Source organism: Dendropsophus ebraccatus, chromosome 8, assembly GCF_027789765.1.
Source record: "Dendropsophus ebraccatus isolate aDenEbr1 chromosome 8, aDenEbr1.pat, whole genome shotgun sequence".
Classification (NCBI taxonomy): domain Eukaryota; kingdom Metazoa; phylum Chordata; class Amphibia; order Anura; family Hylidae; genus Dendropsophus; species Dendropsophus ebraccatus.
This window is the reverse complement of record NC_091461.1, coordinates 55859219-55930699: the sequence shown is the minus strand read 5'-3', so window position 1 is coordinate 55930699 and position 71481 is coordinate 55859219. Positions and strand designations below refer to the sequence as shown.

Sequence of the window (71481 nt, the reverse complement as noted above, 5' to 3'; positions counted from 1 at the left end):
CCACAAACCGGTGACCTGGACCGGTATTTTTAAGGCATGCTTTATTGTGTCCCTTAACCATGAACTTAACCCACGAATGGGTGATTTTCTCCCATTCGTGGTGATACAGAGATAGCCGACCCCCCACTGGACCCCTGACGTCATTGTTTAGCTTCCTTCTTGTCAGACACTTTGGAGGAGAAAAGGAAGCCCTTGCCTTTCCCCTGTGGTTTCCAGTTCCTACTTTTTGACCCACTACTCTCTTGGAACTTCCCCTTACCCTTGCTCCGAAAGGGCCGTTTAGGGGGAGGGTTAATATTGGGGAATTTCTTTTTGTCTGAGGCCTTTTCCAAGATTTCGTCCAAGGCGGGACCAAAGAGTAACTGACCCTGACAGGGTATGGCACAACACTTAGATTTGGAAGTTGCATCTCCCCCATTCCAATCCTTCAGCTAAATAGCCCTGCGTGCAGAATTAGTGAGGGCAGAGGTTCTGGCTGCCAGTCTAGCGGCATCAACAGAAGCGTCAGCAAGAAAGTCCACAGCATTGTAAAAGGTAGAGAAAGCTTCTAATAATTCTTCTCTGGGGGTACCATCCTTGATATGGTCCTCTAATTCCTCCACCCAGACTCTTAAGAGATCTCGCAACTGAAGTGGCGGCAACAGTAGGTTTTAATATGACCTCCGATGACTCCCACCCCTTCTTTAGGAAACCCTCCGCTCTTCTATCTTTTAATAATCCTGTATTGTTAAAGGGAAGGGCAGTCTTTTTAGATATCTTAGATACTGGGGGATCCACACTCGGGGCTTTATCCCAGCAAATCGTTTCGTCTTCATTAAACGAATATTTACGTTTTAGTAGTTTAGGAACAAAAAATTTACGATCATGTTTCTTCCACTCAATTTCAATTATTGCAGAAATGTTCTTATGAATCGGAAACACTCTTTTACTTTTAGGAACTAATCCTGCAAACATTTTATGTTGAGTAGAAAGTTCTACTTTAGTCTCCTCTATGCCCATAGTGGTTCTGAGCACTTTTACTAATGAATCCACTGACTCAAATGCACATAGGGGTTTCCCGGCTAGATCTTCAGGAGAAGAATCAGCCGAACCTTCAACACTCCCCCTCCTCTTCCGCCTCTGAATCAGAAGCAGGAGCTAGATCAGTAGATCTAGAGGGAGCACTAGCTTTAGTAGATGTAGAGGATTTTATGGGATTGGTATTGGCTTTAATCTCATCCCGAATAATCCCCTTAATGTTCTTCATAAAGGATGGGGCCTCTTCCTGCATCACTTTAGTTAAACATTGATTACATAAGGACTTAAGAGTAATAAGACAGAAGGGGTTTTCTACACAAACATTCCTTCTTCTTCGAACTGCGAGAAGATTCCAGCTAGAAACAATGTATATCTATCTATCTATCTATCTATCTATATATACATACACAGAAAAAAACCACTGGGGAAAAAAAAACCCTCTCACCCAACCAGACACCTCTGATGTAGTGGTCTCCTGGGTTTGAACTTGGGCGCCTGAAGACTGGGCTGATTCCTCGTCCTCCATCCTGAGGTAATACAGCAAGGAGCAGCAGGCAGGGTAGCAGAGCAAAGAAAGCCACCGGGAACGCTGCTGGCACGGAGAGCTGGCTGTGGTCTTGACTCCATTGGCGCCTTCCTTAAATGGTCCCCGCACCAGTTAGCAAAAAGCGACTCCGCCCCCAACCTCACAGTGGCCGCCTACCCCCATAGAGAGCAGGCAACGGCCTTGCCGCCACCCGCCCACCGGAGCAGGCCCAGTCTCCTCTTACACCCCCCGGAACTCCCAAGGCCGTGCAAACATCCATCGACATGGCACGGCGGAAGTACGTGATCACGTGCGTGCGCACACGCTGACACCACCCGACCCCCAGAGCCTGCCGTGCGCGCGAGCCGACCGTCCACCGCTCCAGCCTACAGGAGGAAACAACGAGGGAACTGACCGAGCGAATGGGGGAGCTGGGCCAGCAGTACTCGGCGGCCTTCATATGAAGGACTTATACCGACAGGAATCACCCGGCACATGGTAAGAGGACCAACGGGAGACCCTCAGCTCTATATTCAAAAATAATCCTGGTGTATGTAGCAGTGCTCCTGCACCGCCATCTCCTGCTCGCCAGACAGGAAACTGAACTGGGGAGGATGGGAAGTCTGGCCTACTTATGGAAATTTCCTGGTGACTGTTTCCTGTCTGACGAGAAGGAAGTGGACGCTCTCTATGGGTGCTGTCATAGGGCGAGAAGCCCAACCTGGCCGGGATTTTGGACTTCCTACAAAGAGGACTAGAAAAAGGACTAAAACCGGCTACTTTAAAGGTACAGGTCTCAACTCTAGGAGCGTTATACGGTCATCCTCTAGCAAAGCATGCATGGATTAGATTTTTCAGGGCCATAGCTAAATTATGTCCTAGTATTTCTAACAAAGTAGCTCATTGGGACCCTAATACAGTCCTATCCTCTTTAACTAAAGCCCCCTTTGAGCCTTTGGCGGAGGCATCACTAAAGTTAATAACGCTTAAAACGGCCCTGTTGGTAGCAATCACATCAGCTAGGAGGGTGATTGAGATGATACATTTCTCGTCTGCTGAACCCTATGCTAAAATTTTATCGGGTAGAAATATACTTAGTCCAGCAGGAAGCCCGGGACTCTCCGCACGAGGGGCTGCAGCAGCTGGTCAAGCCAGGAGCACAGCCCCTCACACAGAGAGCCCCTGCCAGACACAATCGGTCTCATAGGGGGAGGAAACAAATTCTTTTGAGTTTTGGGTAGACCATACAATATAGACATGATAGGATTGTCAGGACATAGGTATTGTGCTTCCCTTTCTGTAATTACATTTAGTGCCACACCATCGTTCAACAGGTCCTGTACCTTTTTTATATTTTTCAGTGGGATTGCCTGACAATTTTTGATATACAGTACTATCCGCTAACATATTGTCTATTTGTGTGTTATATGTTTCATCGTCCATTACCACAATAAGTCCCCCTTTATCAGAATTCCTGATTGTGATATTTTTCAATTCTCCGAGTTCATCATATGCTTTCTTTTGTTTTTTTTTGTCAGATTATGTTGAATAGTAGTGTCCTTTATGTCCCCTGATAATTTGTCCAGTTCACGTAATACAACTTCCTGGAATCGATCCATTTGTGGTACTCTTGTTTGAACAGGATAATATTGGGGATTTTTATGCTTCTATAGAGCAGATCTGTAAGGTTGTTATCTGGTCTTCTCACTTTCTTTCGGCACTACTGTTTGGATCTTTCCTCTACTTCGGATGTCTCCTTTGGAAGGAAGGTCTTACAAGCTGTAGTCCCAACCTGAATTCCTCTCTGGTGGTGCTGTCATGTCAATGGGGAAAACTGTAGTTCCCTTACGTCCCACAGCGTCACAATAATGGGGGTATTCTTGCCCGTGTGTGCTAGGCAGGACTATGGAATTTTTACTAGTACAAATAAAGTTTTAATAATTCTAAGTAATTAGCCCCTCCTCCCTCTAGGATAAGAGGAGGTGGACCCCCCACAGCAGTGAGTTATTTTTTGTCCTTGTAATGGCAGGGCTGTTTTCCCTCCTCCCTCCCTACACTTCTATATTTCATTATTCTGTGTATGTTTTCGTTTCTTATCTCTGTGGGAGCTTCTTGTTCCTGAGGAGTGCTTTGGTGTCTGCAGCTCTGTTTTTCAGAGCTCCGGTGCTGTGGAACGTTCCACTGGGCCGGAAGTGACGCGTGTGACGTCATTTCCGCCTCTTGCGTGCGCTCCAAGACCGGAACTAGCCCGGCGTTCGTTTTCGGTCCGGGAGACAGGTGAGAGGTGCGGTTTTCTTCCCCTCCAGGTACATTCTCTTTCAGGTACCTGTGTTTCATGTGGGGAATCTAATCTTTGTACACCCGCCAGTGGGCGGAGCCTAAGTGGCGCCTTCTCTGTGTATTTAAACACTCACCAGGCTCTCACATCTTGCTGTCTCTTCTTGGAGCCAGCTGATGATTGCACTGCTGTGACTGTGTTGATTGGCCTCAACCTGACTGCACTCTTTCAGTAGGTGTTATATGCTGTTAACCCTTTGTGTTATATCCAGATTCTTATATACATGTTTTTCAGTCATGTCTAGAGAATCGTCTACCCGCAAGTCCGGCTCTAAAAGGCACCATCTGGCGTGTAGAGAATGTGAGACCCCGCTGCCGGATGACAGCGAATTTACAACCTGTGAGTCTTGTCGCCCCAAGATTCAGGTAGGACAGACACTATATGTCTTTGTTGACGAAAATCCACCATCAGCAGGTACAAAAATTATTTTCTTCCAAGGGAAAGATGAGCCCACTATTCAGGATGTGATTATTTGGGTCAGCGACCTGGTACACAATTCTGTCAACAACCTAAAAGAATCCCTGACTCAATCCAGGTATTAAAAAAAAAAAAGAGTTTTTTTTATAATTTTTCCTCCTTGCTGGGCCAAGAGTAATGGTATTTCTTTGCCTTTAGGAAAAGGCCCAGAAGAGAATATGAATCTCCTTCAATGTCTGTAGAAGGATATAGAGTTTTGGATGAAGTGTTTTCTTCTGGTTATGAAGATGAAGAGGAAGATAAGGAGAAGGAGAAGGAGAAGGAAAAATTCCTTTTCAATTCTGAAAATATTCTCAAGCTAGTGAGATTAGTCAGGGCATATACTCGGCCTGATAATGAAGAACCTTCCTCCTCCAAAAATACTAAGGTGTTTAGAATGGATGAATTCATTACGGATTTGATTAAATCCGAATGGAAGAGGCCTGATAAGGCCCCCTCCATCAGCAAGAGATTCTGGAATCTTTTTCCTGTGGATGAAGAACAATTTGAATCCTGGACTGAGCCTCCTAAGGTGGACATGGCTATTGCCAAATTGTCCAAAAAGATTATAGTCCCTTCTGATGACGGTTCAAGTCTCAGAGATCCCATGGATCGCAGGGTGGAAGCATCTCTAAGGAGAGCCTATTCTGCAGCAGTGGCCCAAGCTACCATAGCAGTTTCCAACCACGAAGTCACAAAAGCTATGAAGAAATGGTTGGACCAGATTCAGGACGATATAGATTCAGGAGTGGATAGGGACAGCATCCTATCATCTTTTAACAAAGTCGGTTTAGCTATGGATTACATCTCCGATTCTGCTTCACATCAAGCCAGACTTGCCTCAAGGTCTATGGCACTATCATCGGCGTCCAGGAGAGCATTGTGGTTGCGCCCCTGGCCTGGGGATAACCCATCTAAATTTAATATGTGCAATTTGCAGTTTTCTCTAGGCCGACTCTTCGGTTCTGAACTAGATTCCCTAATGATGGACCTTTCTGATAAGAAAGGAAAATCTCTCCCTCCTGTTAAAAAGCCCTTTCGTCGCAGACAGGAAAGGTCACCCCCTAGATATAGACAATATCGATTTCGAGGAAGAGGCAGAGGATATGGAGGATACAGAAAGGGAGGTTCCTCCAGAGGAGGAAGGTCCTCCCCCAAATGAAAGGATTTCTGACGTCAGGCTTCCGGTGGGGGGGTCGCCTGTCGCATTTTTTGCCCGAATGGGAGAAACTAATAAAAGACACATGGGTAATAAATGTAGTCAGGAGAGGTTATTTTCTATCCTTAGAGCCTCTGCCACCGAGAAGATTTCTCGTGTCCTCTCGTCTTTATCCCGGGAAACAAGAGGTGTTGGAACAATCGATACAGGATCTAATTCGGATGTCAGCCTTGGAACCTGTCCCACCAGAGGAGAAAGGGTTAGGGGTTTACTCCCCTGTCTTTTTAGTCCCAAAGCCATCGGGAAAGAACAGGTTAATCATAGATCTAAGATATTTAAACAAATTCATGAAAAAAGACAAGTTCCGCATGGAAACAATAAAATCGGTAAAGATGATCTTAAACAGAGGAGATTATATGGCGTCCCTCGATTTGAAAGACGCATACTTTCATGTTCCAATCTTCAAAGAACACAGGAAATTTCTTCGCATTGCAGTACACATGGGACGTCACATTGTACATCTTCAGTTCAAGGTCCTCCCGTTTGGAATTACTTCAGCCCCATTCGTATTTACGAAGGTAGTGTCCTCTGTGGTGGCAGTCCTAAGGACTCAGAACATAACCATTGTACCCTACCTAGACGACTGGCTTATCATAGCCAGATCTCTAGGTCAGCTAAATCAAGACGTAGCTTGACTCAGGGCACTCAGAGCTGCCGCAAACTGGGGTCTCTTCACCTGACTGCATGGAGGCTGATCGGTCCTTATTAAGGGCTAAAGGGTTTTCTAGCAGAGTGGTTGACACACTTGCACATTCTAGAAGTGATGCTACCAATAAATCATATGCTAGAGTCAGGAGAATCTTCCAATCTTGGTGTTCTCCCAGACAGATAGACCCCAGTAACCCTTCAGTCCCTCAAATCCTCGAGTTCCTACAAGATGGGTTCGATAAGGGATTATCACCCAGTACCCTGAGGGTTCAGTTGGCAGCGCTATCAGTTTTTCTACAAAAGAAACTTTTACAGATTCAAGAAGTGAAGAATTTTACCAGGGCAATTACCCGGTTACGTCCCAGGGTCTGTAGACCCGTGAATCCGTGGGACTTATCTCTAGTATTAAAAGCCTTAACCAAAGAACCTTTCGAGCCCCTACAATCTTCATCTCTTAAGATGCTTACCTTGAAAACCGTAGGAGAATTGCAGGCGTTTGCCCCTACAGAACCCTATACTACCTCTTTTGAAGACAAGTTGCTTCTAAAATATTTGCCAAATTTTACTCCTAAGTATCCGTCCTTCTTCAATTTAAACCAGATGATTTCCATATCTAGATTTCCGACTGAGATGACTGCAGAGGATCCAGACCTAGAGACCTTAGATGTCGTCAGATGTCTGCGAATCTACCTTGACAAGACGAAGGACTTTAGACAATCGGAAAATATGTTTGTCGCATTTATGGGACGTAACAAAGGCAAGAAGGCCTCTAAGCCGTCAATCTCGGGATGGATGTCGGAATGTATCAACATCCGCTACGCTTTAAGCGAAAGAGATCCTCCAGAATTTACCAAAGCTCATTCCACCAGGGCCATGGCGGCTTGATGGGCTGAAAGGGCTCTCATACCCTTAGAGCAAATTTGTTTGGCAGCAGCTTGGACTACGCCAAGAACCTTTTTCAAACATTATAGAATGGGAAGTGAAACTTCAGATTTTTCTACTACAGTAGTAAATGCAGCCTTTCAACAAGCCCACCCTTAGAGGTTTAGGGGTACGTGCTAAATCCCCATTATTGTGACGCTGTGGGATGTAAGGGAAGCTTACATTTGAATGATAATGTGTTTTCCCTTAGTCCCCACAGCGTCACAACTTCCCGCCCTTTATATCTTCTGTTTTTCTGTACTTTATAAATAACTCACTGCTTTGGGGGTTCACCTCCTCTTATCCTAAAGGGAGGAGGGGCTAATTACTTTGAATTATTAAAACTTTATTTGTACTAGTAAAAATTCCATAGTCCTGCCTAGCACACAGGGGCAAGAATACCCCCATTATTGTGACGCTGTGGGGACTAAGGGAAAACACATTATCATTCAAATGTAAGCTTACTCACCGGTAATGTAGTTTCCCAGAGTACATGACAGCACCATTACATTCCCACCCTTTAAAATTCTGCTTCTCACTAGGTGATCACTTAGGGGTGTTTTAGAAGTTAACATAATACATATAGGGAGTAAAATATATAGGGGTTTCTGTTTAACGGGTAATATGTATAAATGATGGCTATACAATTATGTTTTCATGTTCTTGGTATTGTATTCTTTACATATGCGTGATTAAACTTATAAGGCTCTTTTAAAGGGGTATTCCCCCCAAGAGCTAAAAAAATGTAATGCTCCCAAACCTAGCTGGCCTTACTCACCAAGTTTCCCTGAGTATTTTGAGACGTCTCCCATCTTTCTAGCTGTTGCCGTTCCTGAGTTACAAACTTTTTCTAAAACATGGTCTATATCCAAGATAGGAAACTACATTTCCCATCATGCAATGCCTATGCCTGATGATGGTGAAGTAGCAGAGCTGAGACAATGAAGGAGACAGTGTAGAGATGGCGGTGTCGGTGTAGCAAGCCTGAGCTGGCGGTGTAGCAAAGCTGAGTTGGAAGTGACGGCGTAGCAGAGCCGAGTTGGCGGGGACGCCGGTGTAGCAGAGCCGAGTTGGCGGGGACGCCGGTGTAGCAGAGCCGAGTTGGCGGGGACGCCGGTGTAGCAGAGCCGAGTTGGCGGGGACGCCGGTGTAGCAGAGCCGAGTTGGCGGGGACGCCGGTGTAGCAGAGCCGAGTTGGCGGGGACGCCGGTGTAGCAGAGCCGAGTTGGCGGGGACGCCGGTGTAGCAGAGCCGAGTTGGCGGGGACGCCGGTGTAGCAGAGCCGAGTTGGCGGGGACGCCGGTGTAGCAGAGCCGAGTTGGCGGGAACGCCGGTGTAGCAGAGCCGAGTTGGCGGGGACGCCGGTGTAGCAGAGCCGAGTTGGCGGGGACGCCGGTGTAGCAGAGCCGAGTTGGCGGGGACGCCGGTGTAGCAGAGCCGAGTTGGCGGGGACGCCGGTGTAGCAGAGCCGAGTTGGCGGGGACGCCGGTGTAGCAGAGCCGAGTTGACGGGGACGCCGGTGTAGCAGAGCCGAGTTGGCGGGGACGCCGGTGTAGCAGAGCCGAGTTGGTGGTGATGCGGGCGATTGTGAGGGGCGGAGCTAGTCACGGGCAATTGCAGGGGCGGAGCTAGTCGCGGGCGATTGCGGGGCAGAGCTAGTCGCGGGCGATTGCGGGGGGCGGGGCTTGCTGTGGGCGATCAGGGGGGGTGTGCCGCGGGTGAGTGCGGAGGCTATGCTGTGGGTGAGTAAGGGATGCCACGGGTGATGGGGGGGGGGGGGGGGGAGGCGGTCGGTTGTGGGGCGGGGGCTGTGTGCTGCGGGTGAGTGCTGGACGGTGCGCCCGGGAGGCTCTGAACACATGGGGTGAGCGGGTGGCTGCTGTTAGAGAGGGATGCAGTCACAGCTGCCCGCTAATCACTGTCTCCCTCTGTAACAGCAGCCACCCCATCGGTGTTCTCAGTCACTTCACTATGCTGGGACTGAGGACACGTGATGTCGACACGGAGGGTGGGGGCCAGGAGCAGGGAGCGTGTCGGGTTGGACTGAGGTCTGATGATTCTATGCAATCAGTGGGGGTGAATGCAGCTCGATAACAGCAAAACTGTGCAGAATCCATACTAACTTTATATTGGAAAGATACGGGTGGGCAGCGTATTAATGCAAAAATAATTTTGTGGGAAATAGCCTTTTTAAGTCTCTCATTCACTGAGGGAGGAGAGGAGGGCCTTTCCTTTTATTCTCCAGGTTTCCTGTCCCTGGGGGGCAGAGTCCCTCTCTCTGGTGGTACTGTCATGTACTCAGGGAAACTACATTACCGGTGAGTAACTATGGTTTTCTTCTTTCCTCAAATAGTTTACAATTAAAACCAAATATGCTCAGATTCGATATTCTCATTCTATAACAGTTTGCAATGTTTATTCTATGTTTCTGATAGTATAGTAATACAAGAGTAACTTGTTAGTATTCAATCTGTTATTTTCAAATTAATTGGCATTGTACATTTGATTTATTCCCTGTTGCGCTGTCCCAAAAACTGACAAAAGGTGTGCTGTTTCTGGAAGAAAGCGACCATGTTTCTTGTAAACCTGAATAAACCCTAAGGCTATATTCACACATCGTATTTTGGTAAATGTAGCCAAAATCAGAAGTGGGACAAAGAACATTTTTAAATCAAAAAGATTTGCATTTTGTGTTTACAACCCACTGATTTTGGTGAAAAAAAAAAAAAAAAAAAAAATTTATATATACACTGGCCAAAATACAGTTAAGTAAACATATCCTAAAAGTGACAATGCTGGCAGAATTTGCTGCATTTCACAGCTCCAACTAGCTTCAGCAGTTGTACAGTCACCTGTGCAAACGGTTTCGTCTGACCAACTTCAGTAATATTTTCGTCATACCACAGAATGGCTGCACATTCTATTTATTCAGGGGAACACTTTACCTCTGTTCTTGTGATCAGTGGGTGCCCTAATTGTCAGACCCCCACAAATGAATAGGAGATAGTTGCTTTAAGGTCACAATTTTAAAGGTTACTTAAATATGTTGTAAGTTTGTGATAAAGATTTAGTCTGGTTAGTCACACTTTTTTTCTTCGGAAAATGCCACTCATGTCAAAGCCAAAAGTGCATCTGACAGGTAGGACACATTCTTGCTTCCTTTATTTTACCCATTACTTTGAATTCACTTCTTGTTTTTGTCTCAGTCTGCAGTATGAAACCACCATTAGGAAACCATAAAACCATACAAATGACACTGCCATTAAATGGAGAATTTTTGCTGTATTGGTGTAACCCCATTTAAAAGGGGTTATTCTGAAAGAGGCTCTTTGGGGAGACTGCAAGTGTGAGGGGGGGGGGGGGGGGGGGGGGAGTATTTGAGAAGATATGTGACATGGGGCTTGGGGACATTTTCCCCTCGGAGGGTCCACAGTCTGTATGTTTGCGTTTCTTTTTTACTCTATTTTTGAGAATTTGAAGGGCGGGAGGGGGGGGGGGGGTTGTTTACTGAGTTGTGTGTAACTTGGAATGTCTTGTTTAAAAATGAAAAATGGAATTAAAAAAAGGTTATTCAGGATTGGACAGTCATCACACCTGTTCTCAGCTTGTGTGTGGGGTATCAGAACTTAGCTCCATTTATTTACAACTATGCTTTCATCACACACACGAATATTGGCACTGTTTGTAGAGCAAGTGTCGGAATTGTGACTTACCGATAATTTTGTTATATGGGTGCTGTCATAATTGGACGTAGTGAAAACAGCTGTTTTATCTAAACCTGGATAACCATTTTAAGTGTCCCACAAAAGTGTGTAAACTATTCATAGAAATAAAGTATCAGGCATCACCTTAAAGCACTAATTTAACACTCCATGATTATAAAAAAAATTTATTCCAAGTCAATGTTTGCATTCAAACAAATGAAATCCTACAGTAACAATGTCCACTGTACTCAGCTCACTAAAAAATTTAAGATCAACGTCCTTGTACAAATTCTGTACAAGAGCTAAACACAAAAACATAACTAATAAACTGCGTCTTTCACAAATGTAATTGCAACAAAGCATTTAATATAATCCACGCCATCCAGCTGTACCCATGCCCTCGTGCTGTCCAAAGTAGCCTCCGCTGTTCCCTGAATTTCCCCTTCCTGGGAGGAAAAAAAAAAAAAAAAAGTTTACTTAACATATCATGTAAACATGTTACAATTATAGTTATAGTTACAATTATTAGAACAACAATTCCTAGAACATCCATTCCAGCACCAAATGTGATACTCTCCTTGCCCAATCACTGGCCTCCATGCCTAACCCATGAAGTAAACAGGTATCGGGACATAGCTGAACAAGTGAGTATGCTCATGCCTAGCTGGTAGTGTTTTAAATAAAAAGACCCGCACACAGGTTTTTAACTGGAATTTCGTATAAAAGCCAGAGTGAGTGTTAACTCTTATTTTTCCCTTTAGGTAGGCCTGGTTCAGTCACTGCCCAGCAGATGTGATACCACATAGCCATCACTAAGGAGTTAAACTATTGACACTTTCTGATCCATTCCTGGCTTTGCATTAAATTGCAAGTAAAACATGACAGGCATGTCAGACCTGAAACCTATTTTCTGCATACAACAAGGTGGCAGCACAGTTAATTTTCAGGGTACACTTTATATTGGCTTATGATATATTCCTTTGACCTAAGAGTTATATATTAAAAGTACTTGGTAGATTTTTTCAGCAACAATTCCAAAGACATAACATGTTCCACTTAAATTTTTTTTTTTTTTTTTTTTTTTTTTTTTTTAGGGGAAACCCACACCATCTCTGTTAGAAAGGGCATGTCATGGCTAGCAACATCCACTAGTTTAAAGAGGACCTGTCACCCCCCGTGCTGGGGTGACAGGCTCCCAACCCCCCATAGAGCCCCCTATACTTACCTGATCGTTCCCGGGTCCCGCTTCTTGATCCGTTCCAGTGACGAAGATTTCAGCGCCCGAAGCCCGGCGCTCAGAGAATGGAGCGTTGGACTCACCATTCATTCTCTATGGGCATCGGACTCCTCTCAGGAGCGCACGCGCCAGGCTTCGGGCGCTGAAATCTCAGTCACCGGACCAAGAAGCTGGACCCGGCACGATCACATAAGTATAGGGGGCTCTAGCGGGGGGTCGGGAGCCTGTCACCCCGGCACGGGGGTGACAGGTTCCCTTTAAGTAGAGATTGTGCACTACATGTAGATGAGATTTTTAAACCACCAGTCAGATGTTGACAGACTTCCAGTGCAGATTTGGCAAAGATCTGGTATCTAGTCTAAACAGTGTTGCACTATACATTATCTTCTCTGGCACTCCAAAAGACAAATGCATAGAGTATGCCACTTGACCTACCCAGGCAGGAGATTTAGGGCCCCTTCTGGAGATAGCGGAGGATCCCAGAGGTTGGACACTGCAGACACTTATGTCCCATCCTGTGGATAGGAGTTTTAGGGACTGGTACACCCCTTTATTAAAGTGATAAACAGGGACTGCAGGGATGTATGACACTGTCGCTACTTTGCCAACTACTGTCCTGTGATATGAGTAGCAGATTGAATACCATCCTTTGCAAAGAGTTTGAAATCCAAAGCCTAATGTGCTCATCACAGTATTATCTGCTGTAACACAAATGGTGCCAGGGGACCTAAGGTCTTTAAAGGGCCTTAAAATCCACATTTCTTTGCCATGTCTTTACAAGTTCGCAGTTTCCAGATTGAAGTGCATAAAAATGAAAATAGAAGCTTCACATTGAAAAAAAAAAAAAAAAAAAAAAAGTCAATGACAATTACCATATCCACCGAGACCATCAGGATTTGCATAACATCCACTGTAGTTTCCCGTCATGCCCATTCTTCCGACAGCACCATAGCCTGCCCCATCTGCTTCTCCGGTTGAAAAGAAAAAAAATAAAAATTATAAAGCAACTGTAGGCACACACAAAACCTGTATACTTTAAGTGGTTTGGCACATAAATTACCTAGTGCCTCTCTACCATAGCATCCCATTCCTGTACCCATTCCGGCACCCATTCCAGCACCCATTCCAGCACCACCACCAGCGGTTGAATTCAAGAATAACTCAATATACCGATGTTCTGTAAGGGAAAAAGAAACCTGAGCATTTGGGCTGTAAATGCTTATATAGCTAGCCTATGCTTAATGGATAATTTTACATACGCATATTGTTTTTGTCTTTAGACATGGCTGCTACAGCATCTTCATGGGTTGCAAATTCAACATCAGCTTCTCCAGTGGCCCTTCCATCTGCTCCAATGTCAATATGAACTCTGATTGGTGTAAGTGGAGAGAAGAACTACAAAAACAGAGAAAGACTGTTAGAAACAAAAAACCATTACCTACATAAATGCATGACTCTCCACCCGTATATTTTATTTATCCCTCCACAGCTCAAGTCCAAGACCCTAACAATTTTTTCCCCTTTTGGATAATCAGATGGTGGCCTATGGTTTACTATTGTTTGCTATAAACAAAGGCGCTTTCCATTTGGGAGAATTTAAAAGCCCCATTTTCTGCTTTACATACTTGGGCAAAACCACACCAGAAAAGAGACATCTAAACAGTTTTGATCACTCAGGGTCTGAATGGTCAGACAGTGACCAATCGTTAGAACGAGCCAGAAGCACAGACCCTCCCCTAGCTTGGTGTCATGTGAGAAGAGAGCCTCATGGTCAGCACGGTTCTCTCCATCTGAACACACAGACACTGGCCGATAAACGTGACACGACTGAAGTTTTTCGGTAACAGGTACACACACACACACTTACATTGGCAATATCACTTTCAGTGGCACGGAATGGTAATCCCCGCATATGAACAAAGTGCCCACTGTGGAAGCCTGAGCCCGCATCCCCAGCTCCAGGGTAACCTTGAGGCATGCCTAAAAAACGAAATACACAAAACTTAATTTCAGTAATAGATTAGAAAAAATACCCATAGCCCCTCACTATGGTTAACAGCAGAGTTTAGCACACAATGTTCTCTAAAAGCACTATTGTAATATCACACACTAAAAAATTAAGCAACATTACTACATTAGAACTGGAGATCACCAGACTGTTCTCCAGAATAAAGCAAATATAAAAAATGTTTGTTTGTGTGTGAAAAATCTGGAGACACTTTTTTTTTTCTAACACAGAGTATGGATATCAGTCAATAAAGTCAGGCTCAAGAGAGGGTGGGGGAAGGGACCTTTAAAGATTTACAAGTGCTATAAAATGACAGAGAAGGTATGTCAATAGGCCTAGTCAGTAGAAGTCAATAGATAGGTCTTGCATAAATGTGCAATAAACCTTGCTCTGCAGTCACTTTGAAGCCAGGCTATTTATTTTCAAACATGGCATTCATATTCAACAATATATACTGCCATCTTGCTCATACCTCTGCCTTCTCTGAGCCGATCATCAAAACCATCTGCTCCATAGCCATAGTTGTTGTATCCACTGTACTCATCAAATCCACCATAACCTATAATAGACAATATAACAATTTTAAATGGCTAGTTAAAGTTGTTAGAAATTGGAAAATAAAAGTAGTTTTGAAGTAATACTGCAAGTGCAACTTTTTTCTTACTTACCACCCCCATAGCCACCACTACCACGCATGCGGTCATACATGTTACCGCGGCCAGCTCCATAATAGGCCCCACGGCCTCCCATTGGTCTGTCGTATGGGCCAGGGCGCTGTCCCATCATCCTTCTTGGCGGATCATATGACGATCTAATTTCACTTCTGCTGCTTTTAAATATTTCAATGTATCTATGCCAGAGTTGTATGAGAAAAATAATGTAAGTAAGGCTCAAATATAAAAAAAAGTAGCCTACCTCTAAAAATAAATAAATAAATATCTATATAGTGGCTCCATTGAATGTAATAGCAATATTTTTGGCATCTGTTCAACAGTTTTAAGAGCTCAGAAAACGGAAAGCGAACTTGCAAAGAAAGCATTTGAAGAGAAAATTAGTAGATACCACTTTGCATTGTTTTATTGACTGCAAATAGATGTATTTAAGAGTATAAAATAAAAATCAAAGTCAAAAACCCCCACCCCACCACCATGGAGCCCAAAAAATAATAAATAAAACATAAAACAAAACAGAAATGTAACCATCCCGTTCTGTCCATCCCCACCTGTGCCCTATTCTTTCCTTGTGTTTCCCCAGAGCATTTTCTGCTATCTCCTTTGAAGCAAACTGCACGAAGGCCTCCCCTGTGCTTCTCCCCTGGTAGTCCATCGTCAATGTTATCCCATTTGGCAGGATTCTCAACCCTTTAACCCAAGGACAAATAACCCCATTAAGGGGAACAGTGTTAAAGGCTGCAACAAACCCAACTTAACAATACTAACAACTTTATTAATCCCAATAGCCTAACATCAGCTCACATATATGCTTTGTTCCCGCCACCCCGCAATGATAGCATGTGGGGCTCATTTACACAATGCAATTCCCTCTCAGTGTTTGGTCATTTATTCACTTCATTACAAAACTGATCCCAGCAGTGAAGTAAAGCTTTTTAAAATAAAAGTTTTTTCCTGCTGCTCGGATCAGGTCTTGTTTTTAAATTAGGAAAACCCTGACATGTAATCTGCTAGTGTAAATGAGCCGCTCAAACCATTTCCCATATTTATGACACGTTAGGCTTCTTGCTTAGCATATAACCGTACTATGGATTCTGCACAATAAAGAGCTGTTTAGATTTAGGTCCTAATTAACATTCAAGACTGAGCTAGGAAAAAAAAAAAAATCCAAGTATTACGGAACTACAGGTACCTGAGAAAAACTGCACAATTTCTTCCTTGCTGCAGCCAAATGGAAGTCCTCGAAGTCGCACAGTCCCATCTGTGTCGGCCTCGGCCTCACTGGAACTGTTATGTTTCAAAACCCATTCCATCTCTGTATTATTTGACTTGAAAACTGAAATGGTAAGAGTGAGTTAAAAGCTCCTCCAATAAATGGTCGAGTCTCTATGGAGCCGTAATAAGGGTGAGCTTCTTACCTTCAATGTACCTGTGGCCCATGTATTTGCGGTCTTTCTCCAATGCTTTTTTGAGGTCATCTTCTGTTTCCAGTACAATGAATGCTTCACCACTAGGACGGCCTTCCTTGGAAATTGTGAAATGAATGCCAGCCACTCCATCAGCAATGCCACAATCTACAAATCAAACAAAAGGCTATAAGTGCATGAAACCATTTTAAAGGGGTTGTCCGGCGCTAAAAAATTATTCACAGAATAACACACATTACAAAGTTATACAACTTTGTAATGTATGTTATGTCTGTGAATGGCCCCCTTCCCCGTGTCCCACCCCCCACCCCACCCGTGTACCCGGAAGTGTGGTGCGCTATACTCACCTGTCACGTGCCGACCACGGTCTCCGATACTCAGCAGTGACGTCTTCTTCGGGCGGCCGGCGGATCTTCCCGAGTGCCGGCCGCCCTCTGCAGCGTCATCCGAAGCTCAGACGCAATTGGCTGAGCATAACTGTGCTCAGCCAATCGCGGCTGATGACGCGGCCACGTCATCAGCTGCTCAGCTGCGATTGGCTGAGCACAGTTATGCTCAGCCAATCGCGGCTGAGCTTCGGATGACGCTGCAGAGGGCGGGCGGCACTCGGGAAGATCCGCCGGCCGCCCGAAGAAGACGTCAATGCTGAGGATCGGAGACCGTGGTAGGCACGTGACAGGTGAGTATAGCGCACCACACTTCCGGGTACACGGGTGGGGGTGGTGGGACACGGGGAAGGGGGCCATTCAAAGACATAACTTTGTAATGTGTGTTATTCTGTGAATAATTTTTTAGCTCCGGACAACCCCAGGTAGAAATTTTAAAAAGTAACTAAATTATCAAAATATGTATAGCAGCCTCTTCTATGCCACCCACACATTATATTTGTGCTGTGCAATGTAACCACTGCTCTGATCAGAAAAGCAAGCTTTATGGATTACTTCTGTGTATAGATGGGGTATAGTTTCACATTTGTTTAAAAAAAAAACACAAAACAGATTACTTAGAAGCCCTGGCGAGAATACACAATGGCTGCATACTTTCCATACAATTATAGTTTGAAGCAAAATGTCAGTGATTAAGTCACAGCATAAGAATCCCTTCACAAAACAAACATCCGCATTGTGTTACCTGAGAAAAACTCCAGGACCTCCTCCCGTGTGCAGGACCATGGTAGGCCTCGAACTCTCACAATGCATTCATCCGACATGGTTACAGCTCTGAAGACAAACGTACATGTTAGGAACAAGTCACTAAAGTATTTGGCTTTGTCACCTGTCATCTGCCTGGCAGATCTACAAAACAAAAGCTGCAAATGCTGTTTATTACTCACCGGGCAGCACTGCAACATTTAAGTGCCTCAACTTAGGAGGAAATGAGGAACTGAGAACTATCCTGACGAGCGAATACAATATTATGAGTTATAAGTGCTGCTGTATAATCCCCTAGGATATACCCATTTGATTCTTATGGTGTGCGTTTACACAGGCAGATTTGTCTGACAGATTTTTGAAGGCAAAGCCAGGAACAGACCATAAACAGGGAACAGGTCATAAAGGAAAGATTGAGCTTTCTCCTTTTATTAAATCCATTTCTGGCTTTGGCTTCCAAAATCTGACAGATAAATCTGCCTGTGTAAATGCACCATTAGAAGCAGGATCTCTGCACTTTGCACCCATTGTGGGCTTAGTGGGCCACATAAACATAGCACATTGCTTACATTTTGCATATGCGCTGGGATGGCTCCTGACGTGTAGAGCATTGATCAGGTCCTCAGGTTTCCTGCATACATTGGCAGATTTTCCAAACGATAACGCTGACTTTCCTACATGAACCAACCGCATCTCAGCTTTCATGTCACCAATTGTTCTGGTAAAGTGAGCGCTGCACTGTGATTGGTTGCTATGGGCAGGGCTATATAGCATCGTACAGTAAGAGGTTGTTACCCAGGGAATCACAGCTCAGCTTTCAACCAGAGCTCATTAATATATGAAAGCTGATCCGACTGACCTTAAGGGGCAAGTTTGACTACTTTATTATGTTTCCACTGACGCCCTGGATTTTTACATTCAGCTGGAGTATCCCTTCAAATACCCCCCCCCCCCCCCCCCCCCAAATGTAGATGCTGTGTTAAAAGGGTAGACACAGATCAGCCACATACACCACATCCAGTCTGTGTATTAGCGGTGGTAACAATGATCACACAGACAACACCAACCACCCCGGCTGCTAGACAACCTCCCTAACATTGGTGACTACCTGGAGAGCAGCACACAGCATGGAGCCTGCAGCTTCCTTGTGGCATTGTCCCCAAACACACAGAGTGCCACCTGCACCAGTATAACAGGACTCTCTGCAGCTGCTCTCTACTCTGGATAGTGGGCCCCATTACACCAACAGATTATCTGACAGATTTTTTTAAGCCAAAGCCAGAAATGCATTTGAAAAGAGGATAAATCTCAGTCTTTCCTTTTATGACCTGGTCTCTGTTTATAGTCCATTCCTGGCTTTGGCTCAAAAAATCTGTCAGATAATGTGTTGGTGTAATAGGGACCTAAGTCCCAGCTGTTGTAGAAGGCTTCCTGGGTATATCCTAAGCACAGGCCATTGATATGTGGGGGCTCCTGCGGCTCTGCTCCCATTGAAGTAAATGGAGCACTACACACTTCCCTTTTTTGCTACAAGAGTGCCTGGTGTCCGCCCCAGCAAAGACACTGAGGACCTATAACGCCTTTAAGGGTGTGTTCACACTACAGGATCTGCAGAAGATTTGATGGCACAGATTAGATTCAATGCAAATCTGAAACTTCAGATCTGCTGCAGATCCTGTAGGTGTGAACTTACCCTGAGACATGTGCTGGCCTAGTACCATGGTAAGAGCACAGTATAGAGAGCAGAGCTCCCGACATAGTCCTATAACACTAGTGTCCTCATCACAACATCTGGAGACGCATCTCTACACAACAATGCCAAAGCCGCAGACAAAACGCAACCACCATCTCAGGGAAGCAGATACCAGAATTCAGAGGATCGGCCTATCAGACGGCCAGATGCACCAGCAGCGCTGAGCCCCATTCACACGTTACTGATGATAACCGCACAGTGACCCGCGGAGCCCGCACGGTGAGGATGAGCAGGGTCACGCTTTGCCATAATAGCCCCGTGTACACACTACATCTATGTGCGGCAGTGTGGGAAGCCGTCCGTGTGACCGGAAGCAGCGAGGCCGCCTCCCCGCCATTGTCTGCAGCCCGGCGGCCTCCGCTCCTGCACCCGCCCGCGCTCCGCACACGTTGTCACCGCTATTGTACTACAAGAAAGCACAAAATGGCGGCGGCTGCGGCCTGTACATCACTGCGCCACACACACGGCAGCGCCCAGCCCGATACTGAGCGTCACGGGGAGACCACGAGCACACAGCCAACGGCCCGAACACGGAGCGAGCGGAAATCCTCGATAAAGCTTTCCCCTATTACCCGGGACACTAGCGAGATGATGATGGCGGCGGCGCCCGGTCCTTCCCTTTAGTCCACCTGAGGCCGCCGGAGAGTCACTTACCTGACGTGGGAGCGGACGGTGTGGAGACTGGAGGAAAGACTGGAGGAGCGCCGGGCGTTCCTTTCATACACACACCACTCGTGGGGCGAGACGCTGTGCGTGCTGACGTCAAAACCGTCCCTCTTCGAGAGCGGGAAGGCACGGCAGGAAGTGACGCGCTCTCTCTCGATCGTCAGTTGTCATGCAAACGAGGCGTTCCTTTCTGTCTCCTTCTATGCTGCCATTTTGGAGGAGCCCATTGTATACTACTAATCTAAAAAGATTTTGTGGAAAGAAACTCAGACTTCATCTATAAGACTGAGTTCACACACAGTATTTTGGTCAGTAGTTTTAGCCTAAAAAATCTAGTAAAGGTTTTCCAATATATTTTCACCCTGTGTCAGTGCCACTCCTGGTTTTGCCTGAAAATGCAGACCAAAATACCATGTGTGAGCCTGTGGCAGTAATCCAGGAGGTTTTCTCTTGCACACTAAGGTTATGTTCACACCTGAGGGATACATGGCAGATTTTTAATATGAAAGTCAAAATATTTTATCCGCCGCATATGAACACTACCTAATATATCCCTATACCAATCACAGTGCCTCTATAGCAGCGCCAGACCAGGCCTGTATTTATTTTGGTAATAAGCACTGAATTGTCCACCAAAATCACAATACTAGGAATCAGAACACTTGGAAAGCAGAATTGACTTTTACAAAACTAAATGGATTAATGTCTGATTCAATGGATTTGATTTCTGCAAATCTTACTGTACACTGGCTCAACTCTAGATACCGCACGACGTCCCAATACAATATACTGCGTACAAGTAAATACTGTATCGTTGTAAACCGCATAGAGGAGCACTGGCCTAAAAAAAAAAAAAAAGACATCTTTATCCCTGTTCATAGGTATCTATGCTTAGTGGATATGCCAGCAAATGCTCCTAGCATATACATTAAACTTATCCAAGGAGCTCCAGTCACCCAGTGGAATCGAAAAGTATTCTTCTGGCCAGCACCAGGCAGGATTATATTAGTATACCACAAAAAGTATGGAATAACGTAGTACACTGCACTACAGTGCATAGTAAGGCGTACAATATAACTCCATTAGCTACATTTCCCATTTTATATAGTATATATACATATAGTAGCATATTTCACAGCTTTCTGTTCAAAGTATACAAGGTAAGCTTTTGCTAGCTTAGCCTTCACTAAAAAATTATGTTATATTAAAGTTACCCAAAGCCGTCTAGTTTAGCTATCTATTCATTATGTATGAGGCCTACTCAACCCTTCCCATATGGCAGATATCAGGGGACGGAACAATTAACATGCCCGATCCTTATGTTCTTGATAAAAGAGCTGCTGCCAGGGGTGCCTGGCTGGCATCATCTTTCTTCCCTTTCCCCATTTGGCAAAGGCTAGATCCACACTATGTTTTTGCACTCTATTTTTCTCATCTGTGTTTGCACACAGAAAAAAAGGATAGAAAATTTGATGCAATTGTGCGCAATCCGTTTTAATGGTTTTTTTCCATACACTTCCATTATAAAAACAAAGGATCAAAACGGATGTTTTTTTTTTAGCATACACAAAAACATGGTTAACCACGTTTTTGTGTACGCTAAAAAAAACGCATCTGTTTTGATCTGTTTTTTTTTTATAATGGAAGTCAATGGAAAAACATCAAAACGCATTGCACACAATTACATCAGTTTTTCTACCCGCTTTTTTATCTTATTTTGCAAAAACGTATGGAAAAAGAAAAAAAAAAAACTTCAAAAACCTAATGTAAACCCAGCAAGTGTACATGTGTACGGAGGAATCAGGAGAGAAAGCTGTTGACCGAACAACGTTTGGCAAACAGCCATCTAAGATGAACAGCAAGCTCTCAGCTAGGCATACACATTAGATACATCAGCTATATACCACCAGATTTCAGCAGGAACATCTAATGCGGACGGTGGCCTCCTGACAGCAGATGTTGGAGGGGATAAGTATTGACTGTTAAGTGTAGAAGCTGCAGCATCCCTCCCCCGGAAACACATACACACCCAGTAAGATGTATATATATGTATGTGGCGACATAGCTGACAGCTATATAGGCCTTCGGGCAAAATGATCTTACGTAGCTAGCTTTACCTCAGAATTTTGGGTGAATTTAGGAGAAACATTTAAATATGCATTTACGTGTATAGCCAGCTTTACCTAAGAATTTATTGCATGCATATATGCACTTACATGTATAGCCAGCTAAACAGAACTATATATAAAAAAAAAAGCCTTACTTTATCCAAATGTGAATGTGTCCTGCTTGGGTTGTTGTTCCCATTTATGATTTATAAATACTAAACACAATGGGGAAAACAGGATGCCCTGAAAACTCTTGTGGTATCCAGCAGCTCTGTATCAGAGGGAGGTCATAGAATCCCACTGAAAATATAAAAGCAGGACTTGGACTTCTCTTTTCTGTTGGATCCTCTTCTGGTTTTGGCACAAAAACTGCAGTGGCAGTTCTCCAAAAAGAAATACCATGTTTACATAATGTATGAAAAACGGCCATTATGTGGCATTCAAAAACAACGGCCATTGTTGCACTGAAAAATGCATTGATTTTAAAGCACAACGGCTGCAAATGATTGACATGTCAATTATTTCCACGGCCCTAGCAAACAACGCCCATTGTTCAATATATTGTGTGTACAACAGACATTTTGCATTGACTGTGGTTGGAATGCAACACATTTTTCTATGACAAGAACGGCTGTTGTTTTTATTGCAAACAACGGCTGTCTTGTCATAAAAAATATGTTGTGTGAACATAGCCTCAAACTAAGAAATGGAAGGAAAAAAAACAGTGAAAAGAGAACATGTATTATCCTGTTTCAACGATACCAGTTATACCATCATGTATATTGGTGTAGCTAGACTTGAACCCTTTTTGTCATCAATAAAACAAATATATTGCAATAGATTTGCTAATTTATAACAGACAGAATACAGTATACATAACACTTTTAGGTCTACACAATGCATCCACACTAATTCACTTGTAAATTACCTCTCTTTCACTAGCGTCTGGCTCTCAATTCCAATCCTGACTCTTTACATATGATAATTGTTGTCCGTCCTATGGTAATGTAATCTGCCTTGCTTGTACCAAAATACTATTGTGTGGTAGTTTACTTGATTAGCTTCCCTCCAAATGTTCCCATTTGTAATACAGTTTCCCTAACTAGAGGTTAAACTCCATTGACCCATTTTCTACCAGCCTACTTTTCATATGGGGGCCATATTGATTGGCACAAACTAGACTGGAGTGCAGAGTTTAGGGTTGGGTTTACACTGTGTTTTTGTGTATGTTTCACATTTCAGTCCTTTTTTGTTGTATATAAAATTTAGTCAATAGTCCCCTATCAGACACCCCTCCTCCAGGCTGTGCCATCCTGCTCTGTATGCTGAACGTTAATCCCATCTAAGAGGTAGCTTAGCATAGAGGAGGTGACTATGCTCTTCCCTTAGCATCGTCCACTGAGCCTGTATATGCCTATAGAGGATACTACTCAATGCTCGACCACCCTATGGATGGAATTGCTATTCGGCCTACAGAGTGTACGTCCTGCTAGCTTTGACCCACTTCCGGCACTGTCTGAAGTGACAGGCTGCTCAGCCAATCACCGGGGCAGTGTCTTACTAACGGAGTCCTTGCAACCCTTGCTGCCTGATTATCAGGCAGTGTATGGGCTCAGATCTAGGAGGCCATGTATGACCTCATATCTAGGAGATCAGCGCTTACAGAAAGTCATTGGGCCGTGTAATAGAGCCCTAATACTGTACACTGAATCAGAGAAGTCATATTCACCTACTCCAATCCCTGAAGCTGCCTAGCTGCTGTTAGAAGAGATCACACATATGACTGCCAAGCTAAAATAAAATGTATTTGTCACAATGGGGGGTTTTAACCCCTTCCTGCTCAGCACCATACAGGGGCGTAACTAGAGATGGCTAGGCCCCCTAGCAAACTCTCGATCGCCCCCCGACCAACCACTATGCCATCAACACACCCAGCTCTACAAAGGTTGTGTACTCCATATAACTTACAGTTCAGTTATATTAAGTGACTCAAAGGGGACGTCTTCTCTGATCAGAGTTGTTCTCTTCTCCATCTGCCCAGGGCCATTATGAGAATTTCTCCGAGCCACAAATCCACAGAATCTGCCAGACAAACATATTAGGCTCCTCACTCTGGCACCATCTTCATCTCTCTACAAACTGCACATCTGTATTGGCCTCTGTGCCCTTATTTAGTGGGTAGCCCTGACACTATGTGATCCCCCTTATAGTATATGCCCCCCTCTGTGTAGCCGCCTTATAGTCTTCCATATAGATGGTTCCATGTGCATCTCCTTGAGAGCCCCCCCCATGTGTAGTCCCCCTATAGTAGATGACACCCTCTGTGCATCCCCTATAGTATATGGCCCTCCTCTCTGTAGCCCCTCCTTATAGATGGCCCCTCTGTGTAGTCCACTTTAGTAGATGCCCCCCTCTATGCATCCCCTATTGTATACGCCCCCCTTTGTTGTCCCCCTTATAGATGCCCCCCTCTGTGTAGTGCCCCTTATATATGGCCCCACTCTGTGAAATTTCCCTTACAGATGGCCCCCCTCTGTGTATTTCCTCTTATAGGTGCCCCCCCCGTATATCCCCTCTTATAGATGGCTTCCTCTGTGTAATCCCCTTTAAAGATACCCCCCTTATAAATTGCCCCCCCCTCCGTGTTGTCCCCCTTATAGATGCCCACCCTGTGTTGTCCCCTTATATGTGCCCCCTTATAGCTCCCACCTTATAGATGCCCCCTCTGCAAGGCAGATAAAAAGAAAAAAACGCTCACCTAACAACTCGCTCCCCCATCGCAGCTCTCTTGTCCTTTCAGCTCCCTGGAGGTGTCCTGGGAATTCCCAGGCAGCGCGGGCTCAGTGACGGACGGGTCTTGTACTTCCTGCACAGGGAGCGTCGCTAACACACGCTCCCTGTGCTGGAAGTACTGGCTGGCAGCGCACACTGAGCTCCCTGGTACCTGCGCTGCCTGGGAATATCCATAATCTGGCCAACGATTGATGATGTTAGTGTCATGTTTGCCCAATCATACAGCCTTAAGAACTTTTATAAACGCTCCCTGAAACATTTTTAAATAAGGCCTAAATTTATGGGGTGTGCACCCTCAGTGGCAAAAGTGGGCCACAACATATGAAGCACTAAAATCAGATATATATGGGGAAAAATTGCAGTTTTCACTTTGCATCATCACATGCGCATCAAGCTCTGAAAAAGCCCTGTGGATGTGGGATCAACAAGTTTTACTTGAAGGGTGCAGATTACAAAATTGTAATCTGTCCCAGTACTATGAGGATTGGGCATATGTGACATGGTACCCTAGAACTATTCCAGCAAAATGAACACAAAAAGGCACTCCTTCCCTTCTGAGCCTTGCTGTCAGCCTAAACACCAGTTTATGGTCACAGAAAGGTTACTGCCACATTCAGAAGAAACTGCACAACACAATTTGGGGTGCATATACTCCTATGATAGTATATTATTAATTTTAAGCTAAATTAATTGTTAGAAAAATGTAAATTTAAAAATTGTCTTTTTATGACCTAATGCCAAAAACTTACCTCAAAACCTAGGGGGTCTAAATGCTTATTACACCTTAAAATAATTCTTTCAGGGGTGTAGTTTGCATTTGTGTGTTGGTTTGGGGGGGGGGGGATACTACAAATGCGCATGGTGTCCAAAACCGGTTCCAGCACAATGTGTGCTAAATATGCTGTGCTACTTCTCTTCTGAGCCCTGCTGTATTTCCAAACAAGTACCTTGGAAAAATTATGTAGTAAATTTTGCTGTTCTTAAACCCTATGTTCCTAGTGAAAATGAGTTTGGGTTCGAGTCGATCCAAACCCGAACGTTCGGAATTTAATTAGCTGGGGCTGCTGAACTTGGATAAAGCTCTAAGGTTGTCTGGAAAACATGGATACAGCCAATGACTATATCCATGTTTTCCACATAGCCTTAGGGCTTTATCCAACTTCAGTAGCCACCGCTAATCAAATGCTGAAAGTTTGGTTTCGGATCGACTCGAGCATGCTCGAGGTTCGCTCATCTCTAATCATTTTAGCTAAGCCACCCTAAGGGTTGTATTTCTATTGCTTCGATACCTTAGAGGTAAGGCAACATAGTTACCAAACATCATTCCAATAAAATCTGAACTCCAAAGGCCACCAAGCCCAAAGAGCAATTTAGATTGATATGGCATTGCTCTACCTGGCAGAGTGTGTTTAAAAAAAATGTATAAAGTGTCTGTCTCTGGCAGCACAAGTTGGGCCAACATACTGGGCACTACAATGGTTTAACTGTGGAAAAATGCGACATTCTCTTTGCACTAAAATGTGTCACAAAAAAAAGCTCAGAATTACTTGGATAAGTAAAAAGACCCAAAGTAATCTACATTAAAGGTGTCATCAGATTTTAAAAATGGGGTTCGCCCATAAATGCAAAATCAGCCCGGTTCTGAAGGGGGCATAACTATAGTTTGTTCCCTTTTTCAAGACCTCTGTTTGATGTCAATGGATGAAAACTTCTTCTTGTGTAACTTAAGGGATGAAAATTATTTTTTTGTAGGTCAAGTTGTAGCTGTTTTTTTTTAGGTACTTTTTTTGTCTGGTACGTTTACCTTTTTATGATCACAGACCTTATTGGATATATTGTGGCATTATGTTTATTGTCAACATTGGTCTCATTAGAAATATTTATTTATACGCTATTTTTATAACATATTTTTGGTCCCAATAGCAGACTTTTACAATGTTTTAAACTATACTGTAACATTATATGTATTGTAAAATGCAAATAAATGTGTCAGGAACCAGACGGCAGGGACAAGACAAGACAGTGAGCCCTGACAGACTGGGGTTAGTCATATTGGAGGCCAGGGTTCTGGTCCAGGACATATTTGGACCATCCCTCTGATCTCCAAGCACAGACACCTGAGAACAAACACATCCACTGGCAGGAAGACCTGTCAGTCACAGCAGAACCAAAACACAATTAACCATAACATTGCCAGACAGAATTCAGCAGGTAAAGTCGGGTGTGTCTCCCAAACCAAGTGAGCAGATAAACCAGTGTTCACACACAGCAAAACAAAACACAGAAATAGAATACAAGAAAATCAGCACCTTCTTGGCCGCACAGCACGAGCTGAGGGGTGCATCACGCTCTGCAAAGATACAATCCTGACAAAATGGCAGTATTACTGGATGACCAACAGAGCCTTCTGATCCAAACTGTTAGTGCAAGAACCCTTAAAGGGAAATTATCAGCAGGTTACAAGTATCTAACTTGCTGATATCTCCCTATAGTGCATTGGTAGGACACCTTGGGGACATGTATGAAGACTGGCGTACTCGCACACCGGTCTTAAATTAGGCCCCGTCCCCAATTTAAACCGTCCTGTGCCTGCCGTAGATTTCGGTCATGATTTACACCTGTGAGCAGGTGTAAATCATGGTAAATCAGGCACAGGAGGAGGCCACGCCCCCTACCCACCCATCAGGTGAGCCGGGGATACGGCTGGCATACACCAGAAAGAAGGGGTGGATCTGCACCTTCTGCCTGGTGTACACCAGTGGCACAGCCTTGGTCCCCCCTAATCCTTTAAATGTGCCAAGTTACCATGCTGGGTTACTGCAGCATTTTCATTTAAATTTACACCTGACACGGCTATTATCACATCACACATTTGCTGCTATTTCCTCTTTCCTATTTAACTATTTTGGTTCTTCTTATTTAAATACCAAAACTGAAAAGTTCAAGAACACATGTCTAATAGTTAACTAAGCCACTATTCCCCAAGAAGCTCAGCCAGTAGTCTATTCATCCCCACGGACCATCGTGTATGCATTAGTCCAAGCCTATGCTTTACAATCACATTTCCCCAGTGGCAAGCCCTTACTAACATAGCTATACATGGGCACTGTACAAAATGTGTCTTGTTTTCTAAAAGAATAGATGAATAACATTTAATTTGATTCTAACCATCCCTCTGAAACCCGGGTGCAGTGCAGTGGAATGCTGTGAAACCGGAGATATGCTGGTGGGTTGACAATTTTAAAGTTTATAAGGAAACACAAGTTACACTATTGTGTAGTTCACATAATGCCGAATTGTAATACAAGCACAACTTGCCTTCCTGTAGTACAAGCCTGTCTTCCTTCTCTGGAGAAGCTCTTTCTCGTTGTACGTCCCTTCTTTGGCAGCCAAGGACCATTCTGCTAGCGTCAACTAAAGGCTCCATGAGATATATTTTAGCTACTTATTGCAAAGCAAGGTCTCCAGATAGTCGTCCAACTCCCTGCCAGAGGTGGCAGATCCCCAAGAATGAATGGAGTGGTCACATAGAACTAGCAACATGTGGAGTAACCCTGGAAATTGAAAATTATTCAAGTGAAATTTGATCTTTTCCTGAACTGTACTTTACCTGCAGCACTGACAAGCATTTTCAGGGACCTTTTTATTTTTTATTGAAATACAGGTTTTACTGGAGTTTTGAACTTTGAATAGTCTATTGGTATCACAACTATGCAGGGACTACTGTATATATAGTTTGACAGCAACATATTATTAGCATTTAGTCATTCAGTATTGACTTTTTTAAATCTGCATATCTAATTTAGCTCAGTGATTGAGGGGTTTTATTTTGTTAAGCTCTTATTTTTGGTCAGCTGTATTTGCAGCTGAAGACACTCTTGGACAGCCATAGCCGTAAACTGTACCTTTCCCCAATCTGACGGTTATAAAACCTTTTTTTTTCTTCGGCCAAGTGTCCCTCTCACCATCAAGCACCTCCATGATTGACAATCAAAGCCCTGTAGATCAGTCAAGGAGGGGCTGATAGGTGAGGGCAAGACAGTCCACCCCCCCCTCCCCAGCATTCCATGATGCAGGGAGGGGAGAACCAGATGTGCTGCCCAAGGGGGGCCTAACTAACAGGGGGATGCCTACATGAGGGGACTCACTACCAGGGAAGATGCCTACATGGAGGGAAAGGGGTTAATTAACAAGGAGATGCCTACAAGGGGGGAGGCTAAGCAACAAGGGGATACCTACATGGAGGGGATACTAACTAAAAGTGTGGATGCCTACATAGGAGCTAAGTAACAGGGGGATACCTACATGTGTGTGTGTGTGGGGGGATACATACATGTAAGATAAATGCCTTACATAAGGATGCTATCTCCTGGGGTAGCCAACAGAAAGATTACCTATAGTGGGATACCTACTACATTGGGGTATACTATATACTAGGGAGCGGGGGTTACCTACAGGGATATGCCAAAGGGGACACAAAGTGGGCAGTGTTACAATGGAGAAGAATACAGGTGAGGATGGTGCTGGAGCAAGCAGCCTAAAATGTTTGCCTGGCAGATCCTGCTGAGATGGGACATCACCAGGAGGAGTCTTCATGATAGCCAGGCCAAATGAAGAAAAAAAAGGAAAAGTGAGTGACTGTGATCAGAAAAGACACCCCCTGTGAGTCACTTATGGAAGTCACTGGATGCAACTGCACTGTAATCACTTCCATGGTGTGAACCTGTTCCTGTGTACCATTGGCATCTACCTATATATAGGTCATTGGGTTTTATTTAGTAATGGTATGGTACAGGGGCGTAACTAGAAATGGCTGGGCCCCATAGCAAACTTTTGATTGGGGGCCCCATAGCAAACTTTTGATTGCCCCCCCCCCCCCCGACTGACCACTAAACGGTCAAGTGAAGTCATACCTACATAACTGCTAGCTCTGGTCAGGAGTGCTTGTAGTTAAAGGGACATAACTGGGTTGCAAAACCCAGGAGACCAGCAGGGCCACCCGATGCTGCAAATGATGACGGCTCAGGGGGCCCAGTGTATTGCAGGAGCAGGCCATGGGGCCCCCTGATGCGGCGGGCCCCATAGCAGCCGCCATGGCTGCTATAGTGGTAGTTACGCCCCTGGTATGGTATGGTATGGTATGATATTAATCACTATGTGAATAAAATTAAAATGGCAAATAATAGTGCTACTTCTCATGTGTGAATACACTAGCTTATCCTAAAACATCTGAAAGCTTAGATACTCTTTCTAGAGAAGTCATATTTCTGACACTACACAGACAACTTGGTTAAAATGTAAGCTTGTGGGGTCTTACCCTTGTGGCGGGTGTACTTTCTGAAAGTACATGGTTGACGATATACCCAATTACATAAACTGTTTAACTACTGGTGTAGTTTATATTTTGTCCTGTACGTGCCCGAAACTCTATGTCGGCAAGGCGATCCAGCCTTTATGGAGGAGAATATGCAAGCATTTGAGCAATGTCTAGACTGACTGACACCTCTGTCACTCAACATATAAAAGAACATCACAGAGGCTCTACTGCTGGACTGACCTTTTGGGGCGTATCCCAACTTCAGGCTCCTGAAAGAGGAAGCCAAGTGGATCAATCACTTAAAAAGCCCCACTGGCCTTTCATTTTGTGGCATTTATTTAATAGACAACTAAATCCCTTATCATTCCTGCCATTTTTTCCCTCCTTAAATCATTAACTGATCACTTTCTATTAATCTACCTTAAGGGTAGCTTCACGCGTACCGTAATCGCAGCTGATTTTCTGCTGCGGATCCACAGCAGATTTGACTAAATGAATGAATACAGCATTAAAGAGCATGTACCACCAGGTACATCCTCTTTAATCTGAACCCACGGATTGAATGGCGCGGCACGGGGAATTCCCTCCCACTGGGGGCGGGCCGGCCGGCCTCCAGTGCTTGAGCACCAGCCGGTTCCGGTGCATAGAACGGCGCCGTGCACGGGAACCGGGCCTCGGTCCGTAAAACAGACGGCAGCGCCTTTCGATCCATCGGTTCAGGTTAAAGAGGATGTACCTGGTGGTACATCCTCCTTTAAATTCGCACTCTAAAATCAGCTGCGGATCTGCAGCAAATTTTATGTTGAAAATTTGATGCGGTGTTCATTCATTTAGTCAAATCTGCTGCGGATTCGCAGCAGAAAATGAGCTGTGATACAGTACGCGTGAAGCTACCCTAAATATATGTTAAAAAATGAGAATCCAACAAGCTCAGTCAGGAGTTGTAGGTTTATTACTAAATATATCATTCAGTTGTCTTTCTACAATAGTTATTATGTCTTACTTTTACACATCATTACTTAAGTAATCCCCGTTTCATTATTATTATTTTTTTTTTACCATGGGCTCCAATAATAAGGGTTACACATTCATTCTTAGGTTCTATGATCCCAGGACAGCAGGAGTGCTGTCTTGCAGGGGATTATCAGCTAGTGCATTGGCTCCCACGCAACTACATCAGCGGGAGGTCCCCCCTGCCTAGCATGCACACGCTATGGAGGTTTCAGTGACGTATGTGCCTAGGTGGAAAAACCTGGCCTTAGTTTTTGCCTTGTCATTACATTGACTTATAGGGCCAGGGGTGGACACAGACTGCCCACAGAGGGCCCCTGTGCAAAAAATGTGTTTGGGCCCCCATAACCTAATCATTTCTCCATCTTTCTGCCTTGAAGGTACACACATATGTATGCCCAGGTATCCGGTACATGAGTCCTGGTTTCTCGGGAGTGCCCAACAGCACAGCACAGATGCCAGGGCCCACTAAAGGACTGTACTGCAGTCTGTGCAAGCCCCAGTATGGGACTGGGGTAGTACCTTTGGCCACTAATAGAACTGACCATTTGGGGCACCCAAATAAAGAACCCGTCAGAAGTGACATGCTGACCTGGTCCCACCCTGTACTGATGTATCTGTGACCACAACATTCAGAATAACAATAACTACAACTCTCAGAATGCTTTACACTTATGAAGCTCTCTGAGAATTCTGTTGTAGTTTTAACCCTTTGAGTCTTTGAGTTATCTGCTTATTTGTACTTTAAATCTCAGCATATCCTGAGGGCTGCAGACTGCAGTAAATGCTGGGAGTTGTAGTGTTTGCAGCTGTTAAACTTGGAGGGTCCTGGATGTATTGTACACTGGATGCTGTGTGGGAGATTAGAATATATATGTCAGAGTGTGGAAGTGACCCCAGAACAGCACTAATAGGGGATAGAACAAATGGGCCCTTAATCACTATTGGGGCACAGGTGGGATACACATACTGTATGTTGCTGCACAGGTGGGATACATGTACTGTATGTGGCTGCACAGATGGGATACACGTACTGTATGTGGCTGCACAGGTGGGATACAGGAACTGTATGTGGCTGCTTAGGGGGGAGATGAAAGAGAAAAACAACCATGCTGCAGAAGGGAGAGGGACACAGATATTGGCTAAAAAGGCATGAACTTGCAATAAAACTTACAGCACCAGAGAGGGGGGTGGGGGCTCTTTGCTTTCTCTTACACAGTCCAACCTCTATCTTACATCTTCCAGCAGCCTGACAGACACACTGACAATAATCACTCACAGTCAGAGCTGCTGCTGTTGCTCCTCTTCATAGTCCTGTCCCTGGCAGCCATAACCCTGCAGAATCCCTCCAGCCCCTGTCATCACATGCTCTCTCTCCTCCTCACACAAGGTATGCTGGACAGTGGAGTACAGGAGGGGTGTCAGGAGCAACAGCATGCAGGAGGAGAGAGAACCAGCCCCGACTGGGCACAGCATCCAGTCACTAAGTGGGCCCCACAGGAGCATGGGGCCCGCACTTCGTGGGTGCTGATACCGACTGGGGGGCCCACTACAGACATGTGCCAAGCTGAGCTGGGGGGCCCCTCTATTGGCCTGGGCCCCTGTGCAGCTGAATAGGCTGGTTTTGGTGGTCTCCCTACAGGAGCCACCCCTAGGCTGGGCCCTTCCCGGAGGGATATCTCGCTAGTCCTGTGTTTCGAGACTCTTAAATAAGGCTCCACAGGCTTTTTTTTTTTGCATATTCGTATTTCCCAGGGAGCAATGCACCTAGAATTTCACTGCATTGAGCACTTTAACCAGCAGCGGGCAGTGTTCTCGTTTGGCTGGTCTCCCTGAGTTCAGCAATCTGTTTCCCTTATGGCTCTACTAGGTATTGCTCCCACCTAGCAAGAATCCTGCTCCACACTGATGAGGGGCAACACCCCGAAACAGCTAGCTGTGGATGGATACCTGGCCTTATTTTTTCCCTTGTCATTATATTGACATATAGGGACACTTAATATGGTGGTTTCCCTACAAGAGCCACCCCTTAGCTTCCCGGCAGGATATCTGGCTAGTCCTGGGTTTTGAGACTCTTAAATGAGGCTCCACAGGCTCTTTTTTGCATATTTGACGTCACATAGTGCTGAAGTCCCCTTGGCAGTGCCCAGTGACGAGGCAAGTCACATCACTCACTAGGGCCAGTCAATTCTATCAACACTTTATGCTCTCTGATTGGCTCCAGTATTAATCCTTAGGACTGGCAGCCTTATCTTCTTCATACAATGGAGGTCTCTGTGTTCCGATTAGCAGTGCAGACTAATGTGCTGTCAGTCTGAGTTATTTAAATACGGACTTAGCATTTTTTTTTTTAGTCTGCTCACTACCTCTTGACAAAGGCACCAGGTGTGCCAAAACATGTTGAGAGGGGCAAACCAAATATTTTAATAGCATTGACACTAGCCTTTGCATTATTACAAATGTATCCCAGTACCACTTATTGCTATCTAGCTGAAACTATTAGCTTTACAGCCCACTAGATGGCAGTGTTGATGTGCTTTTAAATGTGTGCATTTTCCATTCAGTTTAACATTATTATTATTATTTTCTGATTTGTTAATAAAAGTTATCCGTAGTATTCCTATAGGTTAATTATCCCTCCAATTTCTGGTCCAGTGTTTTTAAATTTTGCATTGAATATCACTTGCAGGTATGATTTCGTCCACATGTGACATGCACGCTTCCCCTCTCTAAACTCAGAAGGTATGCTACTGAGACAGCCGGGGGAGGAAACTGATAATCAGGAAGCAGAACAGGTCCTTTTCTGCTCCCTGGACAACCACTTTAAAAACATCATTCCAAGGGAGAGGGAGGCTGAGCTGTGAGCTTCACCAATTGACATCACTATAAACTGGTGTCCCCTTTTGATGCCATTCTGTCCAGATGACTCCTTATCACCTCAGACAGAACACAAAGTCTTAGTTTAGTTCTAGGCCTCGTGGTGAGAATAAGAACTGTAAGACTTCAGGATTATATTATAACGTACATAGTAAAATTTAATATTAGGAAAAATTCTTAAAAATATGTTTAACATAAAAACGTGTGCAAACTCATTTCACAAGTAGCTTTGGATGGCTTGCCATTATATCTCCTTTACACTGAACAGCATCATGTGAATTTCATGTATGTGTACATTGCTCCAGCCACTGTAATAACATGATACGTCACACCATTTTCTGCCTTGTAAACCTTAATAACACTGGTTAACCATAAAAGAACATCATTCAGATATTTTGTTAATAAGCTTAAATTTAATAGGTTTCTAGTAAAAAGCTTGGTTGAGGATGACATAACAACATAAGAATCCTCCTTTGGCATTAGGACTTTTGCAATAGTTAGAAACATGTCTTTATCGCTTCTCCAGCTTTTTGAACTTGGCTTCTATAACAGAGAACAATATAAAATAAGAAAATGAATATAATACTAAGCAGTCATTAAAGCAAATGAAGCTGAACTGTAATACCAAATTAAACTTTCTGAACATTCAGAGGGGGCCTTTGTCTGCCATACCACTTTTTGTGAAAAAACGTAAACTCTAATACACAGGGACTAGTATGCATAGTAACCATATCATTTTTCGAGACTTGGAACAAAAAGGAATAACCAATGAAAAAGTTGCTATTGTAAACCTATATCAAGTAATGTAACATTACGTGCAGCCAGTTCTCATCCAGCTCACACCATCCGTCCAATGTGAGGTGTAGAGATGGTTTGCATGAAGTGTAACTGCAGTACTCTGCAAGCATATGTTAGGGAAACAGAAATCTAACAGCAAAGGCTAACAAAAAGAGGGTATCTGCATTGGATAACAAATAGAGATAAGCGAACCGGGACAATGACTATATCCATGTTTTCCACATAGCCTTAAGGCCCTATTCCACGGAACGAATGTCGTTCGTATTCGTCCGATATCGGCCCCTACGAACGATAATTGTCCAGTGAAATAGAGTGCAACGATCAGCTGACATCGATCCTCCGAGCAGCCCCCACTGCAACTCCCTGCCGCCCCTCCCGCACTCACCCGCTCGCTGCAGCCGCGCTGAATAGCGGCGGCAGCGAGCAGGGAATGAGGAGCAAATGAGCGCTGAGAGCGCTCGTTTGCTCCTCTTAACGACCAGTGGAAAAGGGGCATTAGGGCTTTATCCAAGTTCAGCAGCCACCGCTAATCAAATGCCGAACGTTCGGGTTTGGATGGACTCGAGCATGCTCGAGGTTCGCTCATCTCTAATAACAAACAGAGCATGCAGTGGCGTTCATAAGGGGAATATATATTCCCTTTTATATGCAGCTTGAGTTCACGATAACGGAAAAAGTATAAAGCCCAAAATAGGACAAGTACTAATAAATATGAAATTAAAAGAGACTTTCTTAGTTGTAACAGTCATGTCATATATAATTCAATGTATAGTATGCAATAAAAAATTGTGTGGGGTGCGCCTGTGGTAAAAAAAGAAAGCATACTTTAAAGCAGGGGTTGGGGAACCTCCAGCCCCCAAGATCTCCTGTTACGGCTCACGGCTCTCAGGATGTGCTGACAGAGCTAAAAGGCAGCTCTAAAGCTACAGTGCATGGGACCAGGGAAGGAAGCATGAAGAGCGCGGGGCGAGACCAGGAATTAGGGATGGTCCGAACCTGCCGAGTTTCGGGTTCGTATGAACACGAACGCTCGGCATCAGATTCCCACTGTCTGCCTGCTCCGTGGAGCAGGCGGATACAGCAGGAGGAACGCCTGGAAAACTGGGATACAGCCTATGGCTATGGCTGTCGTAATATTTTCTTTTGCAGAAATCAATAGTCCAGGCGATTTTAAGAAACTTTGTAATTGGGTTTATTAGCCGAAAAATGCATTTTTATCATGAAAAAGCAGTTTGAAGCTCTCCCCCCTGTCTTCATGGTTTTCCTATGGAGAGCGAAAGTAAAAGCAGCAAAACAGGACAACAAAGAGTTAATATACAAATACCTCACCCTGTATCTCATCTGACCTCTCTGAGCTCTGATTACAGCTGTCACCCAGCTCTGTGCCTCTAATACCTTTGTTCTCAGCTTTCCGGCTAACTCCCTCCTTCCTCCTCCCCCCTCCCTTCTCTATAGGAACAGACAGAGTGTGACTCATGCAACAAGTCACACTTTTCAGATTTTTTGCAGTGGATGGAAAAGAGGAAGGGGGGGGGGGCTGGGAAAATGCTTTTTAAATGCAGATAATGGCATATTTGGCTAATAAACCCAATTACAAACTTTCTTAAAATTGCCTGGGCTATTGATTTATGCAAAAAAAAAAAAAAAAAAAAAAGAAAAATAATAATTATATATATATATATATATATATATATATATATATATATATATACAACAGTGACTCTTTAACCCTTAGAGGACCCTGCCAATTTATTTTTGCATTTTCGTTTTTTCCTCCTTGTGTTTAAAAGGCCATAGCACTTGCACTTTTTCACCTAGAAACCCACATGAGCCCTTATTTTTTGCGCCACTAATTGTACTTTGCAATGACAGGCTGAATTTTTGCATAAAGTACACTGAAAAAACAGAAAAAAATTCAAAGTGTGGTGAAATAAAAAAAAACAAAAAAAACGCATTTCTTTTATTTGGGGGGGTTTTGTGTTTTCACGCCGTTCGGCCTGGGGTAAAACTGACTTGTTATATATGTTCCTCAAGTCGTTACGATTAAAACGATATATAACATGTATAACTTTTCTTGTATCTGATGGCCTGTAAAAAATTCAAACTATTGTTAACATATATGTCACTTAAAATCGCTCCATTCCCAGGCTTATAGCGTTTTTATCCTTTGGTTTATGGGGCTGTGTGAGGTGTAATTTTTTGCGCCATGATGTGTACTTTCTATCGGTGCCTTGATTGCGCATATGTGACTTTTTGATCGCTTTTTATTACAATTTTTCTGGATTTGATGCGACCAAAAATGCGCAATTTTGCACTTTGGGATTTTTTTGCGCTTACGCCATTTACCATGCAAGATCAGGAATGTGATTAATTAATAGTTTGGCCGATTACGCATGCCGTGATAGCAAACATGTTTATTTATTTACTTTTATTTAAAACCTGGGAAAAGGGTGGTGATTCAGACTTTTATTAGGGGAGGGGGCTTTTTATTTATAACAATACTTTTTTTTTTTTATTCACATTAATACTAGAAGCCCCCCTGGGGGACTTCTAGTATATACACTTTGATCTCTCATTGAGATCTCCCCACTATACCACCACCGATCATCTGCAGCCGGTAATGGGAGGCAGCTGTCATCTTTGACGGCTGCCCCCGATTTCCTGATTAGGTGTGATCGCCGTCCCCGCTAATAGCCGCGATCCCGGGCTACATGCGGCACCCGGGATCACGGCGGTTCAGAACGCGGCCCCACTCTGAACGCGGAGAGGCGGCCCTGGACTTACGGGTATGTCCAGGGTCGCCTAAGGGTTAAATGTTTGTTGAATTGACAGCTGTCTATCATTATTAGACGTAGCAATGTGCGGTCGTTGCCTTAGGATTTTAGGTCAAGGCCTAAAGAAACGATCAGCCGATGATCGTTTCATCGGCTGATCATTGTCTATCACATGGAGCGATAATTGGCCGAATCGGGCCAATAATCTCTCCTGTAATAGGGCCCTAAGGGGCAATTGGTGAAGAATGGGTTTTATGTTTTGGCCATCTAGGTGGTCTTGCCTGGGTAATTGATAGTTTAACCCTCCAATCATGTCCATTCTTCTTTCAGGGCTTATGGACTCTGACTCATAACATGACACAGAGCCAAAAGAAGACTGTGCTGAGCGTGGTCTTCTTCCAGCTTGTTCTCCCAATCCATCAGAGTCTGAACACTCAGACCTGGACTTATCAAAGGTTTCACATGTCTCTCTGATATGTCGAAAGTTTTTTTTAAAACGAAATGCAGAACGCCTTGGGGGCATATATAATTCCCTTTGTGCATTTGCAATAGAAAGAACTATTGCGCCATGTAACGGTGATATACAGTGCAGGTTACAAGATTGGTATACAGTGCAGGTTACACTGGATTGTTTGTCGGCCCTGTGCTACCTATCAGCTGACAAACATTTACTCATTCATTGGCTGATAGGTGTCCCTATTAGATAGGGCGACATTGGCCTGTTCTTTGCAGTGACAGGCAGCAAGAGGTTAGTGGCAGGTGTAAAAAAAAAGCTAGCAGGGTTGTAGAAAGAAAAAAGCTCCTATCCAATATAAGCCTTCCATCAGGTGGACATGTTTTAAGTATTTCCATTGTCCCATTGTAAAATATAAACCCCCTTAAGACTCTCTGCCTAATATTTTAAAGCGACTCTGTACCCACAATCTGTCCCCCCAAACCACTTGTACCTTCGGATAGCTGCTTTGAATCCAAGATCTGTCCTGGGGTCCGTTTGGCAGGTGATGCAGTTATTGTCCTAAAAAACAACTTTTAAACTGGCAGCCCTGTGCCCAACGGCCGTGGCCTAGATTGTGTATGCATTAGGCTGACACACCCTCTGTCCCTCCTTCCCGCCTCATCATTAGGAATGCTCCAGGCTGATTTTCTACTATTCATCACCTGTGTCAGCACGGCACATGGGCTGGATCGTTAAAGGAGAAGTCCGGCCAAAATTATTTTTTTGATATGTTATTACTTATATACCCAATAGAAAACAAAAATGCTGGACAATAACTTCAAATATTACCAAAAAATATGTCTTTATTTATTACATAGCAGAAATAAGAACAAATTCATTAAAAATGCAGGAAGCAAGTACATACATTGGAGGGATAGCAGGGCAGAGAACAAATGAAATATATGTACAAATATGCATACGCCTATATATATATATATATATATATATATATATATATATATATATATATATATATATATATATATATGAACGGTAGAGAGGGCAAGCACAAGTCCGGCCACAAGTATTTTTTAATATGTTATTACTTATGGAAAGTTAGACAAATTTCTAATGTACATTAATTGTGGGAAATGCACATATAGGGCTATTTCCCTTAATTTAGTAGATCATGGAGTGTTAGAATTCTCTCAGAAACAGTGACGTCACGACAAACGGTGTAATTCCTATGGAGTACCCAGCAGGGGGAGCTCTATATGTAGAAGTCTATGGGACTTTATTGTTTCTATGGGTGTCTATGTAAAGTAGTGTAATGTAGTGTACAGTGTGCTTTATTAAATGAATACATCTATGGAATACTTTGGGGAGCAAGTGTCCTTGCTCCCCAAAGTATTCCATAAATGAATTCAGTGCAGTACATTAGAATTCAGTATCAGTACATCAGAAGGGCACTGAGAAGGGAGAGAGAGACGTCCCGGTGCATCTACCTCCCCCCTCCCTCCCTGCTCGGTGCTGCTGCCGCCACATATACACAGTACTATTCCCCCATCATCTGCTCAGCTGAGCAGATGATGAGGTAATAGTACCAGGGCTGATCTCCATCATTGCCGATCCATCATCGCCGATCCGCCACACTCCCGCCGCCACACTGGACTGGACTATACACACTGAACTACTGCTCCCATCATCTGCTCATAATATGAGCAGGTAATGGGATCAGTAGCTGGACTATCGCTATCACATGCCTGATGCCGCCGGGCGCAGGGGGAGCCGCTCATCACACAGGAGCGATCATGCCCCCTCCGCTCCCCCCTCCTCCTTCTTCTGGGGTCCGATAAACTTCCCCTATCCCACTGCTTACTCCCGGCCTGGCCGCCGCTCTCACACACAGGCTCCTGATGCTTCCTGGTGTCCGCACTGACTGTCCTCTCCCACACGTGCTGGCCAGAAAGCATCAGGAGCCTGTATGCGAGAGCGGAGAGTGGCGGCAAGGCGGGGAGTCAGCAGTGGGATAGGGGGAAGTTTACCAAACCCCGGAAGGAGGAGGAGGGGGGAGCGGAGGGGGCATGATCGCTCCTGTGTGATGAGTGGCTCCCCCTGCGCCTGGCGGCATCAGGCATGTGATAGCGATAATCCAGCTACTGCTCCCATCACCTGCCAATATTACGAGCAGATAATGGGAGCAGTAGTTCAGTGTATATAGTCCAGTCCAGTGTGACGGATCGGCGGGCGGGCGGCAGGAGTGCGGCGGATCGGCGATGATGGATCGGCAATGATAGAGATCGGCCCTGGTACTATTACCCCATCATCTTCTCATACTATGAGCAGATGATGGGGGAATAGTACTGTGTATATGTGGCGGCAGCAGCACCGAGCAGGGAGGGAGGGGGGAGGTAGATGCACCGGGACGTCTCTCCCTCCCTGCTGGGTGCCCTTCTAATGTACTGATTGAATTCACTTATGGAATACTTTGGGGAGCAAGGACACTTGCTCCCCAAAGTATTCCATAGGTGTATTCATTCAATAAAGCACACTGTACACTAGATTACATTACTTTACATAGACACCCATAGAAACAATAAAGTCCCATAGACTTCTACATATACAGCGCCCCCTGCTGGACACTCCATAGGTATTACACCATTCGTCGTGACATCACTGTGTCTGAGAGAATTCTAACACTCCATGATCTACTAAATTAAGGGAAATAGCCCTATATGTGCATTTCCCATAATTAATGTACATTAGAAATTTGTCTAACTTTCCATAAGTAATAACATATCAAAAAATAATTTTGGCCGGACTTCACTTTTAAGGCACCTGTGCAATGTTCAGACAGGAGAAAATGTTCTAAGGGCATTCCTAATGATGAAGAGGGTGGGGAGGAGGGTGGGAGGGGTGGTGCAAAGTTAGGGCACAGATACTCCACGGCCACGGCCATTTGACACAGGGCTGCCAGTTTAAAAGTAATTTTTTAGGACAATAACTGCATCACCAGCCGAACGGACCCCAGGACAGATCTTGGATCAAAAGCAGCAATCCGAAGGTCAAGTGGTTTGGGGGGGATCAGATTGTGGGTCCAGAGTCACTTTAACATACATTTGTCAGAAGTCAGGAAAGGGTTAAAGGTAAAGATTTTACATTTACAGGAGGAATGTTTTAAAGCACCAATAAATCTGAATTGGCAGAAAAAAAACTAAATCTTCCCAATAAAAATGTATATATGTTTCTATATGATAAATACCACAATAAAGTAGTCACTGGACCTTACCTAATCGTTTCGAATAAGCATCCAGTTTGTATGCTGCATTTTCTAAAGACGCCACTTGTTCTTCTATCTGATTTATTTGTTCTAGGTACGGCTGGAGACTTGCATCTACAGGACAAGATTGACTGAATAATGGACTAATATGTAAGTATTTATTACATACATTTCTAATCTTGTGCTGCCCACTTTCAGATTAAAGAATGAATGCCTTCTACCTTCTGGCTATGTTCACACAATGATTTTCAGTGGCCGTTATTTGATGCTGAAAACCATGCATGTTATTTTAAATATCAAATAACGGCTGTTGTTTAACATACTTTGGTGGCCATCGTTACAATGACGGCTGCTGGTACATTTTTCAAATTTATGTTAGCCTTGGCCGCCTTTTCACACCCTTCTAGGTGGGGCTATTTTAAAGCAACTCTGTACCCACAATGTGACCCCCCCCAAACCACTTGTACCTTCGGATAGCTGCTTTTAATCCAAGATCTGTCCTGGCGTTAGTTCGGCAGGTGATGCAGTTATTGTCCTAAAAAACAACTTTTAAACTTGCAGCCTGTGCCAAATGGGAGTGCCCTAACTTTGCACCACCCCACCGTCCCTCCTCCCCACCCTCTTCATCATTAGGAATGCCACTGGAACATTTTCTCCATGCAGAACACTGCACAGGTGCTTAACGATCCAGCCCATGTGCCGTGCTGACACAGGTGGGGAATAGGAGGCAATCTGCCTGGAGCATTCCTAATGATGAAGAGGGTGGGGAGGAGGGACGGAGGGGTGGTGCAAAGTTAGGGAACAGATACTCCAGTTTAGCACGGGCTGCAAGTTTAAAAGTTGTTTTTTAGGACAACAACTGCATCACCTGCCGAACAGACCCCAGGACAGATCTTGGATTAAAAACAGCTATCCGAAGGTACAATTGTTATGGGGGGCAGATTGTGGGTACATAGTCGCTTTAAGTCCTATTCAATATAGTAGAAATTACAGTAAAAGGATGGTGAAAAAAAAAAAAAAAATCAATGTATGAACAACGTAAAATAATGGCTGCTGTTCGCTCAATATCATCCGCAAATGAAGACTGAAAAGGGCTGTTATTAAAATGGCGGCCGTTATTTTACAGTGTGTGAACATAGCCTATATCTGTTTTCACAAGTTAACATTTTTGTTGCAGATGGGATGGATTGGGTTGAGGTGTTGTTGCAAAAGGAATTGTGAGTCAAAACTTTCTTTAATACATTGACATCAATTATAAGATTGCTTCCCACTCACATTAGGCTTTCTGAATGCTTCCAATTAACTATTTATTTCCAGAACAAAACTCTATTTTTGTGAGATCAATCCTATTTTTTTCCACTAGTGGTGGTTGAATCTCTCTGCTTCATCCTACGGAATACACCCATAGATTGCCTGGACTTGGGCCAACGCTGGCTCTACACCTTTAAAGGGGTAGTCCACCCAAAAAAATTTTCTTTCAAATCAACTGCTACCATGAAGTGCCAGAGATTTGTAATTTACTTCTATTAAAAAATCTCAAGCCTTCCAGTACTTATCAGCTGCTGTATGCCCAACAGGAAGTTGTATTATTTCCAGTCTGGAGAGCAGGAGAGGTTTTCTATGGGGATTTGCTCCTGCTTTGGACAGTTCCTGACATGGACAGAGGAGGCAACAGAGAGCACTGGGTCAGACAGGAAAGAAAACACCACTTCCTGCTGGACACACAGCAGCTGATAAGTACTGGAAGACTTAAGATTTTTTAATAGAAGTGAATTACAAATCTCTGGCACTTTATGGCACCAGTTGATTTGAAAGAAAAAATTTTTTGGTGGACTACCCCTTTAAAAACTGACGGCCAGATGATTGTTCAGCTGTTAATTTTCTCTTCCGTCCTCCCCATACACAGGAACATTCAGCACAGCTCTGTCTGTGGCTTATCTCTCCCAGAACAAAGGGGGTCGTGCAGTGATTTTCCATAATGCCCGACCCCTATTGCCACCAACATCATCTATGAGTGGTTGGTCAGGACCTTAAGTGACAGCTATTGACAGATCTATAACAATATACAGATGCCTTATCAACCTTGAGAGGTCTCAAGTGCTATTGGTGCAGGGAAAAAAAAACATGTAACATAGTACTTACACTTTTTGTTTAAGTCCTTGAGGTTCCGACTAATATTTCCAGCAATATCTTTCATCTCCATATATTTAAGACATGTAAGCTTATTCATATTTTCCAGAAGCTTGTAGTCTTCACTTGTGGCTGAAACCGCAATTAAAGAACAACTGAAAATTTGTAGGAGAAGCCAACAAGGTTACAACACTACAGGAAAATACTGCAATTTTTTAAAGCCTTTTACAATAATTTCCCATACCTGAAATCTGCTGCAATTCAGATCACATTAATTATCACATATTTTAATATTTAGGAAAGTTTATTAAATGTTCACTGTTGTGAACATAGACTCATTACCTCAGGTAAAAAAAAAAAAAAATCAAATCTATTTGCTACTGGGTTTCTCTCTTCTGTGCAATCTGCTGTCCACTGCCTGTTGTTGGGCTCCGTCCATCTCTTGCAACAGAGGGACAGGGATACAACACATTATGTGGGGGTGGAACTTCTCTAGTGCTATCTGCAAAACCTGGACTGTGTGAATACAAGCTAAGCCTGTCTTGCTTTTCCAGAAGATCCTCACTGTTCCTGAAAGGTAAATCAAAGCTTCCCTCTCATTTGAGACCTCCCATAAAGATTTCCACAGCCGTCTCTTGTGTTCCTACTACTGTATGCACACAGGGCCGCCTAGTGAATGTACCCCCCTCTATCATCACCAGCTGTAGAAGTTCAGTCCTACACTGCCAATGACAGTAACCCCCTTCTCCCCCAAATGCCATTTATAGTAGTGTTCTGTAGAACAACCCTCAGCACAGTGCCAATCTGTTACACATATACCTGCCACTTACCTATAAGCTCACCAGTGAGGTAACATGACATTTTACTAAACATATCCCTGCAAAGCTCATTAATATCTGCTTCTGGTGGCTCCACGGCCTCTTCTGCTGTTTCAACTGTGGAATCATCTAAAGTGAAGAGTAAAACAAACATATCAGGATTCTTATGCAAAACTAGTTTTTATTGAAATTTCATAATCTGATTTCAAATACAAAAAAGTGCAGAATAAACATAGAAACTAAAACAGAGATAGAATAAGTAAGATGTGATTGTAGCCCACCCAAAGAAAACTGTACTTCCTGGAATTGGTCAGGTTAAGGAAATAAGCTGGCCATACACCAGAGACTGATCACAGAGACTGATCTGCCAATTGAGCAACCAATTCCAAAATGTCATCTGCAAAAATCTCTATGTCAACTACTGCAACATGTACCAGTTTAGATCTCATCTACCTTACCAAATCCACTAAGGTCTGTTTACTACTTTGCAGTTTAAAATAGGGAAATCGGCTTGCTTCTATGTTGTTTTTATTGTGCAAAGTATGTCTGGGGACGCTCTGATCCAGGTTTGTTTTCTCACACATCACTGAACGCTCTGGACACTATACCAGCTTGTTGGTTTTATATGCATGTAACAGATAAGTGCTACTCCCCGTCTTGTGACATCAGTCAGAAGCTATCATAGTGATTACATCAGAGGACTGTATAATGAATGTGAGGTTCATGCAATAATATACATATTGTAAATACGTAATGACTTTAGAAAAACTTTTAACATGTCTTTGAGACCCCTAACCATTATTCAATATTGGTTCTCCCCACTCCAAGGGCCCTAGTACACGGAGTGATTTGGCCAATCCGTGTAATAGAGATGATTAGTTGATTACAATGATCATTAAAAGATTGTGTCTTTAGGTCTAAAATCACGACTGAATACACTGTTATACATTACCTCTTCACGCTCTCAGTCTTCTCCTGCCCTCTGCTTACATCCCAGTGGCTACAACTTCAAAACGGGCTTTTAGCTGACTTTGGGGGTCCCAGCCAGTGATTGGCTGAACAACCTGTCAGCTCAGATAGGCTGCTCTAATGCTGTAGACGCTGGGAAGTGAGCAGAGGGCAGGAGAAGACCGGGAGCATGGAGAGGTAATTGTATAAATAGTTTAGGACAGGGCTGCACGGACATCACTAACGATGTCTGTGCAGCCCTTGCTAAACGATTTTTAAGCTGCTTCAAGTGATTTATAGATCGACCCGTCTAATAGGACCCTTGGTGCTTCAATCCCCAGTTCACTGCCTCTTCCATTTCGTTGCATATGATGATCTCTTTAATAAATCTATGGAGACCGTCTCATATGGAAAGAAATTCTGGCAGCACAATGGACTTCCAATCTGTTAGTCTTTATTTTGTAGTAAAGAAGCATATCACATAGTAAGGTAATGTGCTTTTTTTACGACAAAATAAAGAAGCAACCGACTGGAAGCCCATTGTGCTGCCGGGGTTTCTTTCCATCTGTTTGTTGGGGCTGATCCTGCCCTTCAGCAATCCGTGCACAGGTGTGACCCTCTGTTGTTGCATATGGAGATTGTCTCCTGAAGTGAAACAGAGGTTTATAGCCAGCTGGGGAGTGAACTTCTAATCTTATGTAACAATCGCCAGGAGTCTGAACATCTAACATGGCTCTACAACATGTCAAAAGGAACAGGGACACTTTATGATAAGTAACATGACTTTATGTCTCACCCTGTGACGCTGGAGGCTGTGATGCTGGAGGAGCTACTGGCTGTTGATCTGAAGATAATTTCTCAGCTCCCCCTGGTTCTGCCATACCAAACAATGCGATAGTCTTGGCGAAAAACTGTATTCTATAAAAGGTAAATACTGATTGCAGGAGAAAAGCAAAGCAAACATCAAAATAAGGAGGTTGCTAACTCCGCACTTCATTCTGTTGGACACTGTCAGTACATACAGACTGGGCAGAGAACATTTAAAAAAGCCCTAAAGCAACATTCATAAGTTCCTGAATTTTTCCGTACTGTATATTATGTCCACAAACTTTATATGCAATTCACAGAAAATGCATCCGTAATCCATATTTTTTGTGACTCTATAAAAGTGGCTAGTCGCTTGCTAAGAGGAGCTACACCTGTGACATCAGAATTACAGGTGTTACCAACGGCACTACAGTAACATCTGCAAATTACAGATGCTGCCATAGACGTCTATAGGACAGTCTGTGTTAGGGCATGTCAGTAATTTTTGTGACGCGGATTATGGGCTATGTGCAGAAAATTACGGACCAGTGACTAACTTAAAGCGAATGTACCATCAGGTAGAGCTACATAAGGTAACAGTGTACCTCTGGCTTTATCCAGACCAGATTTCCAGATCCACCATATATTACGTTTGCCAACCATAGTCTTTGAGAAGACCATGCATAGAGAGGAACTTTTTAATGCAGTTCTAGGTGGTCTTGTCAAAGAGGGTACAGTGATTTATCCTTGTTAGAATTGTTCTGAATATCGTGGACTGGCATTGTCTCATGCACGTCTCTTGCATGGTGGTACAGATGTAACATTTACTGCAAACAATAGAGAAGAATGCTGATGAATGAATGCGATGTGTTCCCACCATCTTACTGCAGTCATATATACCACCATCTATCCTGAGAGAGGCGCTCTGAGGCATGGCGTGGAGAGACACATTTCACCAAGGCACCATAGGTCGCCCAGTGGGTTCTGCACAGGACTCCTGGTAATTAGGATGCATCTCCATGGCACATCTACATTTTACAGCTATGCATAATAATTGTTGTATTTTGGCCACACTGAGACACCGTACATGCATTGTGTGAATCTGTGTGCTGCACCACAGGATCACTCCCTATGAGAAGGTGAATGTGACAATGTCAGAGTCTGACAACATGAAGAAATCATCTATATACAGAGCAGCAGCACTGCAGGCAAGCAACGGGGTGCAGCACACAACAAGGGTATGATGACTGCTGTAGCGGGAGCGCTCCGGTTGTAATACACCTATATGAGCACAGAGCTCGGGTTACACGGTAAAGTAAATCCGTACAGGTCACCTGATCATTCACCATCACTCTCACCTAGCAGGCTGCAGCCGCGCGCTACTTCCGTATTTACATCCCGTCACGTTCCCTCACACTTCACGCGCATGACATTACATTGTGAAGTACAGGGGATCATCTTCCGTACACATAAACCTAGCAGTGTGTCCTTGCCTCGGCGCCATTTTGGCTGTGTCCTATATCATTATCTACCATAATATTCAGTCTCCAACAAAATGTACGCTAGTGTAAGTTGTTATTCCTGAACTCGCGAATGCGCAGACGTTATGAGTGAACTGTGCAGCACTGGTCAGAGTTACACACGGCACGGGGCTGTCATAGAGGGCAATGGATCGCGGCATGGCAGGAGCTGGAGCGGATCTTACCCAATATAGAGCACTGGCTGTGCCCGATGTGTGATGTCATTTCCTGAGCTGTAACTTGCAGGTAAGACATGTGTATGTACATACATGGGCACCGTGTCACAGGGTCTGTCACTGACAGTATGTGGTATAGTCCTATACTCAGCACACTGGGTAGGCTGGCATACTGCACCAGCTGTCACTGTCCAGGCTGTTTGACAGGTCCCTGACCTGATGTGACCTGATCCCCGCTATGTCACCTCCCATATGTCATGTCTTACCGCTGTGGCCCCTCCTAAACGTCATGTCTTACCGCTATGGCCCCTCCTATGTGTCATGTCTTACCGCTATGGCCCCTCCTATGTGTCATGTCTTACCGCTATGGCCCCTCCTATGTGTCATGTCTTACCGCTATGGCCCCTCCTATGTGTCATGTCTTACCGCTATGGCCCCTCCTATGTGTCATGTCTTACCGCTATGGCCCCTCCTATGTGTCATGTCTTACCGCTATGGCCCCTCCTATGTGTCATGTCTTACCGCTATGGCCCCTCCTATGTGTCATGTCTTACCGCTATGGCCCCTCCTATATGTCATGTCTTACCTGCTCATTGTGATCAGCACTGCAGACTTGGCATGTGTGTTATATGTGACTGGTGTGTTATATGTGACACAGTGCACTTCTTATGACCTTAGGAATGGTGATGGATAAGTACGGTAGAAATTACAAACACCTTATTTGGCTATGTTCCCACACAGTATTTTTGCTCAGTATTTTGCAACCAAAACCAAGAATGGATTGAAAACACAGAAAGGCTATGTTGAAATTTAGTTGATGGCCGTCATTTTAATAATTTATTTAATTGCTGTTATTTTAAAACAATGACTGTTTGCAGTTAAAAGACGGCCATGCACTTAATTTCAGCAGTGTGTGAACATAGCCTTTCTGTGTTTTCTAGCCACTGCTTGTTTTGGTTGCAAAATACTGAGCAAAAATACTGTGTGTGAACATAACCTTATAGCCAAGTACAGGATTCACAGCAGATTTGATGCTGTGTTCAGTCATTTAGTTACATTGATATCTGTGACATCAAATCTGCTACGTATCCTGTACGTGTGAATGCACCCTTAGGATAAGTTTACACAATGTAAATTTTCAATAAATAACAGCTGTTGCCACACCAGCTTTAATTAAAAATTAAAATGACATTGTGTCCTATGGAATCCTAGCCAGAGTGTATATACTCTGTATACACTGCGGCTGGGATTCCATGCAGCTGCATAGAAAACTGACATGTCAGTTTTGTGCAGCTGCTATTCATTGAATATGGTTATTCGGAATGCTGGCACACCCAAATGTGCCCACATTCCAAATCAAAAGAAGTGAAGTTCATTCGGCTGGTACTGCCGTACCAGCCAGGGTGAACATCACAGACCGCTCGTATTGTGAGGACTGGATTTGGTAACCTGACCATACATTGTAATATCATGTAGTATTGTGACCTGTCTGTATACTGTGGTATAGTGACCTGTCTGTATACTATAGTGTGGTCACCTGACTGTATACTGTACTGTGGTATGGTAAGCTGTCTGTATACTGTAGTATGTGATGTCTGAATACTGTAGTGTGGTCACCTGACTATAGTGTGGTCACCTGTCTGTATACTGTGGTATAGTGACCTGTCTGTATACTGTAGTATGTGGTCACACATGTCTGTGTACTGTAGTATGGTGACCTGTCTGTATACTATAGTGGGGTCACCTGACTGTATACTGTACTGTGGTATGGTGAGCTTGCTGTATACTGTAGTATGTGATGTCTGAATACTATAGTGAGGTCACCTGGCTGTATACTGTGGTATAGTGACCTGTCTGTATACTGTAGTGTGGTCACCTGTCTGTTTACTGTGGTATAGTGAGCTGTCTGTATACTGTAGTATGTGGTCACACATGTCTGTGTACTGTAGTATGGTGAACTGTCTGTATACTATAGTGGGGTCACCTGGCTGTATACTGTGGTATAGTGACCTGTCTGTATACTGTGGTATAGTGACCTGTCTGTATACTGTATTATGTGGTCACACATGTCTGTACTGTAGTATGGTGACCTGTCTGTATACTATAGTGGGGTCACCTGACTGTATACTGTACTGTGGTATGGTGAGCTGTCTGTATACCAGGGGTGGGGAACCTCCGGCTCCCCTGTGATGCGCGCTGCTCTGGAGGAGGAAGGAGCCGGCGCACACAGCATCCTCCGGTGTCTGTGACAGCTGCCGGACACAGGAGGATGCTGTCTGTGCCGGCTTCTTCCCCAGCAGAGCGGCGCGTGTCTTCAGTCTCCTGCGGGCCGCGCGCGATTACGTCATTTCATCGCGCGCCGCCTGCAGGAGAAGACCGGCACAGAGGACCTGGGACAGAAGAGGACATGGGCAGCGTGGGAGCAGAGGTAAGGTGAGTGGGATGTTTATTTTTTTTATTTGGGGGTTAACTAGGCCACCAGGGACATGCCTGATGGGGGTTAACTAGGCCACCAGGGACATGCCTGATGGGGGTTAACTAGGCCACCAGGGACATGCCTGATGGGGGTTAACTAGGCCACCAGGGACATGCCTGATGGGGGTTAACTAGGCCACCAGGGACATGCCTGATGGGGGTTTATTAGGCCACCAGAGACATGCCTGATGGGGGTTTATTAGGCCACCAGGGACATGCCTGATGGGGGTTAACTAGGCCACCAGGGACATGCCTGATGGGGGTTAACTAGGCCACCAGGGACATGCCTGATGGGGGTTAACTAGGCCACCAGGGACATGCCTGATGGGGGTTAACTAGGCCACCAGGGACATGCCTGATGGGGGTTAACTAGGCCACCAGGGACATGCCTGATGGGGGTTAACTAGGCCACCAGGGACATGCCTGATGGGGGTTAACTAGGCCACCAGGGACATGCCTGATGGGGGTTAACTAGGCCACCAGGGACATGCCTGATGGGGGTTAACTAGGCCACCAGGGACATGCCTGATGGGGGTTAACTAGGCCACCAGGGACATGCCTGATGGGGGTTAACTAGGCCACCAGGGACATGCCTGATGGGGGTTAACTAGGCCACCAGGGACATCACTGGGGGGTTAACTACAATAGCAGGGGCATCACTGGGGGTTAACTACAATAGCAGGGGCACTAGGGGAACAATACTTTGCCTTGCCCTGGGTGCTGCAAACCCACGCTACTAACTGCCGCACACGGTATGCGGCCCTCGAATGATTTTATTAATGCCCGACCGGACCTCGACATGGAAAAGGTTCCCCACCCCTGCTGTATACTGTAGTATGTGATGTCTGAATACTATAGTGAGGTCACCTGGCTGTATACTGTGGTATAGTGACCTGTCTGTATACTGTAGTGTGGTCACCTGTCTGTATACTGTGGTATAGTGACCTGTCTGTATACTGTAGTATGTGGTCACACATGTCTGTGTACTGTAGTATGGTGAACTGTCTGTATACTATAGTGGGGTCACCTGACTGTATACTGTACTGTGGTATGGTGAGCTGTCTGTATACTGTAGTATGTGATGTCTGAATACTGTAGTGTGGTCACCTGACTATAGTGTGGTCACCTGACTGTATACTGTGGTATAGTGACCTGTCTGTATACTGTGGTATAGTGACCTGTCTGTATACTGTAGTATGTGGTTACACATGTCTGTGTACTGTAGTATGGTGATCTGTCTGTATAGTGGGGTCACCTGACTGTATACTGTACTGTGGTATGGTGAGCTGTCTGTATACTGTAGAATGTGATGTCTGAATACTATAGTGAGGTCACCTGGCTGTATACTGTGGTATAGTGACCTGTCTGTATACTGTAGTGTGGTCACCTGTCTGTATGTTGTGGTATAGTGAGCTGTCTGTATACTGTAGTGTGGTCACCTGTCTGTATACTGTGGTATAGTGAGCTGTCTGTATATTGTAGTATGTGGTCACACATGTCTGTGTACTGTAGTATGGTGACCTGTCTGTATACTATAGTGTGGTCACCACCTGACTGTATACTGTGGTATAGTGACCTGTCTTACGACCTTGTCTGAGCAGTCCTGTACAGGCCTTTAGCAGCTCTTTTCTCACCCGGCTTTATTCCTGCATTGTCAGCACATATTTTAACCTTTGCTGTAATGGACAATATGTGGAAAAACGTGTTCACTTTATGTTAGTTGTTTCAGATCATAAAGTGGGTCTTAACTGATGACATCTGACATAAAGAAATGCATAAGATAAGATGTGGCAGTACATTGCCTGCTTTCTTTTCTTCCCCACAGAATGTCCACATAGTGAGTGCATAGTACAGGGCAGAGATCACTGTCTGCATGGTATTACATATCCTTGTCACAAGGCGGCATATAACTAGCAGACAAGGGCACGTCCTCAAGGAAAGATATCATTTCATACACAGTAGATCTTGTCCTGCTTCTTTATGCCTCCAGTAACTTTGTCTTTTGGGACTAGTTACAGGACAATTCTTTTCACTGGTATTGTTCTACCTGTCAGGGGTAGTAGTCCGTGGCTTTACATGTTCCCTGAGGTATAATGGAGTATGAAACCGTGCCCATCTAGATGGAGAGGTAAACGGCACATGGTTGTCTGCAGTCCAGCAGAGCAGGAGCTGTTCTTTCCAGCAGTTCTCCATTCTTCATAATAGATGGGTACGGAGTATAGACCTCTAGTTATGACAGCCTTATGCCTAATAGGATGACAGGTGGTTTGGTATGAAAAAACTGGGGAACACAGGCTGCTGACCTTAGCCACATGCCATTGGGCTGAGTGAAAAGCATTACCAGAAAAGAACAGCACTCTGAATTACTAGTATTCCCCTTTGCTTAAAGGAGAAGTCCGACCAAAAGTATTTTTTAATATGTTATTACTTATGGAAAGTTAGACAAATTTCTAATGTACATTAATTATGGGAAATGCCCATATACTGCTATTTCCCTTAATTTATTAGATCATGGAGTGTTAGAATTCTCTCAGAAACCGTGACGTCACGACGAAGGGTGTAATTCCTATGGAGTGTCCAGCAGGGGGCGCACTGTATAAAGTACCATTGACTGCTATATATAGTGCGCCCTTGCTGGACACTCTATTGAATCAATGGATGTGTATGTAAAAATGTTATGTACAGTACGTTTTGATTGAATACATTTATGGAATACTTTGGGGAGCAAGTGTCCTTGCTCCCCAAAGTATTCCATAAATGTATTCAATGAATACATTGGGTGGGCACAGAGCAGGGAGGGAGAGAGGTGCCTGTGCATCTACCTCTCCCCTCCCTCCCTGCTTGGTGCTGGGCACATATACACAGTACTACTCCTCTCATCCTCTGCTCATAGTATGAGCAGAGAATGGGGGAGTAGTACCTGTGCTATCCCCATTACGCCACCTCCGCACAGCTGCTCATCACAAGGGCTTCATCATGCCCCCTCCTCCGCTCCCCCTCCTCCCAGCTTCCTATTTCTAACTGTGCCACCGCTCTCCGCCGCTGGCCCCCGCTCTCTGCTACCACATACCGCCTCCCGGTCCGCACTGCATGCCGGCCGCGTCAGCCCTCCCACACCCCGCAGGGAGCACAGCGCTCCTGGTGCTTCCTGTCCCCGGCCGGCATGCAGTGCGGACCGTGAGTCGGTATGCGGGAGAAGAGAGCGTTGGCCAGCGGCGGAGAGTGGCGGCATAGTTAGAAATTGGAAGCTGGGAGGAGGGGGAGCGGAGGAGGGGGCATGATGAAGCCCTTGTGATGAGCAGCTGTGCGGTGGCGGCGTAATGGGGATAGCACAGGTACTACTCTCCCATCTTCTGCTCATACTATGAGCAGATTATGGGAGTAGTAGTACTGTGTATATGTGACCAGCACCAAGCAGGGAGCGAGGGTGGAGGTAGATGCACAGGCACCTCTCTCCCTCCCTGCTCGGTGCCCTCCAAATGTATTCATTGAATACATTTATGGGATCATTTGGGGAGCAAGGACACTTGCTCCCCAAAGTATTCCATAAATGTATTCAATCAAAACGTACTGTACATAACATTTTTACATACACATCCATTGATTCAATAGAGTGTCCAGCAGGGGCGCACTATATATAGCAGTCAATGGTACTTTATACAGTGCGCCCCCTGCTGGACACTCCATAGGAATTACACCCTTTGTCGTGACGTCACGGTTTCTGAGAGAATTCTAAGACTCCATGATCTAATTAATTAAGGGAAATAGCAGTATATGGACATTTCCCATAATTAATGTACATTAGAAATTAGTCTAACTTTCCATAAGTAATAACATATTAAAAAATACTTGTGGCCGGACTTCTCCTTTAATGCATGCGTATCCTGGTAGCCATGATCTAGTGCAGGGATGGGGAACCTTCGGCCCTCCCGCTGTTGCAAAACTACAATTCCCATCATGATGGGTGCAACAGCTGGAGGGCCGAAGGTTTCTCATCCCTGATCTAGTGGCAAAGATGTAAAGTCTAGTTAAGCGCCAAAGGGAGACTTAGTCCTCCTGCACAGGAAGGGCCTATGATGCAAGAATTCATGGAGAGCTTTGTATGGAATACTCCTTTAAAGGGAACCAATCACTGGAAAAAAGCATATAGAGCTTTTGAAATGTGCTGTTAGAGCACACAGCACACTTGCCACACGTGTTTCCATAGCCTCCGTGCCTTCCCCGTGCAAGCCGCAAAGTAACTTTATAAAACTGGCGCCCTGTATGCTAATTACCTGAGGTAGTCACCTGGGCGGTGTTCGGCTAGCAGGTAGTCACGGTCCCCTGGGCGTTCTTCCGCTGTAATCACGCCCCTCTGGGCGTGATTCAAATGGCAGAGTGGCTGTGGCGTCACTCGGGAGCGCGCCGTGCCCAACGTCGGCGCGCTTACGTACTGATGCCGGACGCCGCCGCACATGCGCAGTGCAGCCGTTTCCATTCCGGTTGCACTGCGCCTGTGCAGAATAGCCTCGAACTCCGGCTAACATGCTATTCGAGGCTATTCTGCACAGGCGCAGTACCGCCGGAATGGAAGCGGCTGCACTGCGCATGTGCGGCGGCGTCCGGCATCAGAATGTCACAGCTACTCTGCCATTTGAATCACGCCCAGAGGGGCGTGATTACAGCGGAAGAACGCCCAGGGGACCGTGACTACCTGCTAGCCAAACACCGCCCAGGTGACTACCTCAGGTAATTAGCATACAGGGCGCCAGTTTTATAAAGTTACTTTGCGGCTTACACAGGGGAGGCACGGAGGCTATGGAAACACGTGTGGCAAGTGTGCTGTGTGCTCTAACAGCACATTTCAAAAGCTCTATATGCGTTTTTCCGGTGATTGGTTCCCTTTAAAAGCAGTACGTAAAGAGCTATCCTTTCCCACAACCAATACATGTAGGGGTAGTTTTTTTGTTAGACGAGATCCAGTGGATCATGCCATGGTTTGTTTGTTTTTTGCTGGATTAAAACAGAAAATTTAAAAACTTTGTATGAAACGGGAGCCATATGGTGGTACCACTGAGGGTCTTCATACAAAAGAGTTGTAATATGAGAATATTAATATGTATATGTGTTTTGTTTTTCAGCTTTCTTCTATATATTTTTTTTTATAACGGAAACATGCATTATTGATCAAGATGACTTCAGAAGCAGCTATTACTCCATCTAAAAGCCCACTTCAAAACCCAGGGTACAAAGACTTCTATTGGCTTAGGTCTTTTGTGGCAGGAGGTAAATGCTTTTTTTTCTACCCTAAATAAGTGACTTTTATTTGAGCCTAGAGATCAGTTATTGAACCAGAAGGAAAGGCACGAGGGCACCAGAGACCGTGGTAAGGTTAGTAGTATTTTATTATTTTACACTAAAGGCAGGGGCTGCACGGACATCACTAACAATGTCCATGCAGCCCTTGCTGCGTGATAGTTGGCCCATGTAATTGCTCAGTAAACAAGCACTGATCTAGTAGATCAGCACTCATTTACACTTTATGATTGGGCCATCTAAGAGGACCCTAAGACAGGTAGTGGTCAAATGGGATTGCCATTCCAACATGCTTCTGTGTGTCTATAAATCTATGTAGTAGTTAACACACCTATTTAATTTTACATGCTTTATATATAAAACTCCAAAATGTCTTGCAAAGATATTCAAAACATTGCTCATGGAGGCTTTTTGTGGGGAACAAGGATTGTGTATTTTCTATGTGGTTTGTGCACACATCATTGCTTTTACAGGAGACCTTAGTCTGATTGTTTACAACCATTTGGTGTTTGTAATCCTTGTAGCTGTACTCCAGAGGGGAAAAAAATACAAATTGGTGTGAGAAAGTTATACAGATTTGTAACTGACTACTAGAAAAAACAAACAAACAAAAAAAAAACCTCAAGTCTTCCAGCACTTATCAGCTGCTGTATGTCCTGCAGGAAGTGGTATTCCTTCCAGTCTGACTCAGTACTCTCTGCTGCCACCTCTGTCCCTGTCAGAACGTTTTTGGAGCAGATGCTGATTTTGTTACGGCTCTGGACAGTTCCTGTCATGGACATAGGTGGCAGCAGAGAGCACCGTGTCAGACTGGAAAGAACACATCACTTTCTGCAGGACATACAGCAGCTGATAAGTACCTGAAAGTTTGAGTTTTGTTTTTAAATAACAGTAAATTACAAATCTGTATAACTTTATGACATCAGTTGATTTAAAAAAAATTTTTTTCCGGACTATCCCTTTTAAGAGTGTGTTCACACTACAGAATACTTGAGGACATTTCATGTGGAGGCCGTCCGGCAGACTACACTTGCCATTCCACCTGTTCCATTGACTGTTGTCAATTCTTCGTGTGGACGGCAGATTGAGTTTGAAAAATTAATCAATGAGACAGGAGGCTGCGCGGCCTCCGCTTTAAATTTTCCTTGCATATTCCGTAGTGAGAACATACACTAATATTACATATGTTTGTAAAGTGTTATTTCTAGAAATGTAACAAACAACTAACTTTATATGATAATAAGTAAATTAAAATCCCTAATGAGTATCATTTGAGTTGTGCTGACAAATGTGTAGGAGGTTCAGTTAGCAGGCTCCTTCACAAATTTTGTCAGATTTGATGGGAACATCTTTGTCTCCCTGTTGAGTCTAGTGAAAAAAAAGTGTTGTCCATAGGCATGTGACCGCTGCAGGCAACTGCTGACAAGTGGTAATACATATGTGCAACATTTCAACCCTCAGGGGTCTTTGTCAAGCAGCGGCTTGGAATGTTGCACATATATAAACTTTGAAGATTTTTCCACCATTGGATGCTATTGGCCTCTTTCAACTCTGCATGTTTCCAGCCTTTAACTGGTATAGATGTCTTTCTAGCATGCGTCCATTACTCTACTGGAACTAACCAGTTTCTACTCAACGCTCCTCTTTGACCCCTTATGTTTTTTAACAGGAATAATGATGTGTCATTAATAGTTGTGTCACCTCTGTGGCCAGTGATAGTCTGCCGTGTTCACATGTCCATGAATCATCATTGCCCTCTAAATAGGGATGCACGATGCACCGAAATATCGATACTACTATCGATATTTCGGGCATAAAAACGATTCGGTACCAGGATTTCCTGGTATCGATACTTTATATTAAGCTGCCTAATAACGCAGCTTAACATAAAGTATAGAGCAGAGAACACAGCCGGCGGCTAGCAGAGCGCCGGCCATGTTCTCTGAGTGCAGCCCCCTGCCCCCTGGCGTCACTTCCTCCTCCTCCTCCGCCCGCCCCTTCCTCCGCTCACTGCAGGGATAAGTCATATAACTGTGCAGAAGCCGCTGTCACAACTGACAGCGGCATCTGACCCATCCTGAGCCTCTCCAGAAGCAGTGGGGGTCGGCTACTGTGTGTAACAGAACCCCCCCCCCCCCCCCCCCCGCTGCTAATGACTCGCAGCCTGTCACACCTCAGCCTCCTGTCCCCCCTGTCATGCAGCCGGTGTGAGGAGCTGCGTCTAGGGCTGCGCTTCTCAGTATGAGGCTCTGATGCCCGCTCGCTCTCCGTCCATCCGCGGCGCTGTTCCTATGCATATTCATGTATGCACACTCTTGGTGGCTGCGCTTCCTGACCGGCCTGAGTGTGCACACATGAATATGCAGGAGGAACGGAGGCCTGACAGCTGGGAGCTTCCCGGAGCTGAGGGGAGGGGGATTTGTAAAGGGAGCTTATTTAAGGTGGAACAGACAGCCTGAATCTTGGCCAGCAGCAAAGGTTAATCTTCCTGCTGGCCGAGGTTCAGGTTGTCTGTTCCACCTTAAACTCCCTTTACAAATCCCCCCTCCCCTCTGCTTTGACAAGCCTCATGCTTTGAGTGGTACCGCAGTAAGTGAGAGCAGGGGATGTGTGCAGACATTGCAAACATCCCTGCCCTCTAGTGTGTCCCCACATCCCTGCCCTCTGGTGTGCCCCCCACATCCCTGCCCTCTGGTGTGCCCCCCACATCCCTGCCCTCTGGTGTGCCCCCCACATCCCTGCCCTCTGGTGTGCCCCCCACATCCCTGCCCTCTGGTGTGCCCCCCACATCCCTGCCCTCTGGTGTGCCCCCCACATTCTTGCCCTCTAGTGTGCCCCCACATCCCTGCCCTTACACCCCTGCCCTCTGACAGGAACTGACCTGCCAGGCAAAGTAACCCTTTCTTGTCTGTCCAGACCTGGCAGCCTTCACCAGCTCCCTGCAGTGTGGGGGTTGTAGTCTGTACCCAGTGGCGGATTAAATGTACCCTGGGCTGTTCACCCAACCTGGACCCCAACCCCCCCCCCCCCCCCCCCCCCCGTCAATCCGCCCTAATTATAATCCACTACTGCCCCCCCCATGCTTTTCCCAATAAACACAATGTTTGGTCCCTTGCTGCACAGAGGATGTCAGGAGAGGAGGGGGCTGGTCTTAAAGGGGAGGTCACAGCAGCACAGAGGATGTCAGGAGAGGAGGGGGCTGATCTTATAGGGGAGGTCACAGCGTCACAGCAAAAAAAAAATGATGGTATTATAACATGTTCATTTTTATATAGGTGTAGCAAGTTGTTGTGCAAAAACAACTATAGCACCTCTGGACAGGATCAAGATTTTATTGCAAGCACAAAATGTCCACTACAGACACCTGGGTAAGAGCTTCAAGGACATTCGCTGTTCTTATTGTTATTGAAAGGACATAGCAGAGATAACACAATGAAACGCTGGTTTGCCACAGAGAAATCTTTCAGTTTATTTCATATATTTTGCTTGTAGGAGTTCTGGCCACTGTATTTGCTGTCAAAAAGAATGAGGGTTTCTTGGGATTGTACAAAGGAAATGGAGCCATGATGGTCAGGATCTTTCCCTATGGGGCTATACAATTTATGGCATTTGACAAGTATAAAAAGGTATGTTCTTATTTTTGTTATGCAATAGTATAGATTCCCTGGATACCTATTTAGGCTATGTTCACACAACATAAGCTACGTAATAACCATGGCCGTTGTTGCCGATTTGCAACAACGGCCGTGATTACTACATAGCTTACGTAGTGCTTCCTTCAATGGAATCCCAGCCAGAGTGTATACACATAGTATACACTCCGGCCAAGATCCCTAGCGGCACTGCGAGAAACTGACATATCATTTTTCTGCAGCCGCTATTCAGTGAATTGCAATTGCGGACAGAACAACGGATGTGTGAATTAGCCCTTAGCTGCTTAAGAAATTCCAAAACTCTATGGAAAACTAGTAATTGGTTCTGAACCCCCAAAATGTCATCCCAAAATGAGTCATATGAAAATTTAAAGGAGAATAAGCAGCTAACTAATATGGTAAAGCAAATCCTTACATACAACAGTCAGAAAGGGCGACTGGAAGCTGTAAATCACTTTCTTTATAGAAGATGGGAGCGTTTTCAGGGTCCTGTACAGGGTCCCAAAAAAATAAAATGAAGCCGTCCTCATCTGGTGCCCATAAGAGCATCTCATCCTGGCCCAGATAAAGAGCAATGCAGGACATGTAGTATCACACTGTACTGTAGAGAGGGGATACTCAACAGCCAGTCACTGCATTCACTTCAGTAATACTGGGGTTTTACCAGTAAAATGGCCACTTTCATTGGTCAAGTATCTAGTTTTTTACATGTCCTGCAGATCCTGACTGTAGCATTGTATGTTGTATGTTGAGTCTGGTCTCAAGTTACGATGGTCCAAAAAGGACCATTGCATGTTGAAAACATTTTATCTTGAGGCCATTGTAAGTTGAGGAAGCACTGTATTATTTTATTATTATTTTTTTTTTACTTTCATCAAGCTAAGGTTTTCTAAAATGTTTTCCAGTGTAGGAATGTACGAATGCTATAAACATTTTATCACAAAAAAAAAAATAAACAAAAAACCTCCTGACTAAAGGTTGCTTGCTGTATGACAAGTGACTGTTTTCTAACATAACATCCTGCTCGGTACTGAACTTTGTAGCCCTAAAATTTGCTGCTTAAATAAATTATGGTAAACCTCCTCCTAATCAATAGCTGGGATCTGGAGTTAATCTGTTAATAAATGTACAGTACATGTAGCTGTAACTGAGTGCAGACCTGTATTTAAAGCTCATGCTGCCCTAGGAGTGCTGACGCACCCCCCAACTTATTGTGGGTGTGGTCTGTGATAATGTGGCCTATTGGGGGTGTGGATTGTCAGCAATGGGGGATATTTAGAATTTTTCCAAATTGTCATCGTTGTATGGACCTTACAGTTGGGTCAGTACAGAGAGAGCACATTACACACCCAAGTATCAGCCCTCCAGCATATTACACACCCCAGTATCTGTCCCCCAGCATATTATAGACCCTTGTATCAGCCCCCAGTATATTATAAACCCCAGTATCAGGCCCCCAGCATATTACACATCCCAATATCAGACCCCCAGCATATTAAAGACCACAGTATCTGGCCTCAAGCTTATTGCAGACACCAGTATAAGACCCCCAGCATATTACAGAGCCCAGTATCAGACCCTCAGCATATTACACACTTCAGTATCAGAAATTGTTAGGCCCCGTTCCCACTGAGGAAAGGTAGCGGAATGAACATGTTCATTCTTCAGCGCGTACAGAGCAGGAGCGCGCGCCTCCCATAGACTCCCATTATGAGCGGGAGGCTAACGGCATTCCGCGGCGGACAATTCCGTTGCGGAATTCCGCTACCTTTCCTCAGTGGGAACAGGGCCTTAAGCAGCATTCCCAGGTTCCTAACACTGCCTGCTCTCCAGCTCCCCAAGATTGCTTATGTCAAGGTGCCACTACACCTGGGAAAGTTGAGTGGCCCCCAACATACGAAGTACAAAATGCTGGGAAATCTGAGTGACCTAAATCGTTCCCAACCTTGAGTGATGAGACTCTCCCTGTGTGTATATAGGGACACACGTCACTCAAAGCTCTGGGACTACTGTTGTGACTACTCAAATCAGTTCCTGAAACACTTTTAAAAGTATGATTTCTGGTTTTCCCATAGCAGCCAGTCACAACTTGGCTTTTATTTCTGAAAGGGCTCTGGTAAAATCAAAACTGCATTACTGAGTTATGAATGGTTACAATGGGAAAATAGTTAGGCTGCTCATGGTTAAGGCAGCATGACAAAGCTAACATGTTCCCTTTCAAAAATTCAGTTCTGGTTCATTTCTCAATATACCGTAATAGCAGACAGAGCTTTGTTTTTCTGCTGCAAAGATCCAAATTTTTACCATATTCTGTGACCACTAGAGGGAGCTTGGGTGCTGAATGCATACTCCTTTTTTCTTTGAAAAAAAAAAAAAAAAAATTGCATAAACAGTATGCAGTCTATCCTGTGGCTGTGAAGCTCTGTATGTGAAAAATGGAGCTCAGATCTCTAGGAAAATAAATAAAGAAATAGAGTGCCACACAATGTTCAACTCATTTATATTAAGAAACAAAAATAAAATTATTTTTAAGGATGTACGTTTATGTTAACGATACTACAGTGAACATACACTTGTGCCTATGCCCTACATTTACTGATCTGAAAGTACACAGAAAATTCCACAACTGGTGCAAGGAGGTTGGTCCTGTGTACAAAAAAAACTTGTATAACTATAATATGTAACTTGTATAACTACATCACTTTTTTTGTAGTTGCTGCGTGTAAAAATTGGGAAATCAGAACATGTGCACAGATTAATGGCTGGATCCATGGCAGGTACAGTATCAGTGAATTATATAGGACTGTACAGACAGCTGTAATGTTCATATAGAAAGGTGACTACAACCTACATTATCAGAGCTTATAAGTGCCTTTCTCTGTCAAGTTCTCATGAAGAGGCTTAATATTGATATTTTGATCTTGGCACAAGTTGACATAAACTAGATACCCCTCTTATTACTTTATCCATGACACATACAAAGACCCAGGGGCGTCTCACTCACCATCTGTGTAAGATGTCAGTAGAAAGTCTGCCAAAGTGGATAATTTTGACCATTTCGGGCAATGAAGGATTTACATTTAATGTGATGTTGATGGTCATTTGATCAATACCATTATAGCTGATCCTCATTTTAAGGTGTTTTCCAGACAAAATAAACTGTTGAGCTATCCTTGGGATAACTTATCAGTAACTTACTGACATGGCACTCTGCTGATCAGCTGTTTGGTGCATGCCCTACGTGGTGAACAGGGCTAAAAGCCGTTGTCTCTATGTAGCTAAGGTGATGTGTAAGTGCAGCTCGGTATATTATATGTTTATCTATTTATTTATTTTTATATGTTTTATTTATATAATGGGAAAGGGGGGTGATTTAAACTTTTATTGGGGGAGGGGTTTTGGGGTAGTGTGTTAGTGTTTTGAACTTTTTTTTTTTACACATTTGAAGTCCCTTTGGGGGACTTTTACATAGTTTAGTTTGATTTCTACACTGATGAATGCTATGCCATAGGCATAGCATTGATCAGTGTTATCGGCGATCTGCTCATTGAGTCTGCCTGTGCAGGCTCAGTGTAGCAGATCGCCGATCGGACCGCACGGAGGCAGGTGAGAGACCTCCGGCAGTCCGTTTTACCGATCGGGACCCCCGCAGTCACACTGCGGGGGTCCCGATCGGTAAGTGACAGGGGACTCCCCCTGTCACTTACACTTAAACGCCGCGGTCGCGCCGCGATCGCGGCGTTTAAGGAGTTAATGACACGCGGCAGCGCGATCGCTGCAGCGTGTCATTGCTGGTGAGGTCCCGGCTGCTGATTGCAGCCGGCCCCCACCTGCTGTGAAGCGCGCTCCGCTCCGGAGCACACTTCATAGCGGGAGAAACACCCAGGGCGTACAGTTACGCCCTAGGTCGTCTGGGGACAGACTTCCATGGCGTAACTATACGCCCTGGGTCGTCTAGGGGTTAAAGTGTCACTGTTGTTTAATTTTTTTTGCAGAAATCAATAGTACAGGCGATTTTAAGAAACTTTGTAATTGAGTTTATTAGCCGAAAAATGCATTTTTATAATAAAAAAGAAGTTTGAAGCTCTTCTCTCTGTCTTCATTGTTCTCTATGGAGAGGGGACAACAAAGAGTTAAATTACAGCTACATCACCAGGCTATCTCCTCTGAGGTCAGCACTGACCTCTCTGACCTCTGAATAGCTGCTTTCATACAGCTCTCACTGTGTAATCCTTTGTTCTCTGTTGCCGACTAATCTTGATCCTTCCTCCTTCCCCTCCACTCTCCATAGAACATACAGGGCCCGACTGATGTAAAGCAGTCAAGATTTACTGATAATAAGCAGTGGATGAGAGAGGAGGGATGGGGGAGGGGGCTGGGAAAAGGCTTTTTCAATGCAGAAAATGGCATATTTGCCTAATAAACCCAATTACAAAGTTTCTTAAAATCATGTGTACTATTGATTTCTAAAAAAAACATATAACTAAAGAAAGAAGCCAAAGACTGGTTTGTATCCTGCTGTACAGCTAATAGACAGTATAGGAAGGTATATTGCAGTAACACTGACTAGGTGCTTTGTGCAGAGTAGTTTTCATTGTGGCACTGTGTACTGTTTTTTTTATTGGTGCTCTAGGTATCACTGCTGTCATTTGTACCTATCCACTTGATATGGTCAGGGCACGTCTAGCATTTCAAGTGAAAGGAGAGCTTGGATACAATGGCATTATACACACCTTCAAAACCATTTACACAAAGGTTTGTGATATTTTTTCTCCTTTACTATGTTCCCACCACGTTCTGTCCATAACTTTTTATATTGGTGTAAATAATGATTTCATAGAATGTTTCTATGTTTTCTCCTTTCAAAACACAGTGTTTGTTTTTCCTCTCATTTACATTATATAAATTATAGCCATAGCCGTACAGTAAGGGGTGACATGTAGCTTTCCTGCTGCTACCAACATTTGTTTGGAAATTGCAGGGCTATTTAAGCAAGGGATCAGGAACTGCAGAGCATAGGCAGCCCTGCAGTTCCCGACTTGAAGGTTTGTGGCAGCAGAGAGGCCCTGTGTTTCCCCTTACTGCTGCGACCAATAAAAGTTGATAATTAAACCAAAAAAAGCACACTTTTATTTTAATTGTTATTTTGCAAATTAAGTAAACTTGCCAGCCTCTCACAGTAACATAGTTTTAACATCACAAATTGTTAACAGTCATTGTTCTCACACAGTTTAGCATTCAATGTTTTTGGTTTAGAATTCCTTCATAAGGTTTACCCCCCTTTATTTTTCGTTTTGGTGTGAACCCAGAGGTTGGACCCTAACCAGTCAAAAGCAATGACCCTTCTTTTTAGCGATATGATATGCTTTTTGCTAAATGAGAATAATATTTTAACCACTACCTGACTGCAGTGCTTGTGTGACCCTATGTTTATGTTTCTTTGTTTTGCAGGAGGGAGGATTTCGTGGTTATTACAGAGGACTTCTGCCTACTGTTGTGGGAATGGCTCCTTATGCAGGTATGTTATCCTGGACACCAAGGCAACCAATGTTCGGATATTTTCCATTGTCTGGATTTGTGCGGCCACTTAAAAGAGAAGTCTGTCAAAAAGAAAAAGAAAAAATGGTGCAGGCAGGGCCTGGGGGAAACATAATAATAAAAGGGTACTTACCCGTAACCTTCCCCCCACAGCGCCATATTACCGCTCCCCAACAGCCCCCTCCAGTTTTCCCTCCCGCATTTCTCCAGTGACTGGGGGCAGGACACTGCTGAGGGGGCAAGCCGAGGGAAAATTAGTTCTGGCATCGGATCCAGGAGCGGTTATGTAGGGTTGCAGGGGAGCGTCGATAGGTAAGTATACTTTCTGCCCCTGCCCTGCACCAGATTTGTTGTTTTCGACAGACTTCTCCTTTAAATCATTGCTATGATTGTGTTTATCTTGTGTCTAAAGATTCTGGTCCGGTATTAAGGCAGGATTTACCAGTATAACAGTATAGTGGCTGTTTGCCCAGTAAGTGTACATTCCCATGTGCAGATTTTCAGCAGCCGATTGTATATACACTTATTTGTTTCGGTGCAGAATTAATGTACATCTCATCACTTCTGAACATACCCAAACACTCTACATATGTTTTACTTCACAGGATTTTCATTTTTTACCTTTGAAACATTGAAGACCACTGGACTCAGACACTTCCCAGAACTCTTGGGAAAACCTTCTTCAGACAACCCAGATGTTCTGGTGTTGAAAACCCCTGCGAGCTTGTTATGTGGTGGAATAGCAGGAGCAATTGCCCAGACTATTTCGTAAGTTTCTCTATTACTGTATATATAGCTATAATGTAGGTGTATAGAGATAAAAGGGGACATTTATCAAAATGCGCCCCTGGCATACACAGCAAAAAGGCACAGGTTCTGGCGGACTTACCCAGAGTCCAGGAAAGTGGGAGCGGGACTTATAGACTGGCGTACTCGTACTAATAAATGTTCACCATATCTGTATATATGCTGTTTAATATATACACACTGTAGCTTATACATACACCAGCCAGACCACTGCTTTTAAAGTAGAGTGGTGGTCTGTGACCTAGACAAGCAGCTGTCAGCAATGGGAGGGAAAGACCAGCATATCAGGGGGAGGACACAAGTTTGGTAAATATATTTGCAAAAAATATTTATCTTAACAATCCCTACAAACTCAATTATGTTTTTCAACATGATAATAACCCTTTTAATATACAATAGTTTACATGAGAAATCAGTATAAATTGTAGCGGTTATCTACAACTGGTAGCATGTGGCATTCCCTTGCCACACATGTCCCCTGTGGCTGATACTTGGTGAATGCAGTGTTATGAAGGATATGTGGATAGCTGTACTGGAACTCCACCAGGCCCAGGAATGTCACTTTCCTGGCACTGGCTGGATGAGACCAGACCTTGGCTCTAACCAGGTTGGTATTTTTACTCTCCCGCAGATATCCACTGGATGTCACACGGCGAAGAATGCAGTTAGCAGCTATTCTACCAGACTCTGACAAGTGCCGGTAAGTGAATACCTGACATGTACAACACATATTGGCCCAGATTTATCAATATTTATAACACAAAAACTGCTGTAATTTGCCCATAACCAATCACAGCACATTTTTCTTTTCTTAACAAGCTCTGTTAAACTTGTGCTGTGATTTGTCGCTATGGACAAACGACACGAGTTTTCGTTTCGGCTGATCGCGCCTTTTGGTCCTGACCTTATATCATTGGTTGCTGGGTGCACATTGCTACATTTAATAGTGATGCACGGCCGACATCTGATGACTGTTTAAAAAGGAAAAAAAACAAAACATAACTACCGCTGTAGCTTCAGAGCTGGTCTCTGAACTGACAGGCCACTCAGACAATCACTGGCAGAGGCATTCCCGGCCAGTCATTGGCTGAGCAGCCTGTCAGTTCAAAGACCCGCTCTGAAGCTACAGCGGCGGCTCTGGGGAGTGAGCAGAAGGCAGAAGAACACCGGGGGCCATAGAGAGGTAATGTATAAAGTTTAAGGGCAAGGGCTGCACAGACATCACTAACAAGGTCAATGCAGCCTTGCTAAACGATTATCGAGCCATGTAATCGGCTTGGTAAGGAAGCGCTGCTGTAGCAGATTGGCGCTTGCTTACAGGAGGCATCAAGCTGTCTAATACGACCCTTACACATAGGCTCAGAGTTATCAATTTCTGTGAAACTAAAAGTGTAATCTGCCCAGAGCAACCATCCACAGCTCGGAATTTATTTTAATTCACCAGAACTCATTGAAGTGTACCTGTCATTAGGAAAAACTTTTAACAGGTTACAGAGACATGTAGATGTTTTGATCAGTCTATGTCTCACTGCTGAGACCCCCACCAATCAGGAGAACAAAGAAGCCCACAGTAGCTGTCAGTAACTTTGAGCTGGGGAGAAAAGTTCCGACTGTGCACTTCTTCCTGCTCATTCTCCTGATTGGTGGGGGTCTCGGCAGTGAGACGCCGACTGATTAATATGTTTGACTTAGGGTCCATTTACACAAAAAGATTATCTAACAGATTATCTGCTAAAGATTTGAAGCCAAAGCCAGGAAGGGATTTGAAAAGATGAGAAATCTCAGGCTTTCCTTTATGACCTGATCTCTGTTTATAGTCTGTTTCTGGCTTTGGCTTCAAATCTTTGGCAGATAATCTTTCTGTGTAAATGGACCTATGGGCATATTAAATGTTTTGTTTTCCACACATTGATAAATCTGGGCCATAGTATTCATTGCAAAACTTCTGTGGCCCTGCTGTTCCAAGATTTCAACTTATGTTGTAGGACTTTCCTGTAATGTTGAACAAAAATGTGTAGAACATATTATATAATGTCTGTCACAGTGTTGTCAGTGTGGATTATCAGAGCCGGGAATTTCTTACACCCTCTATCCATACTCATAGCTGTAAGGACGGAGCTGTTTATACTGCTCCTGGAGAGCACACAATCCTCTTTTACATTCTTGGCAAGGTCTGTCTGGCAGGCTTTGACAGAGTATAGGTCTCTAGACCGTGAATTAAATGGCCAAAAATGCAACCACAACTTTTAATTTATTCAAATTTTAGCTGCCCAGTTAGTTGCCCTGTTGCCATTTTACACCAGAAGTGCCCACAATTATTATTAATATTATTATTTTTTTTCAGGACCATGTTTCAGACCCTTAAATATGTCTACAAACAGCATGGCGTTAGAAGAGGGATATACCGAGGCTTATCTCTCAACTACATCCGCTGTATCCCATCTCAAGCAGTAGCCTTCACCACCTATGAGTTCATGCGGCAGGTCCTGCATTTAAACAAGACTGCTTGATCCTGTACTACACAATGGCGGCTGCGTGGTGTAACTGGTTCCATAAATTGAGGGAATTTTCTAAGCTGCTGCATCTGTTTAGTCATTTTGTAGGATTCTGTAGATTTACATGTAACTACACTTGTAAATAAGATGACTTTTTTTTGTTTGGAAGATTACAATCTTTTTAGATGGATTTTATAAAGACGTCGAATTCTATTTATGGTTCATCTTAAAGTAATAGAAATAGTGCAGGGCATATCAGAATAGAGAACCCAGCTCGCTGATCAATTTTACAGAATATATTTATATATAGACGTACAACTTGTCTTGGCATTCACAATGAATTCACAAATCTGAAATGCGGTTTGCACTCGGTTTTAGATCCAATCTTTTTTTTCATACTGATAAATCAAGAATAGTGATGTCGCTGAAAATGTATGATTTATTTTTTGTTTGTTTTTAATAAGATTAACAAAGCATCATGTAATGTGATCTATCAGGTGCACTCGCTATTCTTTGTGCATATTAATATACATTTCTGACTGCTTCTTTGTCACCATTTGTGTTGGCAGTAGGTTGCCTGTTGGTGTATTTAAGTGTCATTGCAAGATTAGCAATTTAAACAGAAACATAGGTACCAGTGCAGTCTTTCCCTCTAACGTCTACCGTGTCAATGTACTATCATACATTGCTGTGCATATTTTTAATAACATTGCCACTTTAAATTGATCGGTGCTAAGAGCTGGCAGAACCAGCTGTACCTGGCATTCAGCCAAAAAGGACCTTAGGGAGAAGTACTGTGAGCAATACTGAAGAGCAGGACTCGCTGCTACTTCCAAATATCCAACACTCATACATATATCCAGCCTTATTTCCAGCTAAACAAAAAACAGTGTTTGTCCTTTTAATTTCAGTAACCATTCATAGGAAACCCTGTATTCTTTGTGTTAGACCAGGCTAGTCCTTCTGCACACAGGACAGATAAACAGTCTTTGTACCCTTTTACTGACTTGGCACCCCCTCCTATTATGTTATAAGTAGTATTGTGTAACCCTGCTCAGTTGTTTTCAGCAGTATTTTCAGAGAACAAATAACCAGCTGGGCATAGGTACGTAGTACTACATGATTTTTAGGACAAAGGGTATGAGACATGCTTAAAAGAAACATTTCACAATGATAACAGATTTTTTTTTTCTTATAAATTGCTTTACCATTAGGGTTTGCATCACAGTTTTGCATGGATCATACTTTTCTGTATGAAGAAGTTGCCAAGGTTAGAAAACCTATTTCTATATACCCTATTAGGGTATTCTGGGTTAATAAAGGGGACCCTTTGTTTAGGACCCTCATTTCTAGGCCAGAGTGACTACAATGTGGATCACTCACTCTGCAGGATGTGTCCTGTACTACACAGACAATTCATTGATTTTAATGGGTATTGTGTAATGCTTGTTTTGCCTGTGGTGGGACTACAGGGAAATTCTGCTTTTGCCGCCAGGTTTTCCCACAGATAATAGCAGATTCTGGGGGGTCCCAGCAGAGGTACTTTTTATAATTCGCTAATTGCCAGTGGGTCCTTCTAACTAGTAAAGTTTGTCCAATGTGGAGAATCCTGAAAGGGAACCTGTCATTTCGCTTGTGTGGCAGAATACCCTTTCAAAATTGTGTATGGAACCTCTGGAAGCGCAATAAACTGTACTTTAAGTGTATTATAGTGTAGTCAATGGCCCTTCCACCAGGTCTGTATGCTGCTTACTTTAGTTGCAGACTGCTGAAGTTTTGAAATGGTGTCCTGTCAAGTGACGGGAATAAAAGATACTAGAGATACTAGTTATCTCTGCAATCCGCTCATCAGCCTATTTCCTTTTAACTGACTGACGCTCCATGCTGCTCCTCCCTGGGTGCTGGGAAAAGCTGGATCCAGTCCGGGTAAACTGGGAAAAGTTTCCCAGGACTGAATCTAGTTTTTCCCACCACCCGGGGGGGAGGGGCAAGGAGCGGCAGTGGGTTATAAGGCAGCAGCTGATGAGCGGATTGCAGAGATAACAAAGCGCTTTGCTACGTTATTATTGTAAATTAACTCATCTCTAATAGATACCTTTTAACTTGTTTCAGCATTCTCTTAAGGCTAAGTTACAGTATAAAGCACATTTTAATATACATATTTCGAATTTGAGGTTGATGTTATGTAACCTGTAATTTTATTGCAATAAAACTGTAACGCTATCCTACCAACGCATACTGGTTCTGGGTGAAGACAAATGCAGACAAAAAGTTGAGGAACCCGGGGAAACTAATCCATCCATGTGCTAGAAAAATTAGTGAGTTCTGATTGTTAGGTGCTATAAACTCCTTTTCGTCTGTACTCTCTTTCATAGCGGAGTTTCAGTCTACTTTCGGAACATTCCTTTCTTTTTTTACATACTACTATAGAGCGTAAGCAGCCGAATATATTCATATATATATATAATTTTGGGAAAAAAAGTTCCAGGAAATTTATTCATGTAAGTTTCTGGTCATTTTAGGTAGTCAAGTAGGCAGTCCTAGCCAGTGACTGACCGCTCTTTATCTGCACACTTAATAGCTGACAATCACGGAGTAGGACCACCCACATGGCTACTTGGCTCAGAATGCTCAGAAGTTCACATGAATAAATGATAAGTGATCACTGAACTTTTACCACAAGACTACAGCTATCTGCTCAGCTCCTCCTGCTTTACCACATGATGCTTATAGACTGGACTGTATTTTTAATGTGACAGATTTTCTGTCACTGTGTGTGCTTTTAAAGCGACTCTGTACCCACAATCTGCTTCTACCGTCGGATAGCGGCTTTTAATCCAAGATCTGTCCTGGGGTCCGTTCCGCAAGTGATGCCGTTATTGTCCTAAAATACAACTTTTAAACTTGCAGCCCCGTGTCAAATTGGCGTGGCCTACAGTGTCTGTGCCCTAACCTTGCACCACCCCTCCGTCCCTCCTCATCATTAGGAATGGCCCTGGGCAGAACTTCTCCTATTCCTCACTTGTGTGAATACTGCACAGGTGCCTTAACAATCCAGCACATGTTTAGTGTTCAGACAGGTGATTGTTAGGAAAAATGCTGCCCAGGGCATTCCTAATGATGGGGAGGAGGGACGGAGGGGTGGTGCAAGGCTTGGGCACACACACTCTAGGCCACGCCAATTTGACACAGGGCTGCAAGTTTAAAAGTTGTCTTTTAAGGACAATAACTGCATCACCTGCCGAACGGACCCCAGGACAGATCTTGGATAAAAAGCAGCTATCTAAAGGTACAAGTGGTCTGTGGGGGACAGATTGTGGGTACAGTGTTGCTTTAAACCTCCACAGGTTGCTGTGGAAACATTCTAAGTGTCAGCAAGCTCTGTTAAGAAGAATGGGGCTTGTGCATGGAACTCACTGATGGTTGTTAGGATGTTTTCATAGCAACCAACTTCTGTCAGCATCTGCACAGAGAATGCTTTCACTGCCCCCCCCCACACACACACACATAGAGTGGGTCATATTTACTGTTGCAAATATGCCAGAATACCAGAATTCTGTGCTCCATATTTATTATGTGCTTTAGATTTTGTGAGGGGCATAGTTTTACTTGGAAGGGGGTGTGGCTTAAGATTCAACATTGTGCACCAAAATGTTGGCATAAATTAAGACATTTAAAGGAAA

At 44.1% G+C, this 71481-nt stretch overlaps 3 protein-coding genes across 10 annotated transcripts; 1 reads left to right on the top strand and 2 right to left on the bottom strand.

The window, feature by feature from the left end:
- Positions 1–10998: 10998 nt before the first annotated feature.
- On the bottom strand, positions 10999–19846 carry HNRNPH3 (heterogeneous nuclear ribonucleoprotein H3). Of its 3 annotated transcripts, none has more exons than XM_069980428.1 (12): positions 19731–19846; positions 17304–17392; positions 16164–16319; positions 15938–16081; positions 15297–15435; positions 14743–14924; positions 14547–14633; positions 13934–14046; positions 13326–13461; positions 13127–13243; positions 12939–13034; positions 10999–11275 (listed from the first exon to the last, which is right to left on the bottom strand). In XM_069980428.1, the coding sequence occupies exons 2-12, from the start codon at positions 17380–17382 to the stop codon at positions 11193–11195; spliced, it is 1332 nt and encodes a 443-aa protein (XP_069836529.1). In that variant the 5' UTR covers positions 17383–17392; positions 19731–19846; the 3' UTR covers positions 10999–11192. The 3 variants fall into 3 exon arrangements, with proteins under 3 accessions (XP_069836529.1, XP_069836526.1, XP_069836527.1); XM_069980425.1 differs by having other exon boundaries at positions 12939–13031; positions 19731–19813; XM_069980426.1 differs by having other exon boundaries at positions 12939–13028; positions 19731–19813.
- Positions 19847–34241: 14395 nt separating this feature from the next.
- BLOC1S2 (biogenesis of lysosomal organelles complex 1 subunit 2) lies at positions 34242–47290 on the bottom strand. Of its 4 annotated transcripts, none has more exons than XM_069980422.1 (6): positions 47198–47290; positions 45829–45950; positions 44097–44213; positions 43279–43398; positions 41146–41250; positions 34242–34391 (listed from the first exon to the last, which is right to left on the bottom strand). In XM_069980422.1, exons 2-6 carry the CDS (start codon positions 45911–45913, stop codon positions 34360–34362), a joined length of 459 nt encoding a protein of 152 aa, XP_069836523.1. In that variant the 5' UTR covers positions 45914–45950; positions 47198–47290; the 3' UTR covers positions 34242–34359. The 4 variants fall into 4 exon arrangements, with proteins under 4 accessions (XP_069836523.1, XP_069836524.1, XP_069836522.1 ...); XM_069980423.1 differs by having other exon boundaries at positions 45829–45966; positions 47198–47285; XM_069980421.1 differs by having other exon boundaries at positions 47174–47199.
- Positions 47216–67956, top strand: SLC25A16 (solute carrier family 25 member 16). Of its 3 annotated transcripts, XM_069980418.1 has the most exons (10): positions 47235–47605; positions 55131–55275; positions 58581–58673; positions 58798–58931; positions 61672–61735; positions 63592–63713; positions 64410–64476; positions 65102–65264; positions 65935–66003; positions 67648–67956. In XM_069980418.1, the coding sequence occupies exons 2-10, from the start codon at positions 55182–55184 to the stop codon at positions 67811–67813; spliced, it is 972 nt and encodes a 323-aa protein (XP_069836519.1). In that variant the 5' UTR covers positions 47235–47605; positions 55131–55181; the 3' UTR covers positions 67814–67956. The 3 variants fall into 3 exon arrangements, with proteins under 3 accessions (XP_069836520.1, XP_069836519.1, XP_069836521.1); XM_069980419.1 differs by lacking the exon at positions 65935–66003 and having other exon boundaries at positions 47216–47605; XM_069980420.1 differs by lacking the exons at positions 47235–47605; positions 55131–55275 and adding an exon at positions 55305–55380.
- The last annotated feature ends 3525 nt before the right edge of the window (positions 67957–71481 follow it).

Bases quoted from the DNA above. Each gene is read 5' to 3' on its own strand.
- BLOC1S2 (XM_069980421.1), bottom strand. The intron at 43,399-44,096 runs GTAAGTGGCAGG...TTGCGGTTTCAG, and splicing joins CCTCACTGGTGAGCTTATAG to CCACAAGTGAAGACTACAAG. The intron at 41,251-43,278 runs GTAAGTACTATG...CTTGTCCTGTAG, and splicing joins CAAGGACTTAAACAAAAAGT to ATGCAAGTCTCCAGCCGTAC.
- SLC25A16 (XM_069980418.1), top strand. From the start codon at position 55,182: ATGACTTCAGAAGCAGCTATTACTCCATCTAAAAGCCCACTTCAAAAC. The intron at 55,276-58,580 runs GTAAATGCTTTT...ATTTTTATATAG, and splicing joins TAGGTCTTTTGTGGCAGGAG to GTGTAGCAAGTTGTTGTGCA. The intron at 61,736-63,591 runs GTACAGTATCAG...TTGGTGCTCTAG, and splicing joins AATGGCTGGATCCATGGCAG to GTATCACTGCTGTCATTTGT.
- HNRNPH3 (XM_069980428.1), bottom strand. From the start codon at position 17,382: ATGTCGGATGAATGCATTGTGAGAGTTCGAGGCCTACCATGGTCCTGC. The intron at 14,925-15,296 runs GTGGGGATGGAC...ACTCTGGCATAG, and splicing joins AAGGAAAGAATAGGGCACAG to ATACATTGAAATATTTAAAA. The intron at 14,634-14,742 runs GTAAGTAAGAAA...TGTCTATTATAG, and splicing joins TAGTGGTGGCTATGGGGGTG to GTTATGGTGGATTTGATGAG.